Consider the following 72,089-nt stretch of genomic DNA (forward strand, 5'->3'; position numbering starts at 1 on the left):
TAGGGAAGTGGAGAGAGAGACAGAGAGAGAGATAGGAAAATAGGGAAATAGAGAGAGAAAGAGAGATAGCGAGAGCGAGATCGAGAGAGAGAGAGAGAGAGAGAGAGAGAGAGAGAGGGAGAGAGAGAGAGAGAGAGAGAGAGAGAGAGAGAGAGAGAGAGAGAGAGAGAGAGAGAGAGAGAGAGAGAGAGAGAGCGAGAGCGAGATCGAGATCGAGAGATAGGGTACATAGACAGAGAAGAAACGGCTGGAACTAAAAGAGGCAAAGGGGTTTTGCCTGCTACATGCATTGCCATGTACACCTGGAAGTGCACGTATGTGTCTACCCATATAGGATTTGACCAATAAAGATGAGATTTTGACACGGTGGTCCTGATCTCCGTACACCTCTGGACCGAGGTGTACAGAGATTGGGCAAGACTAGAGAATGCGAGGTAGTTTACATTGTGAGGAGTATATATATATATATATATATATATATTAAAACAACATTCATAATCATTGTAGATGGCAACGTCATCAACTAACATGGAGGAAAAGATTGCAGGCTCGTGCACGCTCTGCAAGTATCAAATCCTGCGCAAGCGTAGGATATGTAATGAGCATGTGCACAAGTACGGAGAGTTTGCTAGAGAAACCGTACAGAATTTGCGATACGACTCCTACGGAACGGGCATTGATTTCTGCGACATAGCACCTACATCTGAGAGAGAGAAAAAATATTATGCGTGAAGGTCCGACCAATATAGAGCCACGGATGGAAGTAGAAAAGGGCTTACAGACAGAAGACGACAGCATGGAGGAGATGCTGGATGCCTTCTTCCAGACAAGCGAGGAGAACGCGAACGAAGCAGCACCAGAAGCCGTGCGCCTATCTCTTGAAGACATGTTGAGGAAGTTGGCACGTCAACCAATCTATGAAGGCGCCAAAATATCTGTGCTTCGTACTTGTTTGGCGTTTTTGAATCTTCAGTCAATGTACGGGTGGTCAGATACAAGCGTCACTGCTTTGTTTAGGTACGTAATTTACAAAAGAGATTTTCCGATTGCAACGGTGATGTGCTCGGAGAGCTTTTCAATTTAATGTGGCTTAAATAGGTTATTGCGGGAGCAACTTCTCCCGGCTGGCAATGAAATACTCCCCTCCAGGCCAGACGCAAAGCAACTTCTGACCTCAGTTGGCTTGCGCGAAGGTCAGCTTGGTCACGTCAAATGTCGTCCTATGCATGTTTAAGAGTGGCGTCGCCGATGGGAGCAACATGAGGGGCAACATGTTCCAGGAATGAAACATTTGTCCATTCTCCATACGTTGCCGTACTGGGGTGATCTACTAATTAACCATTTGCTGGATCCAATGCATATATTCAAGAATGTGGGAGAGCTCCTTTGGAAGACAATCATGGGAATGAAAGACAATCGAGCTTCACTAGATGATTTGCAGTCAGTTGGAAAGATGCCAGAGCTATGGCCTTTCACCAATGCAGCTGGCCCAACAAAACTTCCAAGAGCGCCATGGGTATTGCTAAAAAACGAAGAGCGACAAGTGAAAAGGGTGATTTCAAAGTTCAGGACGCCAACAGGATATATGCGATGTCTCAAGACAGCATTCACCCGTGACGATCAACTGTCAGGATTGAAATTGCACGACTGGCATAAGTTCTTGCAATTCATTCTTCCAATTGCAATCAAGGGGTGTTTAACGGAGGAAGTGCGGACCTGCATATACAAGATTTCAGAGCTAGTGCGGTGGATCTCTTCTAAGGAGATACGGGAGGAATCTATTGCAGTCGCAAGGGCTAACTCCATTGAGGCCGTTTGCATGATTGAGAAGTATCTACCCACGAGCTGCCTAACTATCCAAATGCACTTGCTCGTCCATGCCGTAGATGAGGTTGCAGTGGCAGGTACAGTCCATAGCCGTTGGATGTTCTTTCTAGAGCGGTTCATGAAAACACTTAAGGGTTTTGCTCGCCAAAAAGCGCGTCCAGAGGGGAGCATGGCAGAAGGATGGCTGGTGCAAGAGTCTCTTGTATTGAAGACCGAATTTCTATCCGTTTCTGACCCAGAAATGCCTCGACTGTGGAGCGACTAGAGGCTTACCCTTGCCAGACTATCTCGCTCCTCTACCTGAATTCCCTACAATGGCATGGTTGGACAAGACAGTGAGAGAAGCTCAACAGATCGGAGAATCCATATCTCTAGAAGAGGAAGAGCTGGCTATTGGATGTGACTGGAAGTATCATACATACATGGCACTGGGGTCTCATGGAAAGCATTTCAGAACACAACAAATTGACAGCAGAAGAAACACGTTTGACAGAAGGGTAATGGTTAGTTTCATGCAAAAGAGCAGGGCCAGTGCTAGAGACACGAATGAAAGCACTAGCAACCTGGATTACTGTGGTGTTGGGGTATAAAGCCCAATGTGGTCGCCTAGGTAAGTGGGCGGGCCGCCAGGTATGCACACATGTTCTTTTGTAAAAACCTAATAAGAACTCACTATGCTCTATACATTACAGTAAAGCGAGTTCACCATATCGTCGTGCTCTTCTTATCGCACTCTCTCTCGCGTCGCACTTCCGCTCTTACTCCTTCAACTGGTATCAGAGCTTAGATCGAGGCTCAGGGCAGCACTGCAGGAGGCTAGAGTCACCAGCTCAGATTGGAGTGAAATTTGACAGGCAAAGACACGGCCCCCGTTCGGCTTCGACAAAGGTCTGCGCAGGCCATTTTCGACTACGTGGTCTCGGCGGGTGCAGATCCGACTCTGCAAATTTGGGATTTTTGGCCTACGACTGCAGGTGCTAAGGATATCGACACTCCCAGAGTGTTGATTTGTGGCTGTCTACACATCGAAGGATGGCTCACAGTTCTTGGGGGCGTGTCACAAATGACACGGGCGCATCTACACATAGGCTGTAGGCGACATCCACTAGTTCATCAGGTAGCTTGTGTTTGCTGCTTGATATTCCAGATTTCATCCTGACATTGCAGGTACTTCCACATGGGATGTATTGTCAGAGATGATGTATGTCTGTTGAAGGTTTGCTGGCTGTGAGTCACGCAGCAAACAACCGCCGCAGCGGTTACAACATACAGTGGGAAATTTGTGGATGTATGACTTTGTGGGAAGTCTATGTACTGTCAGATTTACTGCAGCCTTTGTTGAGGGTCGAGTGAGGTTTTATTGAGCTGGGGGATTCTCGAATGTTGAGATCCTTTCGGTGATACAGGTCTTGGAGCGATCCCTCGAGCACCCTTAGATAGGCAGCTAGGATGTATTGACTGTGAGTTAGACAGTTGGGATTGCATCTTTGCTTTACTGCCGTTGAGGCATTGTCACAGTCTATGCTTACAGGACAGTGACAGGACAGTCAGAGATAGTACAGGTGCAGGACAGGTTTACCCACAGCTTACAGTGTTAGAGAGACAGTGGTTTTTTGAGCTGTTTTTTGGTCTGTTTGTAGTACACTAGAGCCATTTTACAAAGGAGACTCTGCCAAAGTTTCTACAGAATCTGAAGCTTTCTTGGTTCATTTGACAGGTTGATATTGGTTCAGAGGTCAGTTTACAGGGGAAACTCTGCCGAAATTTTCTCAGGAAAGTAAACTATTGTGAAGCGTAGCTATGGCTGGATCACAGGACACTGCTCTTTACAATATCAAGAAGCTGGATGGAACCAATTTCCCATTGTGGAAGAAGCAGATTTGGCACGTGTTGGTACAAAAGAAGTAGATAAAACCTATAAAGCTCAAGGGGATAAAACCAGAAGATATGGACGAAGATGAATGGAGCGAAATGGATGAATTGGCACTTTCTACCATTATGCTAACTTTGGCAGAAAGCGTTTACTTCAATGTAGCAGACGAGATGTCGGCTTATCAAGCATGGTTAAAGCTGAGTGATCTTTATGAGAAGCAGAGTGCAGCTTCACAGGTATACTGGCTTAAGAAGCTTGTTGACTTGAAGATGAAAGAAGGGACACCTATTTCCAATCATCTGAATGAATTCAACACAATTTATAGTCAGTTGTTAGCTCAAGGTGTCAAGTTTGATGAACCTGTTAGAGCTATGTTCCTGTTGATCACATTGCCGGAAAGTTGGGACACTTTTCACACAGCTTTGAGTAATTCTGCACCTCCAGATGGTTTGAACATAGAAGGTGTAGAAGTAAGTCTGCTTACTGAAGAAACCAATAGAAAGACAATGGACAAAGGCAAAGGAACAACCTTAGTTGTCAGGGGAAGGACCAAAGAAAAGTACAAAGGTGGAAAGAGGCATCAGTCTCGTAGCAAGTTCCGCAGTGCTAAAGGCAAGAGTGACATAGAATGCTACCATTGTGGCAAGAAGGGTCACATGAAAAGAGACTGCAGAGAATGGAAAGCACAAAAAGGCAAAGAGAAAGCTGAAGACCATGGTGAGAAGAACAAGTCCTCAGTGAAGATTCAAGAAATAAATGTGACAAACACTGTTGCAGAGGATGACAGTCTAGTGTCAGGAGACATCTACTTCTTGAAGAATACAATGGACTCAGCTCTTCTTACAGCATCTGATGGAAATGCACTGAGTGACTGGATTATAGACTCAGGGGCATCACTTCATGTGTCTCCAAACAAGGAGTGGTTTACTTCTTATGTGACCACTAAAGATCATGTTCGGCTAGGCAATGGGCAGACATGTGAGATCTTAGGTGTTGGAGATGTTCAATTGAAGTTTCAGAATGGCTCTTCTTTCACGCTGAAGAATGTGAGACATGTTCCCGCAATTACAAAGAGCTTGATCAGCACATGTTTACTTGATGATGCTGGCTACGTCACCACTTTGTACAGAACATGTGGAAGATATCCAAGGGTTCTATGACAGTATAGCACATGGAGTAAAGTCTGGAGGACTTTACATGATTTATGTATCAAATGTCTCTAAAAATGTAATCAATGTAACCGAGCAGCCGAACGTTTCTTTGTGGCATAGCCGGTTAGGACATATGTCTAAGAAGGGAATGGAAATCTTGTCTCGTTCTGGTTATTTGCCTGGCTTTTCATTTAATGATTTTGAATTCTATGAACATTGTCTGTATGGTAAGCAAACACAGCAGCCACATAAGCATAGAAGCAGTAGAAGAGATACACAGTTGGCACTTGTTCATAGTGATTTGTGTGGACGTATGCCTAACCTATCTCTAGGGGGAGCTTCTTACTTTACGACATTTATAGATGATTACTCGAGGAAAGTATGGGTTTACTTTCTCAAGCACAAGGATGAAGAGTTTAGTGTTTTCAAAACGTTTGTGACACTTGTGGAGAATCAAAGTGGCAAGAAGCTTAAATGCTTACGCACTGACAATGGTGGAGAGTATGTTTCAAAGGCCTTTCTGGACTTTTGTGAGTCAAAAGGTATAAAACGTGAACTTACTGCTCCTTACAATCCTCCTCAAAATGGTGTTGCTGAGAGGATGAATAGGACCATACAAGAGAAGGTCAGAAGTATGTTGTCTAATGCACAGCTGCCAAATGGGTTTTGGGATGAAGCTGTATCAACAGCTGTTCATCTTGTAAATAGAAGGATTCAGTGCCAGAGATGGTATGGTCAGCCAAAATGCCCTCATACAAGCATCTCAGAGTCTTTGGATGTGAGGCATATACTCACGTTCCAAAGGAATTTAGGAACAGACTTGAGCCAAAGAGTAGAAAGTGCATCTTTCTAGGCTATGGTAATTCTGGTGAGATGGGGTACAGACTTTGGGATCCCGAATCCAGAAAGGTTGTCTGCAGCAATGATGTTCACTTTAATGAATCCAAATATCATTCTAAACCAGAGAGGGTTGAGGAGATTAGAAGAGTTGTCTTCCAAGAAGATGGACCTGCACGTGCAAGACAAAATGTCAGGGCTCAAGAGGAGCAAGGACAGGATAGAGTGGAACCACAGGTTGTGGCTGAGCCCGAGCCACCTGTTTTGCATAGATCTGGACATATCACGCGACCTCCTGATAGGTTTGTTCCATCTATGAACTATGTCATGCTGACTGATTGCAATGCCTTCATGTTAAGCAAGAACAAGGCATTGAGTTTGAGGAAGTCTTCTCTCCGGTGGTCAAGATGACTACATTGAGATGCTTTCTTGCATTGGTTGCCATATTAGATTTGGTGTTGCACCTAATGGATGTCAAGACAACGTTCTTGCATGGTGATTTAGATGTGGAAATTTACATGCAGCAGCCAGAAGGGTTTGTTGAGAAAGGCAAGGAAGATTGGGTATGCCAGTTGTTAAAGAGTCTTTATGGCTTAAAACAATCACCGAGGGCATGGTACCATAAATTCCACAAGTTTATGCTTTCTCAAGGCTACAAACGTAGTGAGTTCGATCACCATCTATATACAAAGGAGGCTAAGGATGGCAGTTGGCTGATCCTTATTTTGTATGTGGATGACATGTTGATTGCTGGCAAGCACTTGGAAGAAATTTCAGCTTTGAAGTCAAAGATGGCAAAATCGTTTGACATGAAAGACATGGGTGAGGCAAGTCATATACTTGGTATGTGCATTGAGAGAGACAGATCAAAGAAGTTGATTTGGTTATCTCAAACAGAGTATATTGACAAGGTTTTGCAACGTTTCAATATGGAGAAGGGAAAGGCACTGAGTGTTCCATTGCCACCATATGTGAAACTTAGCAAACAAGATTGTCCCGTGTCTGAGGAAGAACAGGCTGAAATGGATAAGATTCCATATGCGTCTGCAGTGGGTAGTTTGATGTATGCAATGATTGCTACTCGCCCAGACATTGCATCTGCAGTGGGAGTAGTAAGTCGATACATGTCAAACCCAGGCAAGAAACATTGGGAGGCAGTGAAAGGAATACTGAGATACCTGAAAGCTACAAAGAGTATGCGTATATGCTATGGGAGTCAGGAGCTAAGTCTAAAGGGTTTTACAGACTCAGATTATGCAGGTGACTTAGACAACCGAAGGTCTACGTCAGGGTATGTCTTTACATTGGCTGGTGGAGCAGTATCATGGCGTTCTAGATTACAAGATTGTGTTACTCAGTCTACTACAGAGGCTGAATATGTTGCAGCATCAGAGGCATGCAAAGAATCAATTTGGCTTAATCGACTAGTAACAAATTTGGGAATTAAAGAAGAGATGCCTGTGTTATATTGTGATAGTCAAAGTGCTATACAATTGGCTCGTAATCCAGTTTATCACTCAAAGACAAAGCATGTGGATGTGAAGTATCATTTCATCAGGGAAATGCTCGAGGATAAGCAACTTCAGCTTGTCAAAGTTCACACCACAGAAAATCCTGCTGATCTACTTACAAAAGGACTTCCCTCAAAGAGCTTTGCACATTTTCGCAAGCAGTTAGGTGTAGGGTAGTACATCACTTCTCTACGTCTCTTGTATATTAGCTTGTATAGTAGCTTCTCTCACACTTAAAGTACCACATTGGACTTTAAGTGGGAGTTTGTTGGGGTATAAAGCCCAATGAGGTCGCCCAGGTAAGTGGGCGGGCCGCCAGGTATGTACACATGTTATTTTGTAAAAACCTAATAAGAACTCACTATGCTCTACACATTACAGTAGAGCGAGTTCACCATATCGTCGTGCTCTTCTTCTCGCACTCTCTCTCGCGTCGCACTTCCGATCATACTCCTTCATGTGGTATGGTGTCATATATCCTGAAAGTAAGCTTCAAGCGGTTTGAGATGTTTTTTTTGGATGTGAAGTGGTTCAAGGTGATTACTTATGGTTGCAATGCAATGGTACGTAGAGATGGAAACAAACTTGTGCAAATAGATTCTACAAAGATTTGGATAGATGCGAGTGACACATTTGCTCTCCCCGAACATTGCGAGCAAGTGGTCTTTGTACCGGACCCTCGAGAGCGACAATGGTGGTTTGTGGTTCAGGTTGCTCCAAGAAATAAACAAGTATTTGAAGGGCAAGATCTCCTAGAGGAAAGTCAGTCAGACGACGTCCATACTACTGTGATATTAGATGAGATGGACGAAGGTATGGCAGAGGAAGCTGACAGATATACGAGGGATGACGCAGACGAGCCAGAATTGACACTTGTAGATGAAGATGCAATGGATGAAGACAATCTGCCAGAACGAGTTGGGAGAGAGTTATGTTTGCAATTAGAGATAGACGATGATACGGTGCAAGATCTTATCGATGATGCCTCACTCGTCGAGGCCTAGGCCTGTAAGTGTTTGTTTGAAGACGTTGATTTAAAATTAAGCTTAAAGTTAATTTAAACAATTGTGTTCTGACGCTTTATTTTACTTTCTTTGTGCAGGACTTTAGTATGGCAGACTAGATTCCAGATCCCGCTTCCATGAGTGTAGATGCATTCATGGGATTCGTTACACGGATGACGCCTGCTTAGATGGCAGAGGCTTCTCAGTACTGGGTAGCCAGAGGCACGGGTACTACGCCTCCGGGCTTCACACCGGAGGGTCCGACGCCTAGGGGGGGGACGCCTACGGGGAGGAGGATGCCTATGGGTACGACGCTTGCTTCTCCCATCACGGCCCCTTCGACACCTAGGGGTGGGACAGAGGCGGGTACGTCCTCATCTCCGCAGCACAGGCGCACTCGCCGATCTCGGCGATCGTCAGGTGGAGGTGGTGGTTGCTGTGGAGGAGGGTCCACAGATGCTTCGACCCCTCCTCGCTCACGACCCTCATCCTACCCAGGCACACCTCTCGACACACCTCTTGGCACACCTCGGACACCTTGGGGGGCACACAATCGTAGTGCCTCCAAGCTCTATACTGTACAGGCAGATGGTTCTGTTGACATGGATAGAGTCGGGACTGAGATGCGAAAGCGGATTCGCCAGCTCGCGGAGCTGCAGTTTTCGACCAGCCTTTTGACGTCTTTGGGTGATCAGGATGGGGACAAATTCAATTACATAGTGGAGACCATCCTGAGAGAGTACTAGCCTGCTCTGGGTTCTTCCGTTGTTCTGAGGAGGTGGATCAAGGATGTTGCACGGGACACCATGAAACATCGACGAGATGCAGCTCGGAAGGCTTTCAGGACCGGCTCGCCGAAGCCTTCGGGCATCCCACACGAGACGTGGCTGCAGATCAGGGAGGATGAGCGGACAGCGGACACACGGTTCAGACAGCAGCGTGAGGCCACGCAGGTACGACAGATGACCAGGGGGACATCTCATCTTGGCAGCGGAGGCTTCGACACCTTTCGTTATGAGTTTGTGAGTTTCTAATCCAATCTTAACTATGGCGTTTTTTGAAACGCGATAAATCATGTATTCTTATTACTTTGATTTTTGTATAAACGCAGAATCTTGCGATGCATCGAGCTCTGACACGCCAGGAGGAGTCAGATGGATATCGCAGAGGTATCTATGAAGTACTGAATGATCTTGAAGCTTCAGGAGAGCCTGTAGACTAGGAGGCCTTACAGTCTCGTTGATCGCTTGAGGTGATACGTTATATGTGTGAGTTGATTTAATTAAGTAAGTATATGTGAAGTAATATCAATACTAATTTTGTGAGTTGTCTTATGTGCAGGTTGCGACGCCTAGTCATTAGTGGACCGGATTTCATATATATGCTTTGTGAGACACAGACACACACCTGTGTCTCTTTTTTGTACAGACAGTTATTGTTTCCCTTATGGTTATGATTATTGTCATTGTCATTGTATATACATGGTTATTTCTCCTATTCTTGTATAGACATAGTTATGGTTCAGGTTTTGTTAATGGTTATGTTTAACTTTCTGGTTATGCTTATGGTTATTGTTAATTTTGTTTATGGTTATGGTTATGGTTATCTGCATTATGGTTATGCTTTTAAGTTATGGTTATGGTTCGTTATGGTTATGCTTTTCAGTTGGTACAGTACTTGTCTTTCATTGGCTTGAAATCTCATGTGAGATCCTACATGGATAGCATGTAGGAGGCGTATATATGATATGGTTTTTTTTATAAAAGTTTATGTAAAAACAAAGGGAACTTTGCCGAAATTTTTGCGCGCGGGAGCATGGTGCTGCTCGCTTTTGGTGCTACTCGCTTTTGGTGCTACTCGCTTTCTTGGGCAGAGGGTAGGAAGTCTGGCTGTGGCTGTGTCCATCTTTTAACTAGGCACAGGCCCAAGATTTTTTTTTTTGTTATGGTCGTCGCTATCTGCCTCTATATCTATATCTGCGTCGCAAATAGCGAATGGTTCACAGGGACGCGTATATCGACGCACATAGCGACGCAGTGCGTCGATATCTGCGTCGATGACACCTTTTTTTGTTGTAGTGATGGTTTTGTGCGTAGAGCATACAGGTACAAATTGATTGGTGATGTCTTATACATGAAAGGGACTGATCTCGTGTTGAGACGTGTACCTTGGCGGGAGGAGCTTTACAGAGTGTTGGAAGAGAATCATGAAGGCGCATGTGGCGGACATTTTGCTCTAAAGATCACCTTGCATAAGATCTTGCAAGAGGGCTACGTATGGCCTAGTTTGCACAAGGATGTTCACCATTGGTGTAGGTCTTGCAATAGGTGTCAAGCATTTGGGAAGAGAGTGTTGAAGCCAGAGCTACGAAAAACCATTATGGCATTTGATGTGTTTGAAAAGTGGGGGATTGATGCAATCGGCCCCTTACCTATCATAAGCAGGGGCAAAAGCTATATTTTGATTGCAGTGGACTATCTCTCTAGATGGGCAGAGGCTATAGTAGTAAAACAGATCACTGCAAAGGATGTGGCAAAATTTGTGTATGATGAAATATGTTGCAAGTTTGGGGTGCCACTAGAGCTACTTTCAGATAAGGGGCCAGGATTTAGAGCTAAACTGCTAGATTTTTTATGCGCAAAGATGAAGATTAGGCACCAACATACCACTCCTTATTACCCGCAGTGTAATGGCTTAAATGAAAGATTCAATTGTGAGTTGGTACAAATTCTTTCGAAAGTGACAGAGCATCAAGGAAAGAATTGGGATTTGGAATTGCCTAGTGCATTATGGGCTTACCGTACTTCGGTGAAGACAGGTATAGGGTTTACTCCATTTCATTTGGTATATGGAAAGGAAACACTATTGCCTGTGGAAGTAGAGTTGCTTGCAGTAAAGATGCTAGAGAAGCTACTTGGGCCGTCTAGTGATGCATTCAAAGAGAGGCTCTTACAGTTACAAGAGGTTCAACTGGATAGAATGAGTGCATTGGAACATTATGGGCAGATGCAGGATAGGGCTTTGGCAAAAGATAAATGAAAAGGTCAAAAGTAAGGGTATCAAGAAGCATGACTTGGTTTTCTTGTGATAATTATGTAGGAAGGTCATCATGAGGACCATCTTTTGGGGCCACTTCACGTGGTTGCGAGACCCATTATTGGAAAAAGCTGAGTGCCATGTGTGCGGATGATGCAAAAAGGTGACAACTATGCACTACGAGGTCAGTTTTTGGCATGTTCGGGGTCCGTTTGAGGTCATCTAAAAGGCCAAGGGTGCCCAAGTAATAAAGCTAAGTGTGGGAACTGAAAAGACAGAGAGAAGACCAGAAAAAATGTGGAGAAGAGAGGAGGAACAACTGCAACTGTGTTTTTGGGGTTTTTGGAGCCTGTTTTGACCGTAAACTGCTCATTCGAGGTCGGATTTGAGCACTTTGACATTGTAGACTGGGGTTTTGGGCCGTTCCGGACGCGATGGTGTTGTCCATTTTGCCAAATTCCTCACTATTTTTCTGTTGTTTTGGCTGTGTAAGTTTCTCCTAGGAGCGAAGCTTCTGCTCCAATTTGTGATTGTATCTCGTACATTTTACCCATATTGTGTGAGCTATATGCTCCATTGGTGTTGGCCCAAGCTCTATTGTATCTAAACATCATAAATTCTCCTTTTTTGATCTGAGTTTTTTGGGTGTGTGTGTGTGTGTGAGTGTCTCTCTGTGTGGAGTGGGTAAAAGGGTAGTCTCTCTCCTCTCACTCCATCGGTGTGTTCCCTGTCTCGGCTAGGTGGGCTGTATAAGCCGAGTGGTGCCCCATAGTGTGTGTGTATCTTTCCAAGAGTGTGTGTCGGGTCGTTATAGAGGCATTCTGTGTGTTTCCATCCTGCTCACAGTGTTTTTTCTGCATGCGATGTCAGTGCGAACTTGCGTTATGACATCGGGGGAGAGAGAGAGAGAGAGAGAGAGAGAGAGAGAGAGAGAGAGAGAGAGAGAGAGAGAGAGAGAGAGAGAGAGAGAGAGAGAGAGAGAGAGAGAGAGAGAGAGAGAGAGAGAGAGAGTGGGGCGTCGATTCATCCAGGATGCCCAAGCCGGAGGGAATGGTGCGAGGAGGAGGAGTTGGATGGGTCGCAGGCAGAGTGTGATCCGTGGATCAGCCTGGCACGGTACAAGAGAGGCGAGGGAAACTTTGCCTTGGTCTGGGAGAGGCCATGGGTGGAGCACGTCTGCAATGGGAGCAAGCATCGAGCTGTAGTGCCAAGAGAATTTGGAGGTGGAGGGTGCACAGAGAACAAGGAGACTGGGAGGGGAACAACAACAAGCGCAAACCAAGAGTGGCAGTAGCGAAGCAGGAGAACAAATCTGTGCAGTGACTGCAGCCATGCATGGGAACTGACGCATATTCGCAGGCGGGAATTGTGGCAAAGGTCTCGCAATTAGAGATGTCCATGCCATATTTCTCGTATGCGAGGCGACGGTGGTGATGCTTGGAGAGAGACCCAGTAAACGTAACGCTAATAAGTGGGGAGGGCACACGATCGTAGGTGTTTAGATTGTTCTTTGTCGTGCTGCTTCTCTATGATGCATATGACAATATTGGAGGTAGGGAGTGAGGTGTTATACTCGAAGAGTGGATGTTAATCAAGGCATTGAGAGACTGCTCTATATACTCGAAGAGTGGACGTTAATCAAGGCATTGAGAGACCGCTCTATATTGCTGCTTCGAATGTGGGCGCACCACCGGAGAGAGCATGCGAAGTCAAATTCTACTTTTATCATCTTGTATTGATAGACAATTAGTCTTCTTATGAAAAGCTATAATTTTCTTTATCTTCAAAGACATTTTTCTTGTCTATTTGGGAAAATTCATTTTTTAGAGGATACAAAATTCCTTTCCTTGAATTTGTGGAGAGGAAATTTTAGAAAATTAGGTTTATTTATTGGGTTTTTATATTTATTTTGAGATAGATTTTATCTTTTCCCCTTCCCCAGCTTGGCGCATGCATTGATGGGAGATTTTTCCTGTCAGGCATGAGTGGGAATCGTAGCGTTTTTTCCTGTCAAGGCTAGTGACTTGCTACGCGCCGTGTGCGAGCCACAAAGGCTCCTAGCACACAGTCATACAACAGACAAGCTCACAAGGAAGAATGGTGTGTCACTCACCTTCCTGCGTAGTTGCGAATGAAGGATTCCCGCGCCGCGAAGAAGAGGGAGACGCTGCTACGCCGCGCTCAACCGCCTCGCCGCCGTCGTGCCGCCATAACACTCGATCGCACACACACTCTCACACTCTCTCTCTCTCTCTCACACACACGCACACACACACACACACACAAGGAGATGGTGAAGGAGAAGGTGGAGATGGAGCAAGAGCAGCTTCTATTGCACAATGAGAGAATGAGTAAAAATTAGGTTTAGTGGCTTTTATATGAGCTCACCCCATTCACACTTGGGCGCCCATACTTAGCCAACTAACTCCTTGAATATTCCAGTTAGAGTGCGCCTGTCATCGGAGATCACCCTTACCCTGTTCTTATTGGTCCGACAAGCCCGGTACCTGACTCTAAATAATACAACATTTATAGATCATAGGGTGTCCGTGTGCCGTGAGGGTTAACATGCCCCCCTTCCTGATGTAGATTCTGTCCTCGGAAGCTATCCAGTTGAAGCTCGTTCGTCAAGATGGGAGAGCAGTCGACATGGATGTGCGTAGTCTTCTTCAATCACTGCAAAATCAAACAACATTGCCACAATAATTGCATTCTCATATACAATGAAAAATCATATGCAATAGACAGACAAATTGATTGGTAACAGAATTTTAGACAATTTGTCAGCAATAAACATTAAATTGCAATATAATCAAATGCATAAACACATGTAAAGGTAAAAAATTAAACAAGTCCGGGGTCGCTAATTTAACGGTCAAAAGGCACTAGAGCTCGACTATTAATACCATGGGTAACTTCTCAATTTTTTCTGGTCAATTAAGTTTTTTAATTGCGAGAGCCAAGTATTTGATGTTCGAGGGCTAACTAGAGGCTATACCTAGAAGACCTTGTAGTTAAGCTACGATAAAAGGAATTTCTCATGAAATCATCGCCTGACTGATTACCTTTTCTTTGACCCCCCAAAGTCTTTTCACATTGATTCGATTTTGATGTGTGTGCTTATTTTGTATGCCTTGGGTTTTTTGCTTTTCAAGGAAAAGCGCCCACACTGAGAACCTCTAGGGCTCTAGTACCATAGGCGATACATGTGAGTGAAGTGCCAATTTAAGCAGGGATTTCTTTTCCAGCTTAAAATTTTACATTGTGGCACTTTGATTTTTTGATTGTTCATTTTCAGCATTTTAATTTTGTAACTTTGGGGGGTCATATAACACAGTTACCCTCCTCAGGCTCATCACATTAGTAAACTCCCTTTATAATACTTAAGCTAAAGGTCAATAGGGTTAAGCCCACTAGAAAGCCCTAGTACATTTCACACAATGCTGCCTAAATCGGATTAAGAACCTAAGTAACCATTGCTTATTAGAAAGGCATTCCCCATGGTATTAAGAGAAGATTTCTAATACCTAGCTTGGTCAAACTAGCTTAGTCGGACTGCTTGATTTTTAATCCTAGACAAGTGATTATGACAAAACATTACATTGAATTAAATGTTTGATACTAAGCAAATGCGTTGAATATTATGCTACCAATCACAATCCAAGCAGACAAACATGGATGCAAAAAGATAAGGGCAATGCTAATGGACATAAAACACCTGTTTGTGTTGATGGTCGCGCTTGATTTGAAGTGTGAACGAGAGAAAGGTTCCATGAAGGTCCAAATCCTATCAATAGCAACACGCTCCTGTACACACTAGGAAACGAAAGGAATACCTCCAGAAGGCACATTAGTGGGAAAAGGTACCAACACTTATTGAACACAACAAAAAACATAAGGAACCCTAACCTAATTATTTGCACTCCCCCTAAAGAGTCAAGGGAATAGGATATTGTAGAGGTTGGGGGGAAACCCTAAAGCTAAACCCCTATCCTCGTCGTCGAGATAAACAAAGTCATCATCCATGAGACCATATGTGCCATCCGTGTAGTCATGTAAATTTTCTTCTTCATCATAGGTGCCCATGTTTACTAAGAAGGTCACTAGACGCCTATAGTCATCTTGGTCAAAAGGGTAGGCTTGTGCAATGGGAGAAACGCTCTCTACTAAGTATGGATCAGACGTGGTCAAGAGACGTATCAGCCATGCTAGCGTACCTATCAAATCCCATTCACATGCAAGCACTGGAAAGACCATGTGAAATATTTGTGAAAAGTAACGAGGGTACCTCTCACCCAAGGCAGGAGTGGATGACTCTAGCGTACTAGCCATATCTGTACACGCAAATAGATGATGGTTAGAGTGCAAATATTACAAGGGTCGTGTTTTTGTGCATAATTTGTTTTTATGATTTGTGTGATGGCTCTTGCTCTTTTTCTTTTTTATCTTGTTTTTGTGAGTATAAGGCTTTATATATACATTCCCTAAGATCGGAGATTAAGAGGTCAGGGAGAAAGGTTGAGAGGGAAGCAAGTGAATGATGGATGTCCACAAACACTCCCCCCTTCCTTGGGTAGATCATACCGTTTGAAATGAGCTTGTCACCCTTTGAAACCAATTGTTCCAGTTGGTAATAGGTGATGATTTTTGCCAGTAGTTTCCTATTACCCTAGGTGCCTCGTCAAGTTGCAAGGGTGGTAAGGTACTCTCCCAGGATCGAACTTGAAGTGGTTCATCAGGTGATTCTTGAACACTTGGTCCATTACTATAGATGGAGGATGTGTAGAAGCTTTTACCTCTATGGATGTATTACATGAGGATCTAGAAGCTTCATGGAACTCCCCCCTTCCTGAGCTAGGTGGAATAAAGTGGGTTTGCCTTGGAGCCCAAACTAGCTCTGGACTAGGTGTGTAGCATTCTGTGATCTTTCCCTTCCCACGGTCTGCCATTGGCTTTAGCGTTACACTGTTTGACTCATATGGGTTTGTTGTTGATAGGGAAGGACACATTTTACGTTTAGGTACCCAAATTTGCTCATTTCCATCATAGTATCCTTGGGCTTTTAATAGTCGTTTAGGAATCCAACGCCACGTTTTCTTACATTTCTTGGAGCGAGTGGGACGTTTCTTACGAGGCTTCCGTTTTTAAGCATCAACCATGGTTACTAAAGAAGCTTTAGGGACCCACTTGTATGCTTTCTTTGTTATATTAGGATGGTTCTTGTGTGTCTCAAGCTTTCTTTCAACTACATCAATTGAAGATCTAGAGAGTTGGGCTATGGGGACGTATGGTTCAACCTCCTGGACATGCAATGTCTTGGGTTTTATTTCCTTAGGCAATATCTCAGGGACTATGACTTGAGTGGTAGGGATAAGAGTTGGTTTTTGCGTTGTGACACCCCCAGTCCCCCAATCAATAGTGCATTTGGTGGCTATCATCCACGTGCGTCCTAGGTTTATATTACCCTCCATAGTTCCATTAGGCATGACCAAAAATTCTTGAGCTACAATTCCATTGTCATAACTGACAGAAGTGTGCTAGATTCCAAAAACCGTAGTTTTTTTCTTGTTGACACCCTTGACTTGGATAATACTCTCAGATAGAGGTGGCTTCCCTAACTGACACCACACCCCATAGGATAGCAGATTATATTTAGCACCCGTGTCCAATAAGGCGTTATATAGCACTTTTCCATAGGCACTATTTAACTCAATAGGGTATCGTAGAGGTGTGTCAGAGTCCAACCAATCCTCTTCGATTTCCACGTGGAATGCATTTGTGACTCCAAGGTTAGCCTCTCGTTTTTGTCTTATACATTGTTGTCGCTCCTTAGCCTCAGCTTGAGCTTGTATCTTGTTTAACTCGGTTTGTGCTTTGGCGGCCTTCTTTTGATGAATGGCCCGTAGTTCTTCTTGGATTAAAGGATCATAATATCTTTTGAATTTACTCCCATTGAGGAATCCAATGGTTTCAACTCCATCAAGAGTTTCCACACGAAGGGTACCTTGTGGGGTAATTTCACATACTCTATATGGTCCTTTACCAGCATATTTTAATTTTTTCTTCTCTTTACGTACTCCATACATAAGGACTTTATCACCAACTTTGATGTCCTTGTCCTTCACATGGCGATCAAACCACTTCTTTCTCCTATCCTTTTCCACAAGAGCATTTTGCACAGCTAACTGTCTCTCTTCGTCTAGTTTTTCTAAGATATACAAACGCTCGGTTAAGGGGTTACCGTTCCATCCTTCCTGTGAAGCTACCCTAAGACTAGGAATGACAAACTCCCAAGGCATAACCGCTTCTTGGCCGTATACCATTTTGAATGGCGTACAATTAATAGCCACTTTATACGCAGTACGATAAGCCCATAGAGCAGATGTCAACTTCAAATCTCAATCAGTGCGATGAGCTTCTACCGTCTTGGTTAAAATAGAGATTAGAGTCTTGTTGGTGCTCTCGGCTTGTCCATTAGCTTGCGGGTAATAAGGTGTAGACTTATGGTGGGATATCATAAAGGTCGTGGTAAGCTCTCTTACTACCTCATTTATAAAATGGGTACCATTATCACTAACAATTTCAAAAGGGCAACCAAATCTTGTGATAATGTTCTCAAAAAGAAACTTAGCTGTTGTCCTCGCGTCAGCTTTTTGTGAAGCCTTAGCTTCAACCCACTTTGTTACATAGTCCGTAGCAACTAGAATCTATCGAGATTGAGTGTTGCAAGCTGCGGGACTAATTGGACCTACAAAGTCTAAGCCCCATTTTTCAAATGGTTGGGTTACTTTAATAGGATGTAAGGGCATTCTGTCTTTGCGCTGTGTGGTCTTGTAACGTTGGCACTCATCACACCCTTTTGTAAAAAGTGATGCATCCTTAAATAAAGTTGGCCACCAATAGCCTGATTGCAGCACCTTTCTAGCAGTCAGGTCTCCTGAAAAATATCCTCCTACTATGCCCATATGTGCTTCTTGCAAGATATACAAATATTCATCCTCGCGGGCACAACGCCTAAGAATATCGTCCTTGCCTAGTCTATACAGAGTTCCGGCAATCAAACAATAGGGTTCACATTCTTTTACTAGCCTTCGAGCGATATCCTTACGAAGTTCCTTGGGTGGAAAACCATTAACTAAAAAATTAACAATGTTCTCACTCCATTCAGGCATAGTCTCAACTATGAATAGGGAAGTATCGGGTAATTCATCATCAACTCCTGTAGGGGCTTCACCACTGGGTACGCGAGACAAATGATTAGCCATGACGTGCCTTTTACCGGGTCTCACTACAATCGTGAAATCAAACTCCAGAAGAATTAACAACCATCGTGTGATTCTTCCTGTGGAGCATGGCTTGTTTACCAGATACAGCAACGCTTGATGATCCACATAAAATACAAACTTGTTTGCCAAAAGGTAGTAGCGAAATTTCTTTACTGCATAAACCATTGCTAAACCTTCTCGCTCTGTAGTGGTGTAGTTCCTTTTAGCATCGTTCAATTGACGGCTTGCAAAGCTAATGGGATAGTCCAATTTATGTGTTCTCCTGGTTGAGTGAGAACACACCCAATAGCAAAGTTTGATGCATCAATATGCACATGGAAAATGACATCCGAGTTAGGTGTCCTTAAAATCGGAGCACTTGCTAGTGTTTTCTTCAATTGTTCATAGGCTTGGTCACACTCTTCAGTCCATTTAAATTCAATGAGAAGCTTGTACAAAGGACGTGCTATCTCAGCGAAAAATAAAATAAACCGTCGATAATAACCCACGTGTCCCATGAACCTTTGAACTCCCTTGTAATTGGTTGGTGGTGGTAACTCTAGAATCACTTTAATTTTGCTCTCATCGGTTGAGATACCATTCTTAGATACTATATGCCCTAAAATAACTCCATGCTTGACCCAAAATTGGCATTTGAACGGGTTCAATTAGATACGATATAACCTACACTTTTCAAACACCTTCCGCAAACATGATAGATGTTCTTTCCAAGAAGAGTAAACACAAAGGTCGTCTAAGAAAGCTTCACAAAACTCTCTCAAATATTCTTTAAAAGCAGTGTTTATTAATCGTTGGAATGTAGCAGGGGCATTTGTTAAGCCAAAAGCCATCACACGAAATGCAAACACGCCAAATTCTGTGATGAAGGCAGTTTTAGCTTGGTCCTCTAGCGCTATCGTGCTTTGGTTGTAGCCTGAGTACCCATCTAGAAAGCTATAAGCTTCCTTGCCTGCAACTCTTTCGAGTACATGTTCGGAATATGGTAGGGGGTAATGGTCTCTTCTAGTAGCTGCATTAACTTTTTTGAGGTCCACGCACACCCTGAGTTTCCCATTCTTTTTTGGGCACGATAACTATTGGAGACACCCATTCAGAGTGTTCAATAGGATATATGAACCCACATTTGATAAGTTTTTCTAGTTCTTCTTGAATGATCCTTGCGTACTTAGGATTCATCGGGTAGGGTCTTTGTTGTACGGGCTTCGCAGTGCTAATCATAGGGATTGTATGTTGGACCACAGAAGGTGGAACACCCTTCATATCATGGTATGTCCAAGCGAATATGTCTTTGAATTCCTTGAGAAGCTCTTTGAGGACCGCCTCTTCAACTTCTGTGAGGTCTTGGGCAATAAAAACAGGTTTTGATTCTTCACCGGGGTCGGCTAATTCTATTTCTTTAACTATTGCCGGACCATCATAGATTCCATTATTCCCAGCGATAGGTATTCTTTGGGCTTTTGTGTACACAACCTTTGCTTCCCCTGTGGTGTAAGATTTGAAATGTTCTGGTGCAGGATGCAAGTTTGTGGATTCTCGTTGTGCTTTGGTCTGTGCTTCCATTTCTGCTTTCTTGTGTTGTCAGGCTAACTCTTGGTTTTGACGCCTCCTTGCAGTGCGGCTCAATTTTGGCTTGTCTATGATCTCTAATTGGGCTATGTCATGGGGTCGTGGTCTACACCACATAACATTTTGGAGATATTCACCCCAATAGTCTACCAATTTACGATGAGCATCACATGCTCCTATATAACTGAGCCATTCTGCTGAGGATCTCTTCTTTTTTATCCTAGCACGTACATTGGCTCGATATCGACGCCTCTTAAAGTTTTTCTTTTTCTTATTTGAGACCTGCTTTTGATTTGCATTTAGATCTGGCTCACTAAAGGAGTCCTCGTTGGTGTCCTCTTCACTCTCGAAGGAGCTATCATCGGTTGATGTGCTCGGTCCTTCCGAATGTTTTGACTCTGAACTTGCTCCACTCTCTAATTCATGAGATTCAGAATCCATTTCACTCTCGGAGTCCGTGTCTGAGTCGTGTTGGTCAAAGTATTCTATTGAGCTATCAGTGTCACTGTCAGATTGGTCTACAATTGCCTTGCCCTTAGAAGATGCATGTATGGCACTTATCATGTTCAGAGCTGCAATTTGTGGTACCTTTTCCCCCTCTAGTGTGACCCAAGTGGTTCCTCTATTTCCCCAGGTATCTATGGTTGCAGCTAGGTGTACCCAGTCTACGTTGTCTGATTCCGTCATACCCGGTAACACATCCATGTAAGGAGAATCTTGGCCAATGTCTGTATCCTTCTTACAAGTGTAACAATATTGTAGTGGGGCTGAGTGAACTGTGGTGTCAGAGCGATGATCAATAATGGTTTTACTCCCTAAGGGGTGTACCTTACCAGTCACCAAATCCACTCTAAGGACAGAGTCTTGGAATTGCAAATAGACATGATTTTTAGACCAATCGTGAACCATTTGTGCTTCCCTCATGAATGGTCGTCCTAAAATCATTTCATATGACATAAGGTGTTTAGAGAAATCCATTACAATGAACGTATGTCGTACCTTGTGTCCTAGAACTTTGATCTTAAGATCCTTGAGCATCCCCATAGGTTTGGCTATGGTATCATTTGCCATCTTTACCACAATGTTAGTAACACTGAGGCGGGGTTTTCCCATGGATTCCCAACAATCTTTTGTAACGATGCTAACTCCCGCACCACCATCAAGAATTCCCTTTATAGTTAATCCCTTGGTAGTGATGGGTAGGGTCGCATTAGACTCGTCGCCTTCAAAATACTGCTCTAATTCGTTAATGGGTACCTCAATCACAGACTCGTGTCCATCTAAGTCAAGTGATTGCACATGATTTTCCTCATCAATCATAATTGAGTCAGGCCTATTTGGTTGCGCAAACTGCGGTAATCCCGTTCGTAGCTCTCCGTTAAGGAATGCTCGAAGTGCAAGGAATAACTCAGGATCTCCATATAGCTTTGCTATGATCGTGGTTCGGACCTCAGAAGACATGAAGTCCACTAGTTTGGCAACATTCATTGGCATTTTGCAGGGTGTAGGTCCTTGACTAGGAACTGGTGAGGATGGAATCTCATATTCCTCAATGGGATCAGGTATTCCTTCGTTAAACATCCTTTCCAACAAGAAAGGTGTATGCTCACTTTCTGATGTCCCATCCTCACTCCCTTCTTGGATGATACTAGATATGGCTAACGGTCTATGGTTCATGTGGGGTGGATGAACTTGCATGGGAAACACTGTGTCATGAATTTTGACATGCATGGGTTCTGGTTCTAGTTTCCTTTGAGTCTCCTCCACTAAACCTCTTAGATGTTTCACCTGCTCAATCTCGTCTACTGGGTTTGGGTACGTCTCAATCTTCTTTTTACGATTCTTCCCTTTTTGCCCCTGCGGTTTATCTTGGGGGTCTTGGATTGGATTTGGAAACACGTGTGGTGTTTTCAGAGGCTCTTTATGGTTTTCTCTTATTCGGTTTTCATTTGGTTCCATGTTACGGTTTTCAATACAGGAGCTCGAGGTGCATCCGTCCAGGCTACAGGTGGTCTATTTGCCATCATACGTTTGATCATTAAACAATCCTTAGCTTGGTGACCATACCTACCACATGCGTTGCAAGTTCCCTTATATTTTACTCTAAACGTAGGGCACTCACTAGTGCTATGTGGACCTAAGCAAATGGAACACCATTGTTGCTCCCTTCTTGGATACATGTGACTATTTTGAGGGGGTCGATTATCCTTAAGAGACTCTTGGATTGCCTTGGTGAGGTCTGTCAAGAATGTCTCAAATACCTTTGTCTCATTGGCAATGGGGTTTGCAGTCATGGGTTCATACTCAATGGCTTGTGAGCTAGTGGATCTCGTGTCAGTAGACACCCTCATGCCTGCTATCATCAAGTTGTCCTCTAATTGGATTGCATTGGCAGTGACATCTTCCCAGGTTGTGATACCTCTAATCACTAGTCCATTATAGATTCCTTCATTCCTCAACCCTCGAATGAATCGATCAAGCAGTTGGTTATTATTGAAGCGCTCATTTACAGGGCAGCGAGAGTTTAAGTGCTTTAGACGACTAATGAAGTCCCTTACTGACTCTCCTTCCTTACGTTCGGCCTTCTATAGCTGAGATGCTACACCCCAAAGCACACCTTCTCGTATGTACTCCTTTAGAAACAACTTTCGAAGGGTAGGGTAGATTGTTTTCTCGTCCACCCTTAGGGTTCTATACCAATCTCCAGCCTTCCCACTTAATGTCAAGCTTAAGGCATTGCACTTATGTAGTTCGTTGCGTTCCCCTAAGGAATCACATACTTGCTCAAACACTTCAACGTGTTTTCTAGCATCTTCGTCCCCATTGAATTTTTGCGTGAGTTTCGCAATTTGTATTGCCTTACTTCTAGGCTCTCTATCAGATGCATGACGCATATTTTCCGCGATAGATTGACCTATGGTTTGAGCAAACGCTGCCAAGTCACCTATGTGAGGAGGCAGGGCCGGTGGAGGTACTCTTGGAATCATATGTGGGAGAGGGGCGGGTACCGGTCTTGGCATGTGTGTGGATGATGCAGGATATGGAACATAACCGGGCATAGGTCCACTCGGATAAGGGCTAGGGAGCGGCACTCGAGGAGCATTAACAAGTGGTACACTTGGAGGTGTGGGGGCCATGTGTGCATAAGGGGCTAGAGGCACATACGGTCGAGGCCCCATATTAGGTACTACGACACTAGGTAGTGGCACTGCGCTAACCGTTGATGTCATCGGTACATTCTCTGTCAGGCTTATCCCTGGAGTGAGCACTGTGTTTTCCTTAATAGAGGGTTGAGCCAAGTTAGGGAAGCTAAAGTTGTCGCTCGGAGGCTCAGATTGAATAGAGACCCCAGGTGAAATGACGTAAGATGGGTCCATGGGGCTCATTAGAGGAGTCTCCATTTGTGATAGAGTAGGCTGTTGAGCCTTGCTCGTATCCAGAAATCTCATGGGGCCAATTGAGAGTATATTTACCCCTCGGTTTTGCCTTTCTGATTGAATAACTCCATGGATAACATTACAGATCATTTTCTGTTGATCTTCGATGCTCGTGGCACTAGAGGTGGATTGTACAATCTCTATCCATCCTACATGGTAGGCGTGGCCAGAGTGTAGATCCGTCAACACCTCAGTGTGGAGGTCATATGTCCAATGATCATTAATGAACAATCCTTCTAGAGTCGACGTGTTAATGGTTTCTTGTGAGGTAGAAGCAATGTTGCTCCCCGTGGTTTTACTTGTCACCAACGATACTCTAGAGGGAACTTCTGAAGGAGGCAGCTCAACAGGGCCTTCTTGGTAAGAATTTGGCAGGATATCCACATGGACACTCTTTGGGGGTGTGGGGTCCACGTGCGATGTGAAAGGAGAGTCCACTTCCCCACCACCTTCGTGTGCTTCATTTGCATCAGGTTCCGAGCGAGTAGCTCTACCTAATGTTTCCATGAAACGGCTAAACATACTAGTACTAGGCTGTGGAGCTTCGGGAGGTGCATGGCCTTCTCTCTCAGTGTTTTGGGTAGGGTATGCTTCCATGATTTCTGAGTCGGAGGAGGAATCACTAGCAGCTATTTTAGGGTCTTGGGTGGTGCTACCTTGTGTCCCTGCTGAGGGTCTAGAGCCTATCGTGGATGGGTAATGGGTGTCCGTATGAACAAAGGAACCCTCAATATGCTCGTGTTCTAGCACCCGCCCAAAGCGTAAGTGCATGTGCTTTTGATACCCTAATGTGTCAAAAAGCTGCTCTAGGAGGCCTTGTGACTAGTTTTTTGCGTGTTTTTTGTTTGTTTTTTTGCTAGATTTTTTAGAGCGTGTCGTGGAATGGGCCGTGTGATAGCTCGAAACGAGCGTATCGCTAGGAGGGACGCATTGTGCTTTACAGCCCACCGTTTGGTTCTATTTTGCTCCAGAAAAGCCCGAAACAGTCTTTTCCTAGATGGGGAACTAGGCTCCAAATAGCAAGTCTAAGGGTGCAAGTGGGAAGAGAAGGGAGGAGAGTGGAGGACTTATCCCACATGCTCTCATTCCCTCTTGAGGGGGTAGGGTATATATATAAGAGTGAGTCTAGTATATATCATAGGACTGAGGCCTGGGCCTGGGCCTGGGCCTGGGCTTGGGCTTGGGCTTGGGCTTGGGCTTGTTCCCGATCAAAATTTTAGTGATCCCCCCAGTCACTCACGCTTAAATATTTTCGATTTTTTTTATAACCTCCCCCGATCCCGATCAAAATTTTAGTGATCCCCCCACCCCAGTCACTCACGCTTACATATTTTCGATTTTTTTTATAACCTCCCCCTCACTCACGTTTTTATTTTTCGGTTTTTTTTTTAAAGATTTTTTTTTTTGGGATATTATTTGGTACGCGTTTTGGTGCGCGTTGACCTCACCTAACTATTTACTGTTCCACCTACCTGCTGACCTGCTAATCAGTGGTTCACCTAATTACTAACCTGCTTAATTAACTAACTGTGCGCCTAACTGTGCACAAACCAGAAAACACAGAAAATGCAGAAAATTGAAACTTGACAGAACTGTGCAGTGCAAACCAGAGAATGCAAAAAACGCAGAAACGCAAGAAATACTAACTGTGTAAGTTGAAATCGGAGCTTAATAGAACTAACAAAACAGAGCTTAACAGAACACAGAAAACTTGAATGTAGTCAACAACATTGTATCTTTCTCTACTGTTTTTGCATAACAACAATTATCAAACTTAAGCTGCGCCTTTCCTACATAAAAAATAGCTTCAATACAATTTACAGGTCGCCATTGGAGCTTCACGCGCAGCAGCTCCCCGACAGCGGTGCCAAAAATGTCAAGGCTAGGGACTTGCTACGCGCCATGTGCGAGCCACAAAGGCTCCTAGCACACAGTCATACAACAGAAAAGCTCACAAGGAAGAATGGTGTGTCACTCACCTTCCTGCGTAGTTGCAAATGAAGGATTCCCGCGCCGCGAAGAAGAGGGAGACGCCGCTACGCCGCGCTCAACCGCCTCGCCGCCGTCGTGCCGCCGCAACGCTTGATCGCACACACACTCTCACACACTCTCTCTCTCTCTCTGTCTCACACGCACACACACACACACACAAGGAGATGGTGAAGGAGAAGGTGGAGATGGAGCAAGAGCAGCTTCTATTGCACAATGAGAGAATGAGTAAAAATTAGGTTTAGTGGCTTTTATATGAGCTCACCCCATTCACACTTGGGCGCCCATACTTAGCCAACTAACTCCTTGAATATTCCAGTTAGAGTGCGCCTGTCATCGGAGATCACCCTTACCCTGTTCCTATTGGTCCGACAAACCCGGTACCTGACTCTAAATAATACAATGTTTATAGATCATAGGGTGTCCGTGTGCCGTGAGGGTTAACATTTCCACATGCGGTGTCAGTGCGAACTTGCACCATGACATCGAGAGAGAGAGAGAGAGAGAGAGAGAGAGAGAGAGAGAGAGAGAGAGGGAGATTGCTGTAGAGAGTGGGGCGTCGTTTCATCCAGGATGCCCAGGCCGGAGGGAACGGTGCGAGGAGGAGGAGCTGGATGGGTCGCAAGCAGAGTGTGATCCGTGGATCAGCCTGGCACGGTACAAGAGAGGCGAGGGAACTTTGCCTTGGTCTGGGAGAGGCCATGGGTGGGTCTTTAAAAATTTACATCATGGCACGCCACAATGTTGTAGGAGCATTACAATGGCTTAAGGGCAACACCAAATACATGAATGCTCCCAACTCCGTTACTTTTTGGAACATTGGTTGAAATTAAGCTATATAATACATGAAAAGTCAAGCCATGTGAGGTGTGAAATGAAAGGTGATATAAAAAGAACTCGTTAAAATGTGTGTGTATAGAATTTACTAGAATCATTCACCTTCAAGGTGAAGCTTCACTTTAACATTCTAAAGCAATAGAGGGCAAAAAAAAAAAGTCAAGACATGTGGGGATGTGAAATGAAAGGTAAAATAAAAAGATCCATTTGATATTTTAAAACCAAAATCACATTTAAGCTAAGTTTCAATCATCACCGAAAACATTGAAAGTATGCGTAACTCAACTCTCCTCTAAGGCTTCTTTTAGAAAGCCAAAAATGGTAAACGATCCTTGATCCTTGATCCTTGATAGCTTGGTTGTTTAGTTTCCTCAAATCAGCACATACATACATTTTTTCATTCTTCTTAAGAACCACCACAATAGCAAATAGCTAGTCATTGCTCTCTAACTAAGCAATGAATCTTGCCTAGAGTAAACTATCGATTTTCTCCTTTACCTTCACTGCATAGTTGGGATTGTGCTTTTGTATTCTGATGGCTTTGGCATTTATCTTTAAAGGGATTTTATGCAAATAACAACAAAATCAATACCCTTCATATCTGTATCATGACACACATGTACATCTTTATATTCTTTAATTAGGTTAATCAGTTTCTCTTTGAACTCAGATAGAAACTTTTTATTGATTTTGAATGACTATGGGTTTTCCTACGTTCTTAGCTCAATCTCTTCTAGCTCGTCTAGTTCTTCTTTTGATGTCTCGTCATCTTCTTTCGTTTAATATGGGGTTTCCAAATCCATGCTTCCCTTGCTATTTGTGAAATGAGCGGGATCTATGGCGACCATCCGACAACTTCAAACCAGCAATGAGTGATTTAAATCCAAGGTTGCCATTGGAAAATTGTTTATAGCCTTGAGCTCTCTTACTCTTTTATGGATTTTGTATAATATACTTCTTTAGGTCTAATCGTTCTTGGTTACCCAACTATATTGGTTGGAACCACTACTGCCTTTTCCCCCAATTGGACAGGTAGTTCATTGGTTTGCCAATTGTGAAAGACCCTTGTTGTCTTGAGCCAGAGGCTACCCACATCATTTTTGCTAGGAATTTCACACCACCCACCTTCATCATCACAAAGCCTACCAGACCTTTGGGTTGTGCCACTATCAGATCTACCCGAATGGTGCAGCTATCATGCTCAACCCTAACTTTACCCGAGTGGCCTACAACTCTGACATGATATTCACTCTTGCACCACCATCTACCATAACATTTTAGAGAGTAATTATCAATTCCCAGCGAACTTTTTTTTTGGGTAGTTCCTTAAATCATAAAAGTGAAAATACGTAAATGAGCGAAAGTATAATTATCATCACATGCTTGAATTGCATGGCATGAAATTTATTGGACACCCACTAGTAGGTGGTGGCTAGTTCGTATTGACAACTCAAGTGAGAAAGTGGGGAAATTCCTATCATGTATACTAGAAAATGGCACCGCCTTCGGCGGCAACATGGCCCCTCTTACCCTCAAACCCCTTGCTTCCACTGCCTATTCAGAGAGGGTTTTGGACCATTGGCCAAAGTTATGAGATACCAGAATCAGAGATGCCTTGGACTATTTTTAATGGAGCTGCGAAGACATAGGGAGAGCCTCTCTAGGAGACCAGACAGTAGGAGACACTCACAGAGGGAGATCACTGATTTCTTTAGACTACATACGCGGCATTCAAATGAGTAGGCATCACAGCAGACTTCAGAGTCCACCTGTACTAGAGGTACACTGACTGACAGGGCCACTGAGATTGGGAGATCCATACGCTTACGATTGCAAGGATCATCGTGACATCGGTGGAAGCAGCATCAGAGGGTCCGGACTATTCTGGCACAACATGGGAGACGCCCAGTCTGAGTACTCACTGAGGAGGACATTCATGAGCTTCACCAAAGACTGATGTTGGATATCATAGGAGGAGGATCTTGATTCCAGCATCTCAACCTTTCATTTCATTCCATTTCACTTTAGCTCAATTCAGTTGCAATTTTTGAGTTTTCAGTTTTTTAGTCTTTTACACAAACATTGCAGATTGACCATTTGTAAACTCTTTCGTCTCATAGGTCACTTTGGCCTTTTGAAGATGTTAATATATCATTTCAATCTATTGCAGGCAACCTTGTTTGCATAAGGGTCGTGCCGATAGCAGCCTCTTTAACCCGGGGACAGAGTACCTTATAAAGAGAGTGCATGTTTTGTTGCTTCCATAGGTTCACTCTTCTGTCGTTATATTTGCAAAAGGCCAAAATGACCTATGAGAGCAAACTGATACTATCTTGGTGGATCTAATACAATGTCTAAGTACAAAATAAGATGAAGTAAAATAAAAGCTAAAATGAACATTAATGTCCGAGGATGTTCGACATCGGGCACTGTTCGTGAGAGGGAGAGAATTTCAAATGTCATTGAAAAAAACCAAAGGAACCTACGTGCCTTTGTGTGTGTGTGTGTGTATGTCTAAGAGAGAGAGAGAGAGAGAGAGAGATAGAGAGAGAGAATGAGAAATGAAATGAAATGTCATATTAAACATCTTCAACAAGCCAAAATGACCGAAGAGAGCAAATTGATACAATCTTGGAGGATCTTAACCGTCTTCAAAAGGCCAAAATGACCGATGAGAGCAAATCAATACAATCTTGGTGGATCTAATGCAATGTTTGGACACAAAATAAAATGAAGTAAAATAAAAGATAAAATGAACATCAATGATTGAGGATGCCCGCATCGAGGCGCTGAGAGAGAGAGAGAGAGAGAGAGAGAGAGAGAGAGAGAGATATGTCTGTGAAAAAAATCAAAGGGATCTGTGTGCCTTTGTGTGTGTGTGTGAGAGAGAGAGAGAGAGAGAGAGTGAGTGAAAAATGAAATGAAATGTCATATTAAACGTCTTCAACAGGCCAAAATGACCGAAGAGAGCAAATTGAGCATCAATGATTAAGGATGCCCGCATCGGGTGCGCTGCTTGATGGCCGTGTCAAGCTGAGGACGCCCAGCTTCTTTGATTTCCTTGACGTAGTTCTGCTCGCAACAATCAAAGGCAGCACTTTGTTTTAAAAAAATATTATGCCCTCTCTTCTTGGCAGCTTGCGCCCTTCATTTCTGGGCTCCTTTCTCGCCACCACCAACCAGCCCTACCTTGCTTTTCAATTCCTTGCGCTACTTCTTATTGCACTCGGCTTGATTCTCATGGTCACCCCCTTCTTCTCTTGCAGCCTGTAGCTCCCGGCAATGATGTTCTTCTGCATCTCTTTTGTTCACCAACGCTCTCCCTTCCTTTCTCTCAGCACCAACCGGCCCCAAGACCTGGCCTCCCGTGAAGTACTCACCTTCTACACATGCAATAGCACCACCGAACTGTAGTGCTCTCTTTTCCTCTTGCTCTGCTCATGGCCGACAACCCGCCACCCCTTCTATTAATGACATGGTTGAGCATGGAGACCACCCCTCTTGCTTGGAGACTCCCTCCTGCAGCAATCTGTGAGCTTGTTTCAGAGCTCTCCCTTCTTGTTAGTGGTCGGCCACTACCCTCTGATAAGCTCGGCCTTTCCCTCACGGCGCCCTCTTCGAATTCTTCTTCGAAACTTGGCATCTACCCTTACCCTTGTCTTTCTCTCTCTTCACGGAGGCCTGCCGCCTTTCCCCTCTCTCTCTCTCTCTCTCTCTGCACGCCGATTTCAGAGCACACTGGCCAGATCAAGCAGCTCGCGTCACGTGGCAGGGGGAGTTGGAATCCCTCCCTAGACTAGTATAGATCACCATCCCACAAGTTATTACACGGGAAACACTACACTTAATTTTGGCTTCCAGGCTTGTGAGCATGTCCACATGGATCCAAATTAGAAATTGTTGCAACCCAAATAGCCATGTAAAAATGGTCGCGCACCAAATATACGAGCCATGCTTGCTGCTTGGTAGGTCATCTTTTTGCGATTCAGTCGAGAATGAACCGGCCCCTGCTTACACACCTCTGCACCAGCATGGAGTCACATGTGGAGAAGATTTTTTCCTATGGTAATTTCTCTCTCTCTCTCTCTCTCTCTCTCTCTCTCTCTCTCTCTCTCTCGCGCGCACGCACACACACACACACGCACACACTTGGCCAATGCCTCTCATTTCTTGGAATGCATTGATTACAAGATATGTCCCAACATGTCTGTGGCAAAGGAAGCTTTGGGCTGTTTTAACCAGATGCAACAAGCCTTATGCAAGATGTTGACATGGGTCACAGAATTCACGATGAGATTGCTGGTCAAGGGATGTCATTGCATTGGGGTGCTTTGGTAAATATGGTGTGTTCACAAAAGCACAAAAGATCATTATGAATATCCTCTTTGGAATACAATCGGTTGAAAGGCCTTGCAACAACATGGTTGTGGCAAGGGAGCTCTAGACTATTTTAACTTGATTCAAAGAAAAGAACTGGTGATTGCACCCTCGAGGGGTGCACTATTGAGAACCACCTATCTAACTTGCATTCGAAAAGTATTTAAAAAACCCTTTTTTTAAAACATGTTTGAATGAATAAAATGCCCTATTGTTTTTAGTTTTTTTTTTTCCAAAATGGAATGTAAAACCCCCTTTTTTTATTGTATAATTCTATGATGTTGCTAGTACTCCCTCTCAATTTTCTTTGACCTACTTCATTAGGTGGAATCTAGCAGAGATTCCGTCTTTGAGCCTCGAAGAAAAAGGCAAGCGAGGCACATGTGTAATAGAGAGAGAAAGCCAGAGGCAGATATCTTTTTGTGTGGACAGGGATTATTTGGGTGCGCTCACTGTTTTTCTTCTCTGCAGGGCACGATCCGAGACCCGATGCATATCCTCTCTCTCTCTCTCTCTCTCTCTCTCTCTCATTTTGCTGCAAACAAGAGGCGGATTGGATGCGTTGCATCTATGTCTCTCCCCTCCTGCGTCTCGTTTCGTTAGAGCGCAGGCCCTAGCTGGAGCACATGATGTATGTAGGGTAGCGTGTAGGAGAGGATGAGAGCGTGAGGAGGCAAGAGCTTGCTGACAGGGCATCATAGACAGGATGGAGATGATTACCATGATGAAGAGTGAATTGCGAAAGGGAGACGGAACTGCTTTGCATAAGGGTGATTAATTGGGGTGAAAAGGGGGTGCATGGCATGAGAGAGAGAGAGAGAGAGAGAGAGAGAGAGAGACATGGTGTGGACGAGGAGCACTGGTAGAGAGATGGAGATATTATTCCTCTGCAGGTGACACATTAGGATGAGCCGATTGAGAGGGAGAGATTGCATGTGTAAGGGAGTGGGTTGAGTCTGTCTTTTTCCTCACTGGTCATCAATGGCAGTGATGCTTGGAAATCCTCTAGCTAGTGGTGTAGCCCCTTTCCCTATGGGTGGATGATGCCCTATGCTAGAGAAGTTACAATGCAATAAAGCGAAGGTGAAATGTTGCTACATTGAGGCGTGAAGAAGGGTCGAGCGGAGAGAATGCCTATCGTGCAGTTAGCCTTGTGCAACAAGTGAATGAGGGATTTGTAGTTTGAGTCAATCAGGGCACCGCGACATGGTTTAGACTTGGCTATCGGTATTTAAAAGATCTAAGAAGAACATGATAATGAACCTTTTGTATCAAGGATAAGGGGGCGAGTTGGTTGGGATCGTTGTCGATGTAATTATGGTCACTGGAGGATGTCATGGCTCAACATGAGCATGACAAAACATTGTAATTTTTTGGGTTGATTAATATAATTCACTCACTATTGTGAGTTTTGGAAAAAAAAAAAGCCCTTTCAGCACTGGCAGCTCAACTTCAGCTCTTAACTTGGAGTTCCCGACGCTAATGAAAAGGAGTGCACGTTTTTTTTAATTAGGAGAGAATAACGGTAGCTCCTCTGATGCATTTGTCTATAAATGCATCATGTTTTAATCACATTTATAGCATAGAATGTGCACAATGTGACTAGTACTCAATCTATTATCTATTTACTCTATTATGGAGGGCCTCTTTCAGGCATGGCCAGGATTCTTCTAGAGCATCATCGCCCCTTGCAACGGCTATGAATCAAGTAGTAATCCAAAGCTCCATAAACATTTATTCAAGTGTGATTACTTGCAGACCTCGACCGTCCAAGGTTCGCGGTGTGTGCACGCGCACCCATGCGTGATGGTTACCAAAGCTTCCTGCTACTTTGCATGCCCAAATGCTCATTTACACAACTGTGAGTTATCTCTCTCTCTCTCTCTCTCTCTCTCTCTCTCACACACACACACACACACACACACACACACACTCTCTCTCTCTCTCTATCTCTCTCTCTCTCTCTCTCTCTCACACACACACACACAAAGTTGATGCAAGAGGCAGGGCAAAACTCTCTCTTTTCATTTTGGCCTCCTGTGTTGGCTGTGTGAGTGTGCATGTGTGTGTGTGTGTGTGTGTGTGTGTGTGAGAGAGAGAGAGAGAGAGAGAGAGAGAGAGAGAGTGAGTTTTAAGTACAAATTAGATGACCAATCAGCCATGTTTTGCCTATTGTGTTGGCTTTGTGTGTGAGTGTGCATGTGTGTGTGTGTGTGTGTGTGTGTGTGAGAGAGAGAGAGAGAGAGAGAGAGTTTTCAGTACTAGTTAGATGACCAATGAGCCATGTTTATATGGAGCAGGAATAGAAGAATCACAAAGACATGGTGTGTTTCTTCAAGATTTTAGAGACAGAAAGAGAGAGAGAATTTTGTCATGCTGCACTTTCATGTTTGTTCCTATAGTTTGTCTTTGCAGCAAGCGAGCTATATCTCCAGGAGCATAGTATTGTTGCTGTTGCAAAGTGCACTGGCCTCGCAATCAATAGCCAAGGCACCAAGCTTCACAGGTTCTAATTCAACAGTTTTGCAAAGGATCGAAACAAAATTGGAAGAGAATGGTAGTGTTAAATAGATGCAAATCGCCAATGCATAATGAAGGATGAAGCTTAGTATGGTCGACGCACTTTTTCTCAAATATCTAATACCCTGATCACTCAACTTGGTATCAAAAGCTTATCGTGACTGTCTGTAGTGATTGGTTTTCTCTATATCTTGGATGCCCTTGCATATAATTGGTAGCTAAAGATTTCAAGTGAAAAAGGCCCTCTCAATTTTCTTTGACATGCTTCATTAGGTGGAATCTAGTAGAGATTCAGTCCTTGAGCCTCAAAGAAAAAGGCAAGCGAGGCACACGTGTAATAGAGAGAGGAAGCCAGAGGTGGCTATCTTTTTGTATGGAAAGGGATTATTTGGGGACGCTCATTGTTTTTCTTCTCTGCAGGTCACGGTCCAAAACCAGATGCATATCCTCTCTCTCTCTCTCTCATTTTGTTGCAAGCAAGACGCTTTGTTGCAAGCAAGACGCCGATTGGATGCATTGCATCTCTGTCTCTCCCCCTACGTCTCGTTTCGTTAGAGCGCAGGCCCTAGCTGGAGCACACGATGTATGTAGGGTAGCGTGTAGGAGAGGATGAGAGAGCTGCGAATCACGTAAAGCAAACGACTTTCAGCAACGGATATCTTGGCTCTTGCAACGATGAACAACGTAGCGAAATGTGATACGTAGTGTGAATTGATAAATTTCGCGACTCATCGAGTCTTTGAACGCAACTTGCACCTGCGTTTCGTCCAAGGGCATGTCTGCCTGAGAGTCCACACGACCCCCACGCCGACACCTCTCCCCATCCCGCTCCCGGGGGGGGTGCGGCGGGGATGGCCGTCCGAGCGCGCCGCCCCCAACGTGTCGCCCCCCTCGCGGGGGCGACAGCCGAGGGGCGAGCGCGTCGCCGCGGTCGGCTGAAATGCATCGATGGCACCGTGCGATGACCCCCGTCACAAGGGTGGTTACGCTTCCCGAGTACGAGGTACGCCCTCTGCGGGGATCGGCTTCTGCGGACGCAGTGTGGCCGGTGCCGTTGTGTCGAGAAAGGGCTCCGTGGCCGAGGAGCGGGGGGGGGGAGGGAGGGGACGAGCGCCTGTCCCCCCTTCCGCCGAGGCCCGAAAACAAACGCACGGACCTCAGATCCGGCAAGGCTACCTGCTGAGTTTAAGCATATCACCAAGCAGAGGAAAAGAAACTAACCAGGATTTCCCTAGTAGCGGCGAGCGAACCGGAAAGAGCCGAGCTTGAGAATTGTGCGGCCCCGCCATGCGAATTGTAGTCTGGAGAGGCGTCCTCTACGACGGACCGGACCCAAGTCCCCTGGAAAGGGGTGTCAGAGAGGGTGAGAGCCGCGTCGAGCTCGGACCCTATTGCTCCACGAGGCGCCGTCGACGAGTCGGGCTGTTTGGGAATGCAGCCCTAAGTGGGTGGTAGATTCCATCCAAGGATAAATACGGGCAAGAGACCAATAGCGAACAAGTACCGCGAGGAAAAGATGAAACGCGAGGGAAAGATGAAAAGGACTTTGAAAAGAGAGTTAAAAAGTGCTTGAAATTGCTGGGAGGGAAGTGAATGGAGGCCGCGGGTGCGCCCCGATCGGATGCGGAACGGCGAGAGCTAGTCCGCCGCTCCACGCGGAGCGCTGGTCAGCGTGGGCTGGTGCGGCGGGACAAGAGCGGGCTTTAGTCGGCCCGCTGATGCCGTCGCGAGCATGAGGAGGCAAGAGCTTGCTGACAGGGCATCGTAGACGTCGGTGCCGCTGTGTCGAGAAAGGGCTATGTGGCCGAGGTGCGGGGGGGGGGGGGGGGGGAGGGGACGAGCGCCCGTCCCCCCCTTCCGCCGCCGAGGCCCGAAAACGAATGCACAGACCTTAGATCGGGCAAGGCTACCCGCTGAGTTTAAGCATATCACTAAGCGGAGGAAAAGAAACTAACCAGGATTTCCCTAGTAGGGGCGAGCGAACCGGAAAGAGCTCAGCTTGAGAATCCTGCGGCCCCGCCATACGAATTGTAGTCTGGAGAGGGGTCCTCTGCAACGGATCGGGCCCAAGCCCCCTGGAAAGGGGCGTCAGAGAGGGTGAAAGCCTTGTCGAGCTCGGACCCTATTGCTCCACGAGGCGTCGTCGACGAGTCGGGCTGTTTGGGAATGCAACCCTAAGTGGGTGGTAGATTCCATCCAGGGCTAAATACGGGCAAGAGACGAATAGCGAACAAGTACCACAAGGAAATATGAAAAGGACTATGAAAAGAGAGTTAAAAAGTGCTTGAAATTGCTGGGAGGGAAGCGAATGGAGTCCGCGGGGTGCGCCCCGGTCGGATGCGGAACGGCGAGAGCTGGTCCGCTGCTCGACACGCGGCGCTGGTCAGCGTGGGCTGGTGCGGCGGGACAAGAGTGGGCTTTCGCCGGCCCGCCGATGTCATCACGATCATGAGGAGGCAAGAGCTTGCTGACAGGGCATTGTAGACGCCGGTGCCGTTGTGTCGAGAAAGGGCTCCGTGGCCGAGGAGCGGGGGGGGGGGGGAGGGAGGGGACGAGCGCCCGTCCCCCCCTTCCGCCGCCGAGGCCCGAAAACGAATGCACAGACCTTAGATCGGGCAAGGATACCCGCTGAGTTTAAGCATATCACTAAGCGGAGGAAAAGAAACTAACCAGGATTTCCCTAGTAGGGGCGAGCGAACCGGAAAGAGCTCAGCTTGAGAATCCTGCGGCCCCGCCATGCGAATTGTAGTGTGGAGAGGCGTCCTTTGCGACGGACCGAGCCCAAGTCCCCTGGAAAGGGGCGTCAGAGAGGGTGAGAGACCTGTCGAGCTCGGACCCAGTCGCTCCACAAGGTGCCGTCGACGAGTCGTTGGGAATGCAGCCCTAAGTGGGTGGTAGATTCCATCCAAGGCTAAATACGGGCAAGAGACCAATAGCGAACAAGTACCGCGAGGGAAAGATGAAAAGGACTTTGAAAAGAGAGTTAAAAAGTGCTTGAAATTGTTGGGGGGGAAGCGAATGGAGGCCGCGGGTGCGCCCCGGTCGGATGTGGAACGGCGAGAGTTGGTCTGCCGCTCGACGCGGGGCGCTGGTCAGCGTGGGTTGGTGAGGCGGGACAAGAGCGGGCTTTTGTCGGTCTGCCGATGCCGTCGCGAGCATGAGGAGGCAAGAGCTTGCTGACAGGGCATCATAGACAGGATGAGATGATTACCATGGTGAAGAGGGAATTGTGAAAGGGAGACATAATTCCTTTGCATGAGGGTGATTAATTGGGGTGAAAAGGGGCCGCATGGCATGTAGAAGGAAGAGAGAGAGAGAGAGAGAGAGAGAGAGAGAGAGAGAGAGAGAGAGAGAGAGAGAGAGATGGCGAGGACGAGGAGCACTTATAGAGAGATGGAGATATTATTCTTCTGTAGGTGACACATCAGGATGAGCCGAATGAGAGGGAGAGATTGCATGTGTAAGGGAGTGGGTCGAGTCTGTCTTTTTCCCTACTGGTCATCAATGGCGGTGATGCTTGGCGATCCTCTAGCTAGTGGTGTAGCCCCTTTCCCTATGGGTGGATGCTGCCCTATGCTCTAGAAGTTGCAATGCAGTAAATCGAAGGTGAAATGTTGCTACATTGAGGGGTGAAGAAGGGCCGAGCGGAGAGAATGCGTATCGTGCAGTTAGCCTTGTGCAACAAGTGAATGAGGGATTTGTAGTTTGAGTCAATCAGGGTACCGCGACATGGTTTAGCAGGGCGCCAATTGGACTAGAGTTAGCACGGGCAAGAGAAGGTGGGCAGCTTCACGTCGTTGCCATCTGTGGGCAAAGGCAAAGAGACAACGAATCTGACAAGATGCTCTCATGGTACTTGAGGTGAAAAGGGCGGCAAGGTACTATGTCGAGGAGAGGGAGAGAGCCAGAGCAGGCGACCCTATGCAAGCAGGCGACAACTATCGAGAGTTGGGGCAACTGGGGTGGACAGGTTATGGACGAGTGAATCTCTCTCTCACACACATAGGTTTGTCTGCAGGGATGGCGAACTCACTCCCTCCCGTTTGTTTGTAGGCATGAGCAAGTCCCTGTTTGTCACTCTCATTTTTGCATTGCATCAAATGTCGTCTAGATGATGTCAGACGCTAAAAACGAGAGGTTGAGCATGTGAAGTGTGGGACCTGCGAATAGGTTGCTAGGGAGAGCATTCAGCAACACCGAATACACAGGAAAGGGGGCTTTGAGGGGTGGTCACCATTGGAGCAGGGCAGGAGAAGAAGGGAATGCGTGGGAACAGGAGGAGAGGGGTTCGTTTTCTTTTGCTCAGCCTGCCCTGGATGAATCTCGGTGTTTAATTAATGAAGTATTTTAACATAGACCCAGTAGTATAGTATAGGACGACGAGAAAGATGACATGTACTGTGTTGGAGTGTGAGCTTAAAATAATGCTAGAAAAACTGATAGGGCATCTATACTAAGGATAATGGGAGATGGAATTCTGGTTCCCCCTCCTTGCCACGCATCAAACGTCCTTCAAGCGGCCGGTGTGGCCTGCAGCTCCAGGAGCACAATGACGCAGAGAGAGAGAGAGAGAGAGAGAGAGAGAGAGAGAGAGAGAGGCGGGCCCGCCTGATGTACTAGTTCCCAGATTAATGAGGGAATCTTTCAAATAAAGTTACATGTGCTCGTTTATGGGTGATCTAGAGGTTGGCTTGATGGATAAGCACATAAAAGAAAACATGAAATTGGATCAAGAGATAGGACAACAACTAAACTAGCATGACACATACACTCAAATGCGGTAAAAAAAAATTTGATACCACCACACATCCAAACCACAATAAGTGCATAAATCACAACTAGCGTTAGGCCAGCTTGCGTCGCTTTTTTTACGTCAGTTTTGGCCAAGACAAACTTCATGGGGGCACATTACAAATAGCTGCTCCTTGACCATATTTAAGTAATTTTGTGGAGCCTCTTCACAACCAAAAGGAACTTCATGGGGTGCCACCTCCTAACATCAGCAATAGTTCACCCACAAAAAGTGAATGCAAAAATTTATGCCCCAATGAGTACATGATGTGTGGTGAAGTTTGAAGTCTCTCTCTCTTGAGATCTAGCGTATACAATTTCAATCGGAGATGTTAAAACAACCTCAAGAGCTGCGCACATGCAGCTAAAAGCCAACTGTAGCAGGAAGGGAAGCTGACGTGGCAAGCTGTTGCGGCACATGTGTAATAGTAGGATTTTGCACATAGTTGGACGCTGCGGTTCGAGTTTCAAGGGGGAAGCTTGAGGGTGAGAGAGAGATTATCCTGTAGAGAGGAATCTTGTGTGCGCAAAGTGGTCCGTGCAGTAGCTTCTTTATTTCCAAGCGGCACTGCATTGAGAGTACATGTGCGCACCCTTTCAACAGTATACATGCATAGACATACAAAATGGGAAGCTCAACTATATATTTTATCCACATATCCAGAGACACACAAGCGTGAGCATGTATCCAAGTTAGAGGAATCCAAAGGGCCAGAAAAGCAAACAACTTGTAATCCTTTGACCCTCAAGGCTCGGTCTGAGCTCGAGGTTGGTGTATATTTCTGATGTTCTTAATACTATCCACTCACTAATGTGATTTCTGGAAAAAAAAAAAAAAGGAATCCAAATGGCCAGAAAAGAAACTCCATAAGGAAGATAATTTGTAGGGACATACTATTTTTGGGTCTTTTCTAAAGTTCTTCATTAATTTGTTTCTAAGATTCCCTCTATCTCTAAGGTTTCTAAGGTTCAAAAACTAGGACAATTCCCTCTATCTCTAAGGTTTCTAAGGTTCAAAAACTAGGACAATCCCATGAAGGTCGGACACACGGCAACCTCATTGGCATTGGGCGGTTGCTGCATTTTGCTCCTTCAACAGTGCCTTTCTCGACACCGTCTCCCTCTCCGCCACCCTCTTCGGTTCCTCTATCTCCCTTGCCATCCCCGGATTGAGCCTGAAAGCAAAGAATAGATATGGGCAGTAGATGGCCAGCCAGAGCCTACGCATGCCTATGTCAGTACTCTCACTCGCTGCCTCTGTTCCCTCTCTCACCCCCTTCGTTCCCAACTCTGCACCCTCCCCAGCTCTCGGCGCTTTCCTGCACCTCTCGGCACTTTCGACATGCGCATCCAGTCTCTCCACTCTTCGCCCTCCCCAAGTCTCGGCACTTTCCTCCACCTCCGGCTAGGGCAGAGGGCAGCATCACCGTAGACCAGCCTCTCTTTCATGGGCCCGCCCAACTCTCTCTCTGTGTCTCGCTCTACCTCACACGATCGCCATCACCCAACAACACAGATGACGGAGACAGTCAATCTCTCTCTCTCTCTCTCTCTCTCTCTCTCTCTCTCTCTCTCTCTCTCTGTGTCGCCGTTGATGTTGCTCCTGCCTGTTGTTCTGCACTACTGGCACTTGCCATCTGCCTGCGATAATTAGCCTTGCCACTTGGCTATTTTTATTTCCCTTCCTTCTTTAAGAAGCATCTCCATAACATTCTTCTCCTCTGAGCTGCCTCAAGAAGTCGCATGTGCACGCACAGTTCAGAGAGAGAGAGAGAGAGAGAGAGAGAGAGAGAGAGAGAGAGGCTATTGCAATTTTGCAGATAGATTTTTTGCCCTTTTTCGCTCAAAATCCCTTTCCACTGGAATCCTTTTCTTTTAGTTTTTCAAATGGCATCGCTGAGATTCCTTAAAAACTAATGAAAAAGATATTGTAGGACATACTTCTATACATATATAATGGAGCTTAATTTTTTTGAGGATGGAGAAGGCCTCCACGTGTCGAGTGTAGACGAGAGAGCAGTTTTTGAATTTGATTCCATCATCATTCCACGAGTCGGCGACCTCTGGAATCTGCACTTGAACTTTCTTTCTTATAGCAGCTACTCCTGCGCGTGTCTGTGCTGTGTGTAAGAGAGAGAGAGAGAGCGCATCTGCTGTTGGTGCGCTGCAGGCAAGGTGGTGCAAGTATTCATGCGGCACTTTCATCTTCCCCGATGCACAGCCGTTTCCCTACACGTCATTCGATGTGTGTGTGTGTGTGTGTGTGTGTGTGAGAGAGAGAGAGAGAGAGAGAGAGAGCACGTGTGGGACTGTCTGTGTGTCACAGTGTGTGTATGCGAACCTCCACGCACACAGACAGTCCCGCACGTGCATGTCCGTTTGTGTCTGTGTCTGTGTGTGTTTGAACTGCGCCATTATTAAGTGTTTTAAGCGAGCTTGACAGGAGTCAAGTCTGCAGAGCTGTCCGTCGGTGTGTCCATTGTGTCAAAGAGAGAAGCGACTGGCCATTGCGCACACACACACACACACACACACACACACACACACACACACACAGAGAAAATCCACTTGGTTACTCATTAATCATTATCCACCGCACCCTGACAGTGTGAGAAAGAGAGTCTTCGACTCTTCGAAGGCTGTGTGTGTGAGTGTGTATGAGAGAATGAGAGAGAGAGAGAGAGAGAGAGAGAGAGAGAGAGACTTTGGATCTATTATATTATAGGGAAAATTACCAAAATACCCCTCTAATTTGTTGAAATTTCCAAAATACCCCTCAAATTTGAAAATTTCTCAAAGCATCCCCCATATTTTGTCATAATTTCCCAAAATGCCCTTCAAATTTTCCAAAATTCCCAAAATACCTCTGGTTGTGAGATTAAATATCTCCAAAGCTTCAAAAAATGATGGAGCTCTCATCTATACTATATATAATGGAGCTTAAAAATTTAGACGAAGGAGAAGGTCTCCACGTGTTGGCTCTCACAAATTTGCACCTTTGAATGGAATAGGAACTTGCACTGAGTTATTTTGGATACAGACTTTTCACATGGCATACATGCTACAGCATTCGCCCACGTGTGTGTGTGTGTGTGTGTGTGTGTGTGTGTGTGTGTGTGAGAGAGAGAGAGAGAGAGAGAGAGAGAGAGAGAGAGAGAGAGAGAGAGAGAGAGAGAGAGAGACGCACAACGAGACTGGCGCCTCTGTGTGTGTGAGAAAAGACGTGCGTTGCAGACATGCACCAACTACCTGCAATTTGAGAGAGAGAGAGAGAGAGAGAGAGAGAGAGAGAGAGAGAGAGAGAGAGAGAGAGAGTATGTCTGAGAGAGGGAGCCAGGTGCGAGAACAAAGCACCGAGCATTGGATAGGGAGAGCCAAAAAAATTGGGCACTGCTATTGGATAGTCACGCATGCAAGGCTAGAAGCCGTTAGTAGAGTAGTAGGCAAGTCTAGCTAGCAGGATTGGACAGACACAGTGCTCGATTTTTTTATTTTTTTTTAACGAAAACTTGGCAAACTTACATATGAGAAATAGTAGAGATAAATTGACTAAATTTGAAGGTTTTTACACTAAATCACACAAAAGGGCAATACAAGGACCTAGCTGGGTTGTATGACCCTCCAAGTGGTGGCAGCCGGTCTGACTATGAAGACTGCTATTGAGAACAAGGGACAACCAAGGCTTAATTGGTGTCAAGACACTTAGAATGAGGTAGCTTCTTACTTAGTTGCACCTTTAGCAAGAACAACAGCTAGCTCACAAATTTGCTTCTTTATTGAGGAGTGTTTACTATTTGATAAGTTATATATGAATATTATGTTTCTAGGGTCATGTTTTGAGTGGCATAAGGAACAATCCCAATAGACCTCACAATACTTGAACTCAAGACATGATACTGTAGAGAGAGAGAGAGAGAGAGAGAGAGAGAGAGAGAGAGAGAGAGAGGGGTATAATCCCAAGAGATCTCACAAGTCTTGAACTCAAGACCTGGTACTAAAGAAAATCAATATCATGTGTCTTGCTCTCCTTGCACTGTGAGAATTTATGACATGCGACCAAAACATGCACCGATAGACATCAAGAGGTACCAATGTTCCTTGCAGGCAAGCGCACACACACACACACGCACACACACACACACACACACACACACACACACACAGTCCATGCTCTACAAAATGGGGATTTGGGAAAGCAAAGCTAATTGTGAGAGAGAGAGAGAGAGAGAGAGAGAGAGAGAGAGAGAGCATGGTCACCACTCAATCCTAAGAGACATCAAAGATCTATATGATGAGTCTTGAACTCAAAGATTGCATTCCAAATGTTGAAGCGGATGTCATAGCAACTCAACTCTTCATCGAAGCTTTATTGGTTGTACTGATAGGGGCTATAGACCCTTATCTCCTTGGACCATGTTGACTTACGAAGTTGACCTCTCTTTGTAGGTTATGTGATGATGTGTACCGCTACTATCAATCTTGCATACCAAAAGGAGGATGAGATGCAAGAAATCAGGAGAGAAAAGGAAAGACTCCAAAGCCAATTGTATTTTAAATATTGAAACCAATGTCAAAGCCAAAGATATGAATTTGGGTCAATGGATGAGGGCTTGAGAGAGAGAGAGAGAGAGAGAGAGAGAGAGAGAGAGAGCAGGGTCACTCTTTATCAATGGTGTCCCTATGGTGCACATGAGTGCATCAAATGATTCATAGATCCTTACTTGCTGTGAAGGTGTTACTATAAGTCGTTCGATGGATAGACTTGCTAAGCTATAAGATAAATATTTTAATACACAATAATGGAGCATGGTGTTACATACTTAAGGCACAAAAAAATTATCGAAGACCATGCCTTTATGGCCGCAACAAGACAACAATGGAGCTTTGATTTTATGACTGGTGTTACATTCTTAAGCACCAAAAAAGCATTGAAGACCCTGCCTTTATGGCCGCAGCAACGCGCAGTTTACATACTAGTCATTAATTAAACACCGAGATTCCTCGAGGACAGTCTGGGCAAAAGGAAACGAACCCCTCTTCTCTTGTTCCCACGCATTCCCTTCTTCTCCTGCCCTGTTGAGATGGTGACAACCCCTCAACGCCCCCTTTCCTATGTATTCGGTGTTTGTTGAATGCTCTCCCTAGCAACCTATTTGCAGGTCCCACAGTCCACATGCTCAACCTCTTGTCTTTAGCGGCTGACATCATCTAGACGACATTCGATGCAATGCAAAAATGAGAGTGACAAACAGGGACTTGCTCATGCCTGCAAACAAACGGGAGGGAGTGAGTTCGCCATCCCTGCAGACAAACCTGTGTGTGTGAGAGAGAGATTCACCTGTCCATAACGTGTCTACCCCAGTTGCCCCAACTCTCGATAGCTGTCGCCTGCTTGCATAGGGTCGCCTGCTCTGGCTCTGTCTCTCTTGCCTTGACGCAGTACCTTGCCCACCTTTTCACCTCAAGTACCATGAGAGCATCTCGTCAGATTCGTTGTCTCTTTGCCTTCGCCCACAAATGGCAATGACGTGAAGCTGCCCACCTTCTCTTGCCCGTGCTAACTCTAGTCCAATTGGCGCCTTGCTAAACCATGTCGCGGTGCCCTGATTGACTCAAACTGCAAATCCTTCGTTCACTTGTTGCACAAGGCTAAATGCACGATAGGCATTCTCTCCGCTCGGCCCTTCTTCACGCCTCAATGTAGCAACATTTCACCTTCGATTTACTGCATTGCAACTTCTCTAGCATAGGGCAGCATCCACCTATAGGGAAAGGGGCTACACCACTAGCTAGAGGATCGCCAAGCATCACCGTCATTGATGACCATTGGGGAAAAAGACAGACTCGACCCACTCCCTTACACATGCAATCTCTCCCTCTTAGTCGACTCATCCTAATGTGTCACCTACAGAGGAATAATATCTCCATCTCTCTACCAGTGCTCCTCATCCTCGCCATCTCTCTCTCTCTCTCTCTTTCTCTCTCTCTTTCTCTCTCTCTCTCTCTCTCTCTCTCTCTCTCTCTCTCTCTCTCTCTCTCTTCCACATGCCATGCGCCCCCTTTTCACCCCAATTCCCTCTCCCTAATGCAAAGCAATTTTGTCTGCCTTTCCCAATTCCCTCTTCACCATGGTAATCATCTGCATCCTGTCTACGATGCCCTGTCAGCAAGCTCTTGCCTCCTCATGCTCTCATCTTGTCCTACACGCTACCCTACATACATCATGTGCTCCAGCTAGGGCCTGTGCTCTAACGAAACGAGACGTAGGGGGAGAGATAGAGATGCAATGCATCCAATCGGCCTCTTGCTTGCACCAAAATGAGAGAGAGAGAGAGAGAGAGAGAGAGAGAGAGAGAGAGAGAGAGAGAGAGAGAGAGAGAGAGAGAGAGAGAGAGAGAGAGAGGATATGCATCGGGTCTCGGATTGTGCCATGCAGAGAAGAAAAATAGTGAGCGCCCCCAAATAATCCCTGTCCACACAAAAAGATATCCGCCTCTGGCTTCCTCTCTCTATTACACGTGTGCCTCGCTCGCCGTTTTCTTCGAGGCTGAAAGACAGAATCTCTGGTAGATTCCACCTAATGAAGCAGGTCAAAGAAAATTGAGAGGGCCTACTAGCGATATATGATGATGGTACTACAAAAAGGTTTTTATGGCGAGAAAGAGAGGAGAGATGAAGAAGATTAATAGACAGAGAACAAGGGGAACCGGCATCCCTCCCCCGATGTGCCACCATATCTTAGCTTTGTGCCAATAATACGGGCACTAAGACTTTGCACCATAATTTGTAGCAGCCTATTTAGCGGAGACGGCCATTAGAAACTAGGTTTTTGATCGTTGAAGAACGAATGCATAGATGCTACCATTGAGGGACTCTTTCATGCTAGGCCATGTGAGGAAGCGTGATGTCGAGTCGGGGAAGTGGAGGTGTGATGTGAGATAAGAGGCTAGACGTGCAGGTGAAGGAGCGGGTCCACTAGTGGCCTAGGGGCACTAAACAGTTGGGAACCGTCTCAAGCCAGAACAGCCGAGAATCGTCTCTCTCTCTCTCTCTCTCTCTCTCTCTCTCTCTCTCTCTCTCTTTGACCGAGACCTTTTGTATATCTATGGATGAATTTGTAGGCCAAATTGCATCGAAAGTCCCCACTTCTTGGTCTCTGAAGACTCTTTGATTTGGCTTGGGGTTGTGGCAAAGCTCATAAAGAGCTGAAGAATATTTCCTCTTTCCTGTTAGTAGGTCATGGGGGTTGGCATCACCATAGCTAAGAAGCCCATCACCTGCTTTGCTTAGTAAAGACCTATTGCAGTCAAAGGAGCTAAGATATATCAGACCTACGCACACTATACTCATTAGAGAGAGAGAGAGAGAGAGAGAGAGAGAGAGAGAGAGAGAGAGAGAGAGAGAGAGAGAGAGAGAGAGAGAGAGGAGTGAGGGAGAGTTGTTGCTTGCCATGTCCACCTAAGCGGGTCGAAGGGGTGTAGCCTGAAGCAGTGAAGAGAAGTAGCCCATTGCCGTCACACAAAGGAGTTGCAGCTCGGCCTCGGGGGGGGGGGGGGGGGGGGGTCATTTAATAATAATGTGCCCTATCACGTGCGTGCAAGAGAAGGGGTTATTGAATTTATTTATTTTCTCACATTTTCACATAAAAAGGGTACCATAAAATGGAATTGGGAAAAAAAATTGTAGATTAAAGAGGAAAAGGGTGTATTTTATCTGTCAAAAATTCACAGACAAGGAGTTTTAGGAATAGTCCTTGGACGCACGTGATATACACAATTTATACATAGTGACCCCCCCCCTCCCCCCCAAGAGCCTATTCTTTTTTTTTGGTTGCCCAACACCAATAGCGAGTCCAACCAGTAGTTTGCACTCAGCTTGGACCACCCCACCCAACCACCTTGAATAGTGTCATATGCCTTTAGGCAATAGGGTTGGCCCATTGGTAAGAGCTAGCGAGACGTGAGCTCCTCCTTTCAATTAAAAAGTTACTCGAAATCAATCATTGATTTGTAGTTTTCTTTCATTTGCGTTTGCAAGGAAAGGCAGAGGAAGAATGATGTTCAATCTATGCGTCACCTATACTTTGCAAGGCTCTCTCCTTTCTATACTTTTTATAATCTATACTAATAGATAAAGTGGGAGGGAATTCCGGTTCCCCCTCCCTGACACATGGCAGTAGGAGAATCTCCGATTGTGTGCCCTGCAAACGGCGAGACAGGACAACAGAGAGAGAGAGAGAGAGAGAGAGAGAGAGAGAGAGAGAGAGAGAGAGAGAGAGAGAGAGATGGCTGCGTCTCTATGTCAGCACGTGCACACGTGAGAGCTCCTGGAACCTAGCTCCAACACCTTCAATCCAACATGCTGCATGTGTGTCAGCAGTGAGCACGTGCGCGCGTGAGAGAGAGAGCAAGAGTTGTGACTTCCCACCAGTGTTCGGGGAAAACCATTTTCTCAAACATACAAAATTCCCTTACTTGCATTTGCGAAGAGGAAATTTTAACAAGAGTTGCGACTTCCCACCAGTGTTCGGGGAAAACCATTTTCTCAAACATGCAAAGTTCCCTTACTTGCATTTGCGAAGAGGAAATTTTAGAAATTAGGTTATTTTTTTGGGTTTTTACATATTTTCGACTATATTTTGGGACGGAATTTCTCCTTTTCCCTTTGCCCTCAACCGGAATTTTTGAAATTGAAAACTACACGATATTAAACTGAGACACATTTTCCCCAACATTGTTTCCCACCTAGATCCAATGCTAAAAAAAAAAACTTTTTCCTAATAACTTGGCAAACCTACACATTTTTCCCCAACACTGCTTCCCACCCAGATCTAGTGCTAAAAAAAAACCTTTTTTCTAATAACTTGGCAAACCTACCCATGAGAAATTTCAAAGGTAAATTGAATAAATTTGAAGGTTTTTACACCAATTTACACTAAATTCCTCAAAATTTTGTAGGTGGGGGTTTAGTGTTCGGGAAAAATGTGTCTAAGCTGAATATCATGCCATTTTCAATTTCAACTAGACGTGCTATGTCTGTGTCAGCACGTGCACGCATGAGAGAGAGAGACAGAGAGAGAGAGAGGGAGAGAGGTGCCACCTAGACTCCCACCTACAAAAAATTTCATAGGTAGTGAGGCGGTCCGGGGCGGGCAACAAGAAAGGCGACCTCTAAACACCCCTCAAGGCTCCCGTGCTTCTCAATTGGGGCTGGGGCAACCACAAGCACAACAACACAACAAACCCACAACCAAACCCAAACAAGATAGGGGCACCACCTAGTTATGGTATGCGAACTAGGACGCAAGAGAGATTTTGGTACAACCAAGAAGATGCACCACACAACACACACAAGCAACCTCACACCAAGACACACACAAAATGGACCAGAGAGAGCTAGAGCAAAGGGAAGAGAGAGAGAGAAAAGGATCTTGCGTAATACCTTATTTGTGACTTGCAAATGGAGATGGTTCGTTATGATGCTATCGTAGAACTTGTACAAAAAATCACTCTATGCTTAGTGATTGCTAAACATTGCCAACACACACACACACACACACACACACACACACACACACACACACACACACACACACACACACACTGTCTTAGGGTGTGGGAGACCTCTCACCACAATACCCTCTTACAATGGACACAAAATTGGCAATTAAAACACACTAAAACACTTTCCAAAGGAAGATCAAACGATAGAACTCAAAATACACAAGTCACCTTGAATTCACCAAACCGTATTTCACAAATGGAAGGACGAAGATTTGGACGTCGAATCACGCCTTTGATGCACCAAACTTCAATTTATTGATGATGAAGGAGCATATACAATAGTGGTTTTGAGATTTGTGGAACTCACGCTCTCTCACTTGCAATGTGTAGCTTGAAGGCTTCTCTCACACGAAGAGTGAAGCTCACAAGTGGTTGCTACACCTAAGTCTCTCCTCACGCATAGAGTGTTGGGGTGCTATGTGAGATGTTGGAGGTTGTTTTACAAGAAGGAGAGGGGCCTATTTATAGGTTGGAGACCCCTCATTAAGATTATTAGAAATCCTAATTTACAAGCTAACAAAGCAGGATTATGATTTTTTTTGAATATCAAAACATTGCGGGCCTTTTGTGTCTGCTTGAGTCATGGATGTGGGCTCAAAAGAGAGCATTATTGATGGTGAACAAGGTGAAAGTAGAGTTTTAAGGAAAAGGAGAGAGAGAGAGAGAGAGAGTTACTTTGTACATGTCTTGAGGTGAGGTGTCTTTTATGGTTAGGTCAATGCTATTTTGTGTTAGTATGTTAGTCGTTAGTAATCACTAGAAAGTTTATGATATATTTACAATGGGTAGAATGGGGTGGATGGTTGAAGTAAGATGGTTGAATGAAGTGAGCAAATCCTTGTGATGGTGAAGCTTGAAGAAGTTATGGACTTACTTGTGTAGGTTCTCAAAATGACTATCGATCTTCTTCTTCGTCTTCCCTTCTTTACGCCACCGCCGCCAAGGTTGATTATCGTGATGAAAATGGTAATTCCGTTGATGAGATCTCTTGATTTGCAGAGGTTAAGCATGGTACACATGCTGAATGTATGTATATATATAAGGAGTAAGATGGAATTGTACTTTGGAGATAATAGAGAGAGGCATAGAGATGGTGTATGTACATGGAGAGCTCATACGAGAGCTACGGGAGTAAGTGGGGAGGTTAATAGTGAAGAAGGTGAGAGAAACCATTGAAGGTGCAGGTTTGAGTGAGGGATTGAGAGGAATGTGTGTGTGTGTGTATAGAAGTGTGGAAAGAGGTGAGAGAAGACTATGGGCTACTTGTGAGAAAAGTGGGCAGACTGGGGTCCACTCAAAAAATCATAGCTCACCGCTGTTAGCTCCAAAAATCATGAAAAAATTTGAGATGATTATTCAGAGCGTGAGCTACATTTTATGTTTTGACCACCACTCCACTTTCGGAGTGGAGATGGATATTAAAAAACCCACCAAAAGACCTGTTTTTTCTTCACAAAAAGTCTTCAGTGGCCCCCTCCTTTGTTGAATTTGTACAATGCATCCAAGAGTGAGCCCCTCCTTTGTCATATCATAATACAAAGCATCCAAGTTGCCCTTGACACATGCATGGAGGAGGACTATCGGTGAATAAAGAAATATATACATGGTGGGACTAGTGTATGGACTATTCATGGACTTTAGCTCAATAAGCACATGGTGTTAGAATAATGAGTAAAAATAATAATAAAAATATGGAGGAATTATGGATATGGAAAAATATTGGAATCATATGATATGGTCCTTCTTTGTATTATTTTGGGTGAAAGAGGAAAAGGTATGCAAGTAAATAATATAATAAATGTAACCAATGAGTAGAAATCAATTTTTTTGTTTTCACCAGGGTGAGGGTGAAAATGTGGGAGTGATTTGTATAAAGGAAAAATATGAGGTTAGAGTATGTACATATTGGCAAAAAATATACTTATGGTGCAAGAGGATGAAAGAAGGTAAATTTAATAAAACACACACTTAGGTATAAATATTTAAATAAAATACCAAAATAATTATAAAAAATCCCTATATTTAGGCCATATATACAATGAAATATTTACACACAAAGAGGCCATAATATACTTTTATTTTTTTGATTTTTTTGATTTTTTTGACTCAACTAGCCCAGTGACTAGCTAGCTGAGGATTTTAAGAAGATATGGGAAAAGCCCCCTAACTCACACACGCCTATTTACGGTGAAATGGTAGGGATAGCCATAGCATTTGGGTGAATTTGGTAGGGTGGAGTAACTTACTATGGAAATTATGGAGAGCCAAAAAACGGCTATCATTAGCCCTCCCCCAGGATGATGGTATATTCATGTACCGTCATAGAGCATCTTTTCCAAAGAGAGTGCTTCAAAGTCCTTGACAAGATCTTCATTGTTTGGGCCCTCAGAATTTTGGCTGGAGTTACACATGCTTCATGTAACAATACTTACATGAGAGAGCGGCCTCTTGACAGATCTTTGGTAGATCCTTTGGTAGAAGGCGACTCAAATAGGGCTTCAAGCTATATCCGTTTACCTTCCTGGAGTGCTCTTTACCATTCAAGTCCATAAGCTGATAGTAACTTGAATTAGAAGCCTTCTTGACTATGTATGGCCCTTGCCATCTAGTTTCAAACTTGGCATCAAAACGATTGTCAAGTCGATTGTCATACCTTAGCACAAGCTCTCCTTCCTTGATGCCTTTGTCCTTCAGTTTTTGGTCGAGCTTTTCTTTCGCTTGTGTGGCTTTCCTCTTGTAGCACTCATATGCTGCTTCTCTTTTCCACTCAAGCTCCACTAACGTAAGAAGTCGATCCATCCATGCTGCTTGACATCTTGTGCTGCTTTGCCATGAAGTCGCATTGTTGGAATGTTGAGCTCGATAGGCTGTAAAGCCTCTTGACCATAGACCAAGTGAAATGGTGTGAACTACGTGGCTTCCCTATATGTGGTTCGATATGCCCACAGGGCACCATCCAAGAATTCATCCCATAATTTTGTCTTGTTTTGCATCGTCTTTCTAATGATTCCTACAATGACACCATTAGCCTTCTCCACCAAACCATTTGACTGTGGGTAGTATGGAGTGCTATGACGATGTAGAATGTGAAGCTCTTCACAAACTTCTGTGAGTAAACCCTTCTTGAACCCCGGACCATTATCCGAAACAATCTCTAGAGGTGTGCCAAATCTACAACAAATATTAGTGTAGACAAACCTGCTCACTGTTTTCCCATTTACCCTTGCCACACTTTGAGCCTCTACCCACCTAGTCATGTAGTTCACAGCCACTAGAATGTAGAGTTTACCATTATTTGTTCTAGGCAGAGGACCCATAGCATCAATGCCCCATTTTTCAAAGGTTCCATTTGCAAGAACTATTTGCCTCGGGCCATGCACCAACCTTCTATTTCCATTTATCTGACAATTGTGACAGCTTTTACACCAATGTTGAACATCCACATGCAAACTTGGCCAAACATACCCCACAAGAAAATCCTTCTTCACAGTTAATTCTTGGGCAAAATGACCACCACATGCCTCTTCATGCAAACCTTTTAGAATGGCTGGAATTTCCTCGATAGTTGGTACTCTTCTGCACACTTGATCCTTCCCTCTTTGATAGAGGGAGCCTTCTAGGAAGAGATAGAAACTTGCCTTCTTCATGAGTCTCCTTTTCTGAGCTTTAGTGAAGTCTTGTGGAAACTCGCCCTCCAAAATGTATCCAATAATGGGAGCCAATGACTCCAACCCTTGGTATCTCGATTGCTTGACAACTGCTGCCACCATGATGACCTGCACTTCTTTCTCAACACATGTAACTGCTTGTTGTGCAAGTAAATTGGCATCTTCATTTTGTTTCCTCGGAATATGATATAGTTTCACTTCTTCAAACTGATTAAACATCCTACGAATGGCATGAACTTTTGTCCTTAAGCTTTCATTCTTGCATGCCCAAATGCCTAAAATCTGTTTAACAATGAGAAGTGCATCTCCCTTTACCATGAGACGTTTTATCCCTTGGCCAATGCACATCTTCAAACCATGAAGTAGTGTGTCGTATTCTGCTTCATTGTTGCTAGTTGAACCTGGTAGATTGACCTTCTGTTTCATGACCACCTCTCCACTTGGGTTGAGCAATACTAGCCCTCCCCCTGCTTTTCCTGTGACTCGTCGAAAATCTCCATCAAAGAACAAGGTAAAAGCATTAGGAATACTTTTAGGTGGTGGCAATGGTAGGGTCTTTACTTCAGGCACCTTAATCTCCCTCTCATGTACCCTATAAGTAAGGATCCCTGCCAATTGTGCACGCACACTATCTTCTACCTTGAAAGAGTATTGGAACTCTTGCAATTCCATAATCCACTTTGAGATCCTAGTGCTAAGATTCATTTGAGATGACACCCCAGGAAAAAAAAATTCTGCAGTCAGAATTACAAAAGGTTTTGGTAGCAAGTAGGATCTAAACTTTCTCACCGCAAACATGAGAGAAAGCATCATGAGTTCTGCTTCTGTGTAGCTTCTCTCCAAGGCATTCATGACCCTACTAGCAAAGTAGATGGGTCGCATCCTGGTACTGTGGGGATCTTGTTCTAATAAAACTGCACCAATTGTTTCCTTCCCAACACTAGAGCTAACAAAGAATGTGTACTCCCAACAAGGAGGCATGAGTGTTGGTAGCTCTGACAAAATGACTTTAATATTACAAAAATACTCTTCAAGATCATCAGACCATGCAAATTCTACTTGTTGTGTCATCTTTTGCAAAGGATGAAGCAACTCCGAAGCTAAGTGAATAAAGCGTGACATATACTTCACCTTTTGAATGAATGAGATGACCTCTTTGAGATTCTTGGGTGATGGGAGCTCAATAAGAGCCTTTGCCTTTGAAGGATCCACCTCAATGCCTTTATAGGAAACCTTGTGACCAAGCAAGATCACTTCATCCTCACCTATGTGACACTTGTCGGGGTTGAGCTGACCTCCCATGTCGTAGAGCTTCTTAAAACCTTCTTCTACCCTTTGTAGATGCAATGATTTTGAGCTATAAATACAAAAATCATCAATAAAAACCCTAATGGACTTTCCAAAGAATGCTTGAAACACCATGTTCATGAAATGTTGGAAAGTTGCAGGAGCATTTGTCAGTCCAAATGGCATGACTCTAAAAGCATAACAACCCCAAGGAGTGATGAAGGTTGTTTTCAACCGATCTTCCAATGCGATGTCTATTTGAAAGTAACCCGAGTAGCCATCACACACAGTATACTTCTCATGACCAGCTACCTCATTTAGTATCTCATCTTGAAATGGGAGAGGAAAGTGATCTCTTTTTGTTGCCTCATTGAGTGGAAGGTAATCCACACACACCCTCCACTTGCCATTTTTCTTAGGAGTGACAACAACGGGAGAGACCCACTCTGAATTCTCCACTGGATAAATGAAACCTGTTGCTAGAAGCTTTCTTACCTCCTTGAGTAAAGCCTGCTCCTTGATGACTCCTAGCCTTCGTAGCTTTTGAGCTTTAGGTTTGGCCTCTAGCTTTAGCTCAATTTTGTGTTGAACATCATCTACTCCACGCACGTCGGTGTAGTCTTTAGCAAAAAGCTTAGGAAATTTTCTTAACACACCTTTGAACTCCTCTCTTTCATCCTTTGTAAGTGTTGTAGACAATATACCTTCTAACATTCCTTCATCTTTCACATTTTGGTTCTCTTGGGAACCTACCTCCTCCAAACCTTGGCAAGAGGTCTCTTGGTTGGTTGGCTTAAACCTTACCCCCATGACTTCGATTGAAGACTCCTCTTCTGTAATGCTGCCGCTACTTTCTCCTTCTGAAGTGCTATCGGTCCAGCCTTCCTCCATCTCACTTTGAGATGATTCTTCATGGAGCTCCTCTTCGCGTTGCTCCTTCATGTCAAAGACAAGCTTCTTATGATTGTCATTCCTGCAAATTAATTTTCCACTCTCCCAATCCTGCAAAGCTCGCATTTTCATTAGCCATGGTCTTCCTAGGATAAATGGATAACCACTTCCCTTGGTCGACATAACATAAAAATCCACCGCCTTCTTAATGCCAAAAGCCTCTACAAAAACATTTTTACAAATGCCTACACACCTAGCTTTGCTATTGTTTGCCATCTTCACTTTGATTTCAGGTGTCTCATGGATGTGCATACTTAGTCTTTGCATGAGTCCCTCTGTCATGATGCAAATTTGTGCACCCCCATCCAGTAGACCTTTCCTAACCAATCTTCCTTTGATGTAACAATCTAGCACAGGTGTAATATCCTCATTCATTTCAGCATGTGCAATTTTTACAACAGGCACACTCTCTTTTACCTTTCTCCTAGTACTAACTGCCTTTGTTAAATCCCTCCTAACTTGTGGACATAATGCAAGAAACTGAGGCCATGAGATATCAGGACCCTTACCTCTCATGTCTTCCAACAAGTTGTATGGAGCCATTCCATGTCCAAGAGGGAAGTCTTGGAGGTTGATACGACGTCGAGTCCTCTTAGCTTCCTTGGTCTCCTTTGTCTTCTTTTCTCGTCCATGGTCACTTTGTGATGTAACCCCTTCTTTCTCCTTACCTTTCCCTTGGCCACGCTTAATGCCATTTGCTTCCATGTCAACCTCATTTGAGTTTGTCACCTCTACCACATGCACATTTGGATCTGGCAAAGGTGGAACTCCTTCTACTCCTTGTGGAGGTGGTCTTGCTCCATTTGGCCTTTGTAGAAGCCGTGGTTGCTGACTAGTTCCTTCTTTTGCATTCATCACTGGGTAATTCAAGTTAGGTCTCCCTGGCTCCCCACAGGGCCAAGGACAATTATACATTCCATGTCCAGACTCACCGCAATTCCAACATTGCAAGACTCTCCTAGGTCGTGAATCTCTCTCTTCAGACTTCTTTGCTTGTCCCTTTGGACCTACAACTTGTGCAAGGTGAATTGATAAGCTGCTTAAAGATTCATTTAACTTCTCAATCACTTCCGCTGTTACCTCAGGAAGCTCCCTAGATGTTGATGCTTGTGACTTACCTTTGGGTCTAAGACCTTCTATTGGAACCTCCCCCCTTAAGCACTTGAGTTTCCTATATTTCTCAGCAGCCCTAGTTTCAGCTGCGTCAAAGGTAGCAGGTGCACCCGCCTCAACTTTTATCTTAAGGTTAGGAAAGAGTCCGGCTATGAACCTCTCCTTCTTTAGGAACTCTGCACCATCACCAGGGTTAGCAACATTTCTCACCCATACAGCCCAAAGACGTAGAAACTCTTGCTTGTACAAGTAGTAGTCATCTAAGTCTTTTTGCTTATGAGAAACAATGTCTTACCATAATTTCTGAGTGTTTTGGGGATCAAAGAAGTATTTCTTGAAACGATTCAACACTTCCGTGTAATTCCCCTTAACTTCCTTAGGCAAAGAGCCAAACCAAGTGCTAGCATCTTTCCTAAGGACTATCTCAAACATTTCTACACGTTCCTGACCAGTTACTATCCTCTTGATACGGCAAGACATTTTGAAATTTGCTAAAAATAATTCTGCATCCTCCCCAGGCTCTCCAAAGAACAAGGGGTAACCACTCATTTGCCTAGTTGTATCCATGTTGCTGGTTTTACTCAAAAATTTCTTTTTCTTTTTTTATTTTTGTTTAACAAAATCAAATTTCAAAGTAGAATGAAAATATAAATGTCAAAGCTTAGATCATAGCGAATCAATGGCAAAATGAACGGATTGACTGAGGCATTGATAGCTGCTACTTGCCTAGGTTCAAACATACAACGGAAAACACGTTGAAATTGTAACTTTGTGCCAACTATTACATGCACGTCTTGTCTAGCCAAAGGAATGAATGTACGATACAAGTCCTTGTGATTCATCAACCTTGCTAAAACAAGATAAACACATGTACATCAAAAGAGATATTATAGTCTACAAGTGGGAGTATAATAGGATTTGGAGATTGTAGAATATCTCTTAATGCTTAAGCACCAAAGAGGAATACAATACATTGTTGAAAAAAGATTTTTCTATCAATGCAAACATTTATCCTAATCCCTTGCACCCAATGAAACTGATGAAATTGAATTGCATGAGCAGGATTAGGAGGTGGTGGATTGTTCATGTAAAAAAAACTAGTTTTTGAAGACTTACCTTGTGTATGCTAACACAACCGCTCGGTCCTCAGTGGGGGCACCAAAATTGAGGCGGTCCGGGGCAGGCAACAAGAAAGGCGACCTCTAAACACCCCTCAAGGCTCCCGTGCTGCTCAATTGGGGCTGGGGCAACCACAAGCACAACCCAAACAAGATAGGGGCACCACCTAGTTATAGTATGAGAACTAGAACGCACGAGAGATTTTGGTACAACCAAGAAGATGCACCACACAACACACACAAGCAACCTCACACCAAGACACACACAAAATGGACCAGAGAGAGCTAGAGCAAAGGGAAGAGAGAGAGAGAGAAAAGGATCTTGCGTAATACCTTATTTGTGACTTGCAAATGGAGATGGTTCGTTATGATGCTATCGTAGAACTTGTACAAAAAATCACTCTATGCTTAGTGATTGCTAAACATTGCCAACACACACACACACACACACACCGTCTTAGGGTGTGGGAGACCTCTCACCACAATACCCTCTTACAATGGACAAAAAATTGGCAATTAAAACACACTAAAACACTTTCCAAAGGAAGATCAAACGATAGAACTCAAAATACACAAGTCACCTTGAATTCACCAAACCGTATTTCACAAATGGAAGGACGAAGATTTGGACGTCGAATCACGCCTTTGATGCACCAAACTTCAATTTATTGATGATGAAGGAGCATATACAATAGTGGTTTTGAGATTTGTGGAACTCACGCTCTCTCACTTGCAATGTGTAGCTTGAAGGCTTCTCTCACACGAAGAGTGAAGCTCACAAGTGGTTGCTACACCTAAGTCTCTCCTCACGCATAGAGTGTTGGGGTGCTATGTGAGATGTTGGAGGTTGTTTTACAAGAAGGAGAGGGGCCTATTTATAGGTTGGAGACCCCTCATTAAGATTATTAGAAATCCTAATTTACAAGCTAACAAAGCAGGATTATGATTTTTTTTGAATATCAAAACATTGCGGGCCTTCTTTGTCTGCTTGAGTCATGGATGTGGGCTCAAAAGAGAGCATTATTGATGGTGAACAAGATGAAAGTAGAGTTTTAAGGAAAAGGAGAGAGAGAGAGAGAGAGAGAGAGAGAGAGAGAGAGAGAGAGAGAGAGAGTTACTTTGTACATGTCTTGAGGTGAGGTGTCTTTTATGGTTAGGTCAATGCTATTTTGTGTTAGTATGTTAGTCGTTAGTAATCACTAGAAAGTTTATGATATATTTACAATGGGTAGAATGGGGTGGATGGTTGAAGTAAGATGGTTGAATGAAGTGAGCAAATCCTTGTGATGGTGAAGCTTGAAGAAGTTATGGACTTACTTGTGTAGGTTCTCAAAATGACTATCGATCTTCTTCTTCGTCTTCCCTTCTTTACGCCACCGCCGCCAAGGTTGATTATCGTGATGAAAATGGTAATTCCGTTGATGAGATCTCTTGATTTGCAGAGGTTAAGCATGGTACACATGCTGAATGTATGTATATATATAAGGAGTAAGATGGAATTGTACTTTGGAGATAATAGAGAGAGGCATAGAGATGGTGTATGTACATGGAGAGCTCATACGAGAGCTATGGGAGTAAGTGGGGAGGTTAATAGTGAAGAAGGTGAGAGAAACCATTGAAGGTGCAGGTTTGAGTGAGGGATTGAGAGGAATGTGTGTGTGTGTGTGTAGAAGTGTGGAAAGAGGTGAGAGAAGACTATGGGCTACTTGTGAGAAAAGTGGGCAGACTGGGGTCCACTCAAAAAATCATAGCTCACCGCTGTTAGCTCCAAAAATCATGAAAAAATTTGAGATGATTATTCAGAGCGTGAGCTACATTTTATGTTTTGACCACCACTCCACTTTCGGAGTGGAGATGGATATTAAAAAACCCACCAAAAGACCTGTTTTTTCTTCACAAAAAGTCTTCAGTGGCCCCTCCTTTGTTGAATTTGTACAATGCATCCAAGAGTGAGCCCCTCCTTTGTCATATCATAATACAAAGCATCCAAGTTGCCCTTGACACATGCATGGAGGAGGACTATCGGTGAATAAAGAAATATATACATGGTGGGACTAGTGTATGGACTATTCATGGACTTTAGCTCAATAAGCACATGGTGTTAGAATAATGAGTAAAAATAATAATAAAAATATGGAGGAATTATGGATATGGAAAGATATTGGAATCATATGATATGGTCCTTCTTTGTATTATTTTGGGTGAAAGAGGAAAAGGTATGCAAGTAAATAATATAATAAATGTAACCAATGAGTAGAAATCAATTTTTTTGTTTTCACTAGGGTGACGGTGAAAATGTGGGAGTGATTTGTATAAAGGAAAAATATGAGGTTAGAGTATGTACATATTGGCAAAAAATATACTTATGGTGCAAGAGGATGAAAGAAGGTAAATTTAATAAAACACACACTTAGGTATAAATATTTAAATAAAATACCAAAATAATTATAAAAAATCCCTATATTTAGGCCATATATACAATGAAATATTTACACACAAAGAGGCCATAATATACTTTTATTTTTTTGATTTTATTTATTTTTTTGACTCAACTAGCCCAATGACTAGCTAGCTGAGGATTTTAAGAAGATATGGAAAAAGCCCCCTAACTCACACACGCCTATTTACGGTGAAATGGTAGGGATAGTCATAGCGTTTGGGTGAATTTGGTAGGGTGGAGTAACTTACTATGGCAATTATGGAGAGCCGAAAAACGGCTATCAGTAGGTTTGCCAAGTTAATTAAAAAAGTATTTTCCGAGCATTGGGTCACGGATTACACTAAACTTTGGTTTTTCCAAGCAATGCTGCCACCTTGCCTGCTCTTGGGTCATGGCTCCACCTTCCATCCTATGTCTTCTCAGAAATCCACAACATGCTCATATGGGCAATAGAAATCACCATGATATTGTTAGAGCTACTTCTCGCACGGCTGTTAAAGGGGTTGTAGGCCACTGTAACAAAACTCGCTAAGAGCTGCACCCACTCTGTGGGATGTCAACTGTTCATTTCTAGGAGGACATTGAACCTCTGTAACCATGTGGTGGGATGGGGATCTTAGACATAGGTTGTTGAGAGAAAGCGTCGTGCTTAGCACCGCCTTGGTCGACATGTATCAATAAATGTGGTGCATTTTATAAAGCACAAAAAGTGCGTGAGGAGCCTTTTGACATGGAAGCCACTCTGTGGGAAATCGATTGTTCAGTGCAAGGAGGACATGGAACCCTCATAACCACGTGGTGGAACGGGGCTCTTAGACTGAGGTTGTTGAGGGAAAACATCGTGCTTAGCACCGCCTTGGTCGACATGTATCAATAAATGTGGTGCATTTCATAAAGCACAAAAAGTACGTGAGGAGCCTCCTGATCGGGATGTCGTCTCTTGGAATGCACTAATTGCGGGATATGTCCTACTGGGGCAGGGCCAAGAAGCTCCTTCAGTGCACAGAGGACATTGAACCCCCGTAACCACGTGGTGGGATGGGGCTCTTAGACCGAGGTTGTTGGGAGAAAACCCCGTGCTTAGCATCGACTTGGTCGACATGCACAAAAAGTGTGTGAGGAGCCTCCTAACCGGAATGTCGTCTCTTGAAATGCAGTAATTGTGGGATATGTCCAGCTGGGGTAGGGTCAAGAAGCTATGTGCTATTTTCAACACAGATGTGAAGCGAGGGTGTTTCTCCATACAATCACATTCGCTTGCATCTTGAAGGCAAACATGGCATGGAGAAGGGGGAGATCTACGATGAGACGTTTGTAGCTTGGGCTCTTACAGTGGGGGAAGGAAAGGCAAGCATCAAGGTCGCGAAGCTCTGAGCTAATTTCACCAAATGCAGAGAGATCTCTAAACGCAATCACACACACTTGCACCTTGAAGGCATGTGGCATTACACAAGATGCTAATTTGGGTAAAAGAAACCGCAATGGTATTGTTAGACTGAGGTTGTTGAAAGAAAACATCGTGCTTAGCACTACCTTGGTTGACATGTATCCCAAATGTAGTGTACTTCATAGAGCACTAATTGCAGGATATGTCCAAGCTCTGTGCTATTTTTGGCAAATGCAATCACATTCTCTTGAATCTTAAAGGAAAACATGACAAGGTGAAGGGGGGGTCTATGACGAGACTTCTGAAGCTCGGGCTCTACAATGGGGGAAGGAAAGGCAAGGGTTAGAGTCACGAAGCTCCGGGCTATTTTCTAGCAGATGTAGAGAGAGGGCACAATCATGTACACTTGCACCTTGGAGGCATGTGTCATTACACATGAATTCACGATGATAATGTTAGACTCAGGTTGTTCAAAGAAAAAGTCGTGCTTAGCACCGCCTTGGTCCACATGTATCAATAAGTGTGGTGCACCACATAAAGTACAAAAAGTGCGCAAGGAGCCTCCTAACCAGGATGTTGTCTCTTGGAATGCACTAATTGGGGGATATATCCAACTGGGTAGGGCCAAGAATCTTTGTGCTATTTTCGACAGATATGAAGTGAGGGTGTCTCTCCAGATGCAATCACATTCGCTTGCATCTTGAAGGAAAGCAAATGGCATGGAGAAAGGGTGTCACAAGCAGCTTGATCCAGTCGTGTTCCCTACAAGCCGATACACAGGTGGATAGCACGTGCAGAGAGAGAGAGAGAGAGAGAGAGAGAGAGAGAGAGAGAGAGAGAGAGAGAGAGAGAGAGAGAGAGTCAAAGGCAGTCGGCCATGCCGCCGCCTCCGTTTTACTAGTGCAACTTCAATTTTCAAGGAAGGAGAGGGTGTCCACGTGTCACTCTCTGGTTGATTTCAAAAAACACCTTACAAAACATCTCATCTAAAATGCAAAAGTGAAGGGTAAGATTGTAAGAAATGACAGCCTTTGCACAATGTAAGAAATGGCAAGCCTTTTCAAATGTAAAGTCAAAGACTTTGTATTCTACATAAAATAAATACTAAGTTTGATTGCACATAATAAAAAGGGAATAACTTTAGTGGAGGTTTTGTTACTTAACGCGAATTTACTTTTTGAAGATATACCAAAAAAGCAAGAATATTAGTTTTTTTAAATGAATAATTTTTGAAGATATATTTAGCTTTATCTTTTCAAGGGCCTTTTTTCAAGACCAATATTGATATGTTTTAGAAAATTTTGGAAGTATGTATTTTTTTAAAGAGGTTGAGAAAAAGAAAAAAGCTCGCCTAAAGTCAACTTGGGGCTATCTTGCTTTTAGAACATGCATGATATGCAAATGTAGAGGTCATTATCCACATTACTGACCATGAGCACGAGAGAGAGAGAGAGAGAGAGAGAGAGAGAGAGAGAGGGGACCACCGCATTGCTTATGTGTGTGTGTGTGTGTGTGTGTGTGAGAGAGAGAGAGAGAGAGAGAGAGAGAGAGAGAGAGAGAGAGAGACCATCACACTGCCTGTGTGTGCATACACATGTACATTTATGAAGGGGAGAGAAAGAAAGAAAGATTTACTGTTGAGCTTACGCACTTTTCAAATTTTCAAGATATTATTTGTTGGCATTAGTGTAGTTTTAAAAGGATAGCTAAAGTTTTTCACACGTAGGATATGGATTAAATGCCCGACAAAGACCAACCCTCACATTAACACCCCAAATGAGTAGAGAGATTGTCTGGTTGATGGACCTTTTAGCAATTCTTAGATATTTTGTTCTTTATATTTTTAAGAGTTAACATGTGGGCCATGTTTAAAAATCTATAAATTCCTTAAATTTTGGCAGGCAAGGGTGCAAAAAAAAAACTCAATGAGAGAGAGAGAGGGAGAGGACAAATTTTTAGTGTCGTATTTAATGTGTTGAAATGCAAAGTCCAACAAATGACGCAGGAGGAGAGAGAAAGACAGAACAAAATGTTCGCGTGTAGGAACAATCTACAGTGATTTTAAAAGTTACAAGACAATTTTTCAACAAAAGTGAATATCTGTGGGGAGAAGGAGGAGAGAGAGAGAGAGAGAGAGAGAGAGAGAGAGAGAGAGAGAAGATAAAGAAGAAGAAAAATAATACCATCGGAACAATCCCAAAAAATATATCTTACAACATGGATGAGAATAAAGTTATTTTTGTTTCATCTTCTCTCTCTCTCTCTCTCTGTCTCTCTCTCTCTCTCTCTCTCACACACACACACACACACACACACACACACACACACACACACACACACACACACACACACGTACACACGTCTTGATAAAAGGAGAATTTGAAATGTTGTAGGAACATCCAATGAGATCTCAAAGATCTATCCGATGGTAGAGAGAGAGAGAGAGAGAGACAAAGAGAGACCAATCATAGCCATCTATTCTTTTCTTTTCAAAAAAAATGAGGAAAAGGACTTCGCTTCTCCTTTTTAAATGTTGACTTGGGATCGTCACTTCAACTACAGGGTTGGGGGGGGGGGGGGGGGGGGGGGGGGGAAACGGGAGGAGCATAGAAAATTTGAATGTCATAGTTGCTCTATTGGAACAATAGCAAGATGCCTCAAGATCTATGTGACAAATCTTTCCTTCAAGCATATATATATGTGTGTGTGTATGCGTGCACGCGCACGGGGACGCTATGTGTATATATAGACATAATTGGAACAATATCAAGATGCCTCAATACCTATGTGACAAATATTTCCTTCAAGCATTATATATATATATATATATATATATATATATATATATATATATATATAGAGATGTGTGTATGTGGGTGTGTGCACTATGTGTACATATAGATATATATGTATACATACATCCATACATACATACAAGGATAGAATCAAGTAAGAGAGTGGAGCAAAGACATTGAATCCAATTGTGTTCCTATCATTGAAACCAATTCTAGAACCCTCTCCATTTAAAAAAAGAAGTTTTATTATTACATTGACTTCTCTTAGCTTTCATCTCTTCACACCATGCTAACTTATCTAATCTTTATAATCAAGCTTGGTAGCATTGCTAGATCAAGGTAGACTAAAAGGAGGAATCTCTCTCTCTCTCTCTCTCTCTCTCTCTCTCTACACACACACACACACACACACACCCCAATAGAATTAGAGCACTTCTAAGTTTGTCGAACAAGGGCTAGCACCTCATGAAAAATAATTTCTATGAGAAGCTTCCAATCTTGGTATCAAAGAATGATTTGCAGCATCTATTAAGAGGTCGTGTCATGTATCACTTTTATAAATGTGATATACTATACATGTAGGAAGAGAGTATCGATAGTGTTCCACTTGGGAAGAGAAGATAGCCCTATGAGAATAGAGGCACTATTTCCTTGGTCGCAACAACGCGCGGGTCACATACTATAGTTACTATATTGGAACAATAGCAAGATGCCTCAAGACCTATGTGACAAATCTTTCCTTCAAGCATATCTACGTGTGTGTGTGTGTGCACGCGCGCGTGCACCATGTGTACATATAGACATAATTGGAACAATTATCAAGATGCCTCAAGACCTATGTGACAAATCTTCGCTTCAAGCATATATATATATATATATATATATATATATATATATATATATACATATATATAGATATATGTATACACACACACACACACACACACACACACACATATATATATATATACATACATACATACATACATACATACATACATACATATATATATATGTATATATATATATATATATATATATATATATATATATATGTGTGTGTGTGTGTGTGTGTGTGCTATGTGTACATATAGATATATATGTATACATACATCCATCCATACATACAAGGATAGAAGCAAGTAAGAGAGTGGAGTAGAAACATTGAATCCAATTGTGTTCCTATCATTGAAACTAATTCTAGAACACACTCCATTTAAAAAAAAACTTTTATTATTACATCGACTTCTCTTAGCTTTCATCTCTTCACACCATGCTAACTTATCTAATCTCTATAATCAACCTTGGTAGCATTGCTAGCTCAAGGTAGACCAAACGAAGGAATGTCTCTCTCTCTCTCTCTCTCTCTCTCTCTCTCTCTCTCTCTCTCAATATATGTACACACACACACACACACACACACACACACACACACACACACACACACACACACACCCACCATAATAGAATTAGAGCACTCCTAAGTTTGTTGAGCAAGGGCTAGCACCTCATGAAAAATAATGTCTATGAGAAGCTTCCAATCTTGGTATCAAAGAATGCTTTGTAGCATCTATTGAGAGGTTATGTCATGCATCACTTTAATAAATGCGATAGACTATACGAGTAGGAGGAGAGTATTGACAGTGATCCACTTGGAAGAGAAGATAGCCCTATGAGAATAGAGGAATTGTTTCCTTGGTTGCAGCAACTCGCTGGTCACATACTAGTTCTTTTAAGTTTTCCTTGATATTGTAATCTATGTCAATGTTAAGATTGTGGTTTCACAGAAATCATACAAGAAAGCAAAGTGCTAATATGGATGCTCAGACGCAAGCAAAACTCGGAGGATTGGTCTAGGACTACTTGTGCCTTGTTGACAGCAGATGGAATGCCTTGGAAGGGGGAAAATCTTGGCCATTGGAAAATAGATAATCTATGAAGAACATGATAATTGACCTTGTGTATTAAGGATAAGGGAGCGGGTCGTTAGGGGTGGCTCCCCAGATCACCGATGTAATTATGGTCTTTGGATGATGTCATGGCTCAGTACGAGCATAACAAGATCTTGTAATTTTTTGGGATGATCAATATAATTCACTCACATTTGTGAGTTTTGAAAAAAAAAAGATTGTGGTTTCTTAGTGAAACTGTTAGCAAATAATTTGGCTCAAGGCTATTGAATATAGCCAATGATATATTTTCTTCTACTTTTCTTGTTTACAAGGGCAGAGATCCAAATTATTTGCTTTGCAATTTGGACTTTATGCCTTGGAATGGCAAAGATCTCTAAGAGACTACCTCCCTAGGACAATGTATTAAGACAAAAACCAAATTATGTCCCTAAAATATTTTTTGGCTTCCTAAAAGAAGCCTTAGTGTTGAGTCAAGTTAGGCATCCTTCCAATGTTTTCAGTGCCAACGATGGAGACCCATCTTAAATGTTGATGGAGTTTGTCAAATGGGTCCCTTTCATTTCATAGCCTTTTGCAGGGCTTTTTAAGACTTTGCCTTGTTTATTGTTTTTGTCCTTGCTCATCTTATATTATTTTCAATATTTGTTCTTTTCTTTTAGGATGGGACTACATTGCTTTTATTTTGTGTACCTTTCTATTTTTAAAGCTTTTAAAGAGTAAAGAGCTTTTTTCACAAGAACAAGCGATTGTGACTCTCTCTCTCTCTCTCTATACATATACATATATATATATATATATATATTATTTTTTTTAAAAAATTTCCCTCATATCTTGATTTCCTTTTTGGAAAGCCATCGTGAAATCTCACCTTGTTTCATTAGTTTTGATGGAATCTCAGCGGATGCCATTTGAAAAACTAAAAGAAAAGGATTACAATGGAAAGGGATTTTGAGTAAAAAAGGGTGAGGAGGGCACATGGAGGAGAGAGAAAGAGAGAGAGAGATTGTTATTACGATAGCCTCTCTCTCTCTCTCTCTCTCTCTCTCTCTCTCTCTCTCTCTCTCTCTCTCTCTCTCTCTTCCTTTCAATCCTGGTGACAAGGCAAATATACAAGACAAATAGAAAGAGAGATCGCCGCCTACCAAAAATTTGTAGGTGCATACTGGGTCTATTCTAAAGTTCTTCATTAATTTGTTTCTAAGATTCCCTCTATCTCTAAGGTTCAAAAACGAGGAAAATCCCAACATACCTAGAAAATAATTGATTTTAGATTAAGTATGTGAAGGGCCAAGGATAAAATTCATTGACATGCTTTCCTCCAGTATGCTGGCTGGCTCGAAAAGGTCTAAATGGTAAATTTTGTGAGAAAAATGGGCGATGATTGACTTATGGGAAATCGGCCCATGGAACAGCATGCCTGGGTTCACCTACACAAGCCTCTAGTATGCCCGCACTACCTCCAGGCTGGATAGATGCTATTGCTGACACCAAGCCGACTGGATACTGTCGTTGATGGAGATGAAGGTAGTCCCGACAAAAAGCCTATCAGATCACATACCTCTGCACATACATTTTAAGAAGAATAGAGGGGAGGAGCAGACTCCAAGAGGTGAGAAAAAACTGTTGGTAACATGGGAACACCTATTCAAAGACCCTCTTTTCAGGAATCTAACCAAGAAAGCACTAGGTAAGCTCAAAAAACATGTAGACCGCAACAAACACAATGCGCGGGACCTCTTTGCTCAGAGCATCCAAAAAGCAATCAAAACCTCGGGCCCTCGAATCAAGAAAGTTAGGGAGGGACACCTTCTGCATCTTACAGTGGAGGTACAACTGCTTACCTCCAAAAAATCCAATGGGCTTGCTACTTCTCTCCAGGGAGACTTCCCTTCAACCGGAAGCCTCTAATCAAGCTCATTTTTTTAGGGCTTTAAAAATCAAGTAGAGCCGAGGCCACGTCTGTTCGCTCGATGATGAGAAAGGGACAAGAGTGCATAACTAGGATGGGATGGCTGGTCTGATGCTCAGCTATCTTAGTAAAATCATTGGACGGCCAGAGATCTACTCCCAAAAAGTGGAAGAAGCTAGAGTGTCCTTACTTCAGAGTGTCAAGAAGAAGATTCCCCACTCAGAAGCTAATTTCTTGGAAAGGGCATTTTCCGAAGATGAATGTTCACTAGCATTGCAAGCCCTTGGCAAGGAAAAGTCCCCTTGTTGGGATGGGATGACGGTGGAATTCTATAGAGAATTTTGGGACGATCTCAAGGTCCCAATCACAAGGCTAGCCAATAAAGCCATTGTCGAAGGGTCATTGGAGATAAATGTGAAGAGAGGGCTTATCAAACCCATCCCCAAACAGATCTGTTGTAGTCAACTGAAACACTGGCGCCCTATAAAGATGATGTCGATGGCCTACAAAATTATTGCTAAAGCAGTAGTCCTTAGACTAGCCCCCCTACTAACCAAGATCATCTCTCCCCATCAACACGGGTTCATCAAAGGAATTAGATCCATTTATGATAACATCTTGGCAGCAATGGTGAGCATCGAGTATGCAACTGTCACAAAGCAAGAGTGTGTACTGCTGCAGTTGGACCTGGATAAGGCTTATGACAGAATAACATGGGCATACATAGAAGCCGTCATGGAAGCTCTGGGCTTTGGGCCGTGCCTATGTCGTCTGGTAAGTGTACTGGGAGTTGGAAGCCAATCAGAGCTCCTATTCAACGATAGAGTTGTGGGCTCTTTTGAGGTCAAAAGGTCTATTAAGCAGGGTTGCCCTTTGGCCCCCCTACTTTTTGCCATAGGATCACATCCCTTAATCACGAAGCTCGAAGCTAGTGCGGAACGAGGGGAGTTGCAAGGCCTGGCTTTGCCAGGAAATAGCCAACTCCTAGCAAAACGTTTTGCAGACGATTCTCTCCTCTTTTTGAAGGCATGCCCCCATGTCATCAGGAAAGCTCTGGAGATTGTACAAATATTCTCAGTAGCTTCGGGGTCCCAGTGTAATATAGAGAAGTCAAGGCTGATCTCCCTATTGGAAAATGACTCATTTGACCCTTCTGACTGGTCAGGGGAGATTATCACAAAAGGGAATATCTTCAGACATCTGGGAGCCCCCTTGGGGGTGGACGTAACCCACAAGCAAAGATTTGAGTGGGTGCTTGAAAAAATCAAAACAAAAATGAGAAGGTGGGAGTATGCTCTTCTCCCATTCCCAAGTCGGAAAAAAGTGATAAATGCATTTATGATTGCTTATATTGCCTTCACTAGCCTGCTTCTCAAGATGGCTAAGTGTCACTGGAAAGAGTTCTTAAAACTACTGAAAAGGTTTTTATGGAAAAACAACACAAAATCCTCCAGGCCATGGCAATGGGCCCGTTGGGAATCAGTTGCTCGGCCAGTGAATCAAGGAGGCCTCCGAATTATCAACCCTGTGGTCCATGCAGAAGCTTGTTTCACCAAATTTGTGGTTTCCTTGGCTAAACAGGATCAGGTTTGGGCTGTCATGATCAAAGATATGATAGAAGTAGCTAAACTTGGCTCTAAAGGTGGAAAATGGAGAGGGGTGGAGGTTCACAACAAGCTGTTAGCCCCGACGTGGACTACCCTAAGACTGGGGGGCAGCGCAGGAGAATTGATAAGAAAATGCAATAGAGCAGCAGGAGTCTTAAAGTGGGGGGAAAAAACCAGATACTTCAAGAACACCATTTTGCATTGGTCCCCCTGGATTTCCAAAGTTGTTGATCCGTCACAAATTTCCTACTGGATAGAGACAGCCAGGAAGCTGAATAATGAGGGTCTGAATCGACTAGGGCACTTCTTGGACAGTGACAACAAGAGTTGGAAAACCATTGACCTTCTGGTTACCCAGTACCAATTGAATGGCTTGGAGGTCTTGCTTGTCCACAAAGTGAGGAAAGAGCTTGACAATATAGTGATGCCTATCTGTGATTCGGAGTTTGACTAGAATGCCTGGAAATGGCCTGGAAGCAGTCTCTTATGGAAACCCCATCCTAAAGACATATACCAGATAATGATACATAAAAAGAATTGGTCTAGCCCCCTTAACAAGATATGGAAAAAGCAATGGCCGGAGGAAGGTGGGAGCAAGTAATGGAGAACATCTGGAAGCCAAAGGTTCCGCAACACATGAAGGTATTTTTGTGGAAGGTAATTTGGGGTGCTCTATCGACGAGGGTGAAGATTCAGGAAAGAGGGTGGGTGAGATCGATGCTTGGGGTGCAGGTTGGCTAGTGAAGATCTGACCACCTCTTTATGGATTGCCCAACTATCAAAGGCCTTGTAGGGAAAATATGCAAGTGGGTCCAAAGAACATGGAAAATTGGTTTTTACAAGACTGATCTGTTCCTAGGAGGGAAGAATTCAGGTGGTCCTGCCATCCTCATCAACACTCAAAGCATCCGGTACTTCTTCTTACTTAATGTAGGCACACAAGGAACCGATGTGTGTTTGAAGAAAGTCTTGAGGAGGAAAGCTTCACAGAAATTATACAAGAAAGCAAAGTGCTAATCTAGACGCTCGAACGCAAGCAACACTAGGAGGATCGGTCTAGGACTACTTGTGCCTTGGTGTCACCAGATGGCATGCCTAGGACCGGAGAAAATTGGTAGGTAAAAGATCTCAGAAGAACATGATAACGACCCTATGTATCAGGGATAAGGGGGCGAGTTGGTTGGTATGGATGCTCTGCTAGCCGATGTAATTATGGTCCCTAGATGATGTCATGGCTCAACACGAGCATGACAAGACCTTGTAATTATTTGGGTTGATAAATTTAATTCACTGACAATTGTGAGTTTTGCTAAAAAAATAAATAAACCATTGACATGCTTCACTCCATAATGCCTATACATGCAACTCTAAAGGTTTGCCTCTAGTTGTCCCTTTGCGTGCACCAATATTTCTATTAGCATATTCTTACTCATTTATATGCTTCGCCACTCCCATATATCTCATGTCCAATTTACATTTTATAAAGAATTTTGAAGATTTCCACCAGGGAGCACATACACAAAGCTATGGTGGACAATGCCAAATTATGCTTGCAAGGTGGCCAATGGAAAGGGCTAGAGATGCATGACAAGTGCTTGTCCCGTGGTGGGCAAACCTAAACCTTGGAGACATAACGGGAGAGCTAGTTTGGCAGTGTAACAAAGCAGTTGAGGCTTTAGAATGGGGAGAGGTATCATGGTACTTTCACAACTCAATAACTCACAAGTCCCTTTGGCTATCTAAGACAGGAAGCATCCTTCTAAACCCATTTTAGAGGGAGGTAACCAGAAAGATCAATAACAAAGGACTACGACGACTAGTCAGTTCTAGGCAGAAGTAGCAAAAACTAGAAAGGAACATACCAGCTAGCCTTACAGTTCCATTTCAATGGGACTGAAATATTGTTGGCCAATAGAGTTTTAGAAAGGCTTGACTGCCTGACTATTGACTGTCGTCCCATGGGAAGGGTTGTCTAGCATTAAAATGAAGAGCAAAATTTTCCTTGCCCTTCCAATCAAATCTTTCACAAAATCAAGTGAGCTACAACTAACAACTCCAAGATACACAATGAGCAAGGGAAGTAGTAAGCTTGAAATTTGCTACAATACAACTACAGTGAAGACATATTATATCTTAACAATGAGAGTCTCCTCCCAAACCTTTGATTGTTCAACTCATGAAGTTACAACTATGGCTATTCTCACTGCGAAGCCATGATAGACCATTTTACGCAACCAGGGATTTCATTCACATCTTCACGTTAAGTGTGAAGTGGTAATAACTCATGTTATTAACAATCCATGAGAGTATTAATAACATCAAATTCATAATGAATGGCTAAAACTGGGCCTTCTTGTTGGCCCGTCAAGCATCCTTCCTGCCCTAGTGGGCCCTGACGGACTCGACTATATCCTCTTCTCACCCCCCATTTCTGGTGGTGGGCAATATAAACGTCGTCCCATCCTTCTAGCCATCCATTTTGGCACACTCTGCAAAGCTTGCACCATAATTTTTAGTTGAGGTTTACTTGTTGACTTTTGTTCTGGTAGCTTTGATCCCTATATTTTTTAAAATCCACGATATGTTACCTCCCTTGGGTGTCTATCCGTTTGGAAACATGTTTGGATAGGGAGCATCCTCGTGGAGGGTTTAGGTGGTGCTAGTGCCCGGGGCTCATTCCTATAGCTAGAATGTGGTGCTCCTTATCACTGCAATGGTGTACTTACGTAAAAATAAAAGGTATACCTAATGGCTTCAAAATAAATATATTCACTACATACATAATACAAAGTACAAGGACATCCTAAAGAGAAGAAAACGCTAAAGAAAAACAAGTGATAAAATCACAAGGCCTGCCATGCATACTTTAAGAAAAGGGCCATTTCAGAGTCTCATATAATCACAAAAGAAATTTCTTTACCACTAGTAGTCAAAGAAAACGTATTGTGTGTACAATTATGATGTATTTGCTACTATTTTTGAATAATACCCTAAATAACAATTTGTAACATTCCCTTTCGTAATTAGGGTTTTATTCAAATAAAAATATCTTTTTCTAAAAATAGTCCATCTACTTCTAGAAAAAGAGAGAAGAGAGAAAGAGAGGCGGAGCCTTCACTTCGCATCCGATAAAAACAACCTAGAGCCATGCACTCCAAGAGACGACATCCTTGACTGAAGTGAGCGGAGGTGCAGCGCCTCTAGGGGAGGGGGGGACTAAGAGGGGCTCTACGCAGCTGAAGAGTGATGCACGGAGCAATAGGAGGGTAAGAGAGAAGGTAGATATCTTCTCTGGCTGGCAATGGCTCTCAGGCATTGTAAGAATCAGCTCTCTCACTGTCCACCTTGAGCTACATCGAAGCTAGAATAAAGTCTCAAGATAGAAGGAAAGATGGAGAGGTGGGTCTTGACCGAAACTCTCAACACGTTGGAGAGGGGGAATGGGGGAACATTCCTAGCACCAACAAAAAGGCCTCTCTATAGCTCAGGGTATTCACAGCACCCCTATCCTCTCGGAAAACACCTTCAAACACACAACTCACACTAGCAGACCACCACCTGCTCGATTGCCACTGCTCACACACTCCACAAAACCACCACACAAGATACACCTACTACCACTGCCTATCTCCACCCTTACACACACTCACAACTCCATCTCACTCTCTCACTCAAAACACCGTGGGTCCGGCGGGGCACACAATTCCACACAACCGGCACCGAGGAGGGACATGAAAGCAGGAGAAAGAGAAGCAGGGAAGGGGAAACAGCAACACGGGAGGCAACTGTGGCTTGATTGCCCTTCAAGAAACATATACACAGGCTTGCAATGCCTACCATGGCCATTTTCAAGCAAAGTTACAAAGGTGGTAGCTTGCTAGAGAACTCCACTTTGCGGGCTTCAAACGGCACCTCAAAAGGCCAAGAAAAAAGCCCCTAATTTGATCCATTTTTGATTTTATAGGGGGGGCCTGTAATTTAGGAATTTACAATTTAATTGGTCCACTTGGCACCTTGAATTGACAATTTTTGGGAAGGGGCACCGCTTTGCTCTATCTCTCTCTTCTTTACTCTTTGCACTTGGGGGGGGGGGGGGGGGGGGGGGGGGGGGGGTATGAGCGATGTTGCTATTGCCTCTTGGCTTTTTCATCATTTTTCTAAATTTTTACCTTTCACTTCAACCCTTAAGAGCTCCTCTTTGCACTGCACTCTTGATCTGACTTTAATTTACCTATCTGGGTCCTCTTGCCCTTTTCCTCTTTTCATTTGGTCTTCTCTTTGGTCCGCCCGGCCTTT

The 72,089-nt window shown here is 43.9% G+C and overlaps 1 protein-coding gene and 1 non-coding gene across 4 annotated transcripts; both read left to right on the forward strand.

Moving 5' to 3' along the window:
* Window positions 1–29,254: 29,254 nt before the first annotated feature.
* LOC147423818 (uncharacterized) lies at window positions 29,255–33,410 on the forward strand. Of its 3 annotated transcripts, none has more exons than XM_086502117.1 (3): window positions 29,255–30,419; window positions 32,490–32,592; window positions 33,147–33,410. In XM_086502117.1, exons 1-3 carry the CDS (start codon window positions 30,350–30,352, stop codon window positions 33,172–33,174), a joined length of 201 nt encoding a protein of 66 aa, XP_086358243.1. In that variant the 5' UTR covers window positions 29,255–30,349; the 3' UTR covers window positions 33,175–33,410. The 3 variants fall into 3 exon arrangements, with proteins under 3 accessions (XP_086358243.1, XP_086358242.1, XP_086358241.1); XM_086502116.1 differs by having other exon boundaries at window positions 29,256–30,419; window positions 33,032–33,410; XM_086502115.1 differs by having other exon boundaries at window positions 29,261–30,419; window positions 33,134–33,410.
* Window positions 33,411–33,891: 481 nt separating this feature from the next.
* Window positions 33,892–34,044, forward strand: LOC147423819 (5.8S ribosomal RNA). Its single transcript, XR_015186708.1, has one exon. It is a non-coding gene; the product is annotated as a 5.8S ribosomal RNA (ribosomal RNA).
* The last annotated feature ends 38,045 nt before the right edge of the window (window positions 34,045–72,089 follow it).

Source organism: Adiantum capillus-veneris, chromosome 26 (assembly GCF_014529385.1).
Source record: "Adiantum capillus-veneris isolate H3 chromosome 26, ASM1452938v2, whole genome shotgun sequence".
Taxonomy (NCBI): Eukaryota; Viridiplantae; Streptophyta; class Polypodiopsida; order Polypodiales; family Pteridaceae; genus Adiantum; species Adiantum capillus-veneris.

Excerpts from the sequence above, each read along its gene's own strand:
- LOC147423818 (XM_086502115.1), top strand. The coding sequence starts at position 30,350 with ATGAACCGGCCCCTGCTTACACACCTCTGCACCAGCATGGAGTCACAT. Across the intron at positions 30,420-32,489 it reads GGAGAAGATTTTTTCCTATG|ACCTCGACCGTCCAAGGTTC; the intron begins GTAATTTCTCTC and ends GATTACTTGCAG. Across the intron at positions 32,593-33,133 it reads AAATGCTCATTTACACAACT|TTTGTCTTTGCAGCAAGCGA; the intron begins GTGAGTTATCTC and ends TTGTTCCTATAG.